Source organism: Alligator mississippiensis, chromosome 10 (assembly GCF_030867095.1).
Source record: "Alligator mississippiensis isolate rAllMis1 chromosome 10, rAllMis1, whole genome shotgun sequence".
In the NCBI taxonomy this organism is placed as follows: Eukaryota; Metazoa; Chordata; order Crocodylia; family Alligatoridae; genus Alligator; species Alligator mississippiensis.
This window is the reverse complement of record NC_081833.1, coordinates 26,407,238-26,465,976: the sequence shown is the minus strand read 5'-3', so window position 1 is coordinate 26,465,976 and position 58,739 is coordinate 26,407,238. Positions and strand designations below refer to the sequence as shown.

The 58,739-nt window shown below is 52.4% G+C and overlaps 1 protein-coding gene across 2 annotated transcripts; it reads right to left on the bottom strand.

The window, feature by feature from the left end:
- Positions 1-20,134: 20,134 nt before the first annotated feature.
- On the bottom strand, positions 20,135-54,164 carry GAS2L1 (growth arrest specific 2 like 1). Of its 2 annotated transcripts, none has more exons than XM_006265844.4 (6): positions 53,510-54,164; positions 51,352-52,026; positions 33,258-33,365; positions 28,794-28,890; positions 27,915-28,317; positions 20,135-22,788 (listed from the first exon to the last, which is right to left on the bottom strand). In XM_006265844.4, exons 2-6 carry the CDS (start codon positions 52,018-52,020, stop codon positions 21,069-21,071), a joined length of 2,997 nt encoding a protein of 998 aa, XP_006265906.3. In that variant the 5' UTR covers positions 52,021-52,026; positions 53,510-54,164; the 3' UTR covers positions 20,135-21,068. The 2 variants fall into 2 exon arrangements, with proteins under 2 accessions (XP_006265906.3, XP_019349312.2); XM_019493767.2 differs by lacking the exon at positions 53,510-54,164 and adding an exon at positions 53,382-53,503.
- Between the last annotated feature and the right edge of the window lie 4,575 nt (positions 54,165-58,739).

The window sequence follows — 58,739 nt, the reverse complement described above, 5'->3', positions numbered from 1 at the left end:
TAATGATGGGGTCATGTTTCCATCCTTTCCTGTTCCTGACTGGGACCATTAGCTGCTGCAATCCTGCCTCAGCCCCCAAGAGCAGCCAGTGGGAAAGAATTCAGCTAGTTAAGTCACCTCCATCACCTCTGGCAGGTGAGGGGGTGGGAATTGCTCTGCATTTTAAATGGCTATCGTGAAATGATCTAGGAATCCTTTACCTCTGCTTTAAAAACAGCTCTCTGCTCAGCTCCTCTGCCTCATGTCCAGGACAAGATCTTCTTCCCCGAAAAAGACTATTAAAAACCAGAGATTCTCCTTCATTCTTAATTTTAAAAGCTTTATTTGAGTGGCTCACAGAATCAAGCTAGGGAAATTGAATTCCTCTTCCCCAGGTCTTAGGTAGCTTGTCTCCATTCCACTGCAGTTAGCAAATGCTGCTCTGGGTGCTAGGTAAATCTGTGTTCATGCTGCATGTTCAGTAATGCCAGCTCTCATGGAAAAAATCATGAGACTCCTGACTTCCAAGTCAAATTAACTCTGACTCATGATCTCCTGGTGGAGAGATCAAATCTTGGGATTTTTTTCTTCTAGCACGTATAGGGAGGACCAAGCTGGTAAGTCTGTGGAGGGGAAGGGGTGGGGTGGGGGGCTCAATCTGCCCACTTGCCCCTTCTACTGTGAGGGAGGGAATGGGGCCGGGGCAAGTCGTACAACAGAGCTGTGGGTAGCTGTCTGTCTATGCATGTGTATGTCTATATGGCTGCCCCTCACTCCCAAGCCGCATCCCCCCCCCCAGCCTTGCTGCTGCCCCTCACTCCTGACCCACAGTACTGTGGATCCTGCCAGGGTGTGTGGGGGGACCCCCCTGCCCCAGGCTCTAAGCCCCACACACACCCACAGGTCTCCACCTTCACAAATAACGCCCCCCCATACACACTTCAAAAATAGCATCTCATGATTTATATTCCAAATCTCTTGGGGGGGGGGGTTTGTTTTTTTTTAAGTATGTCTCGTGATTTTTCACATGGTGGGGTTGGCAATACTGCATGTTGAATGCAGAGGAAGAGAGCATCAATTCCTTCAAGAGGAGCCACAAAGTAAGGTTGCTTCCTCCTTCCTGCTGGAGGCTGGCACCATGCCCTGCAGCAAGACTGCAAATGGACCTTGGGGGGCAGAGGAGGGTAAACACTCAAAGGTTGAGAGGGAGGGGGCTTGCTGTCTGCAGATATATTGAGAGAAGTTAGCACCAGGGATGAAGACACACACTGAAGCTTAAAATCGTGTTGGTCCAAGAACATGAGGGCCTGGAACAGCTGTTCTGAGAGAAATGGTGATGAAAAGGCAACTTTTTTAGGATGCAGTTTGAGTCTACAAACAGCAGGTACTTGGTATAGGGAGACTCGGTATGAGAACCACAGAGATCCCTTCTACGTCCATGTTCCTACAACTTTCAGACCAGTGCCCTATCCCTGGATCACACGCTGTCCTTTGTTAGGCTGCGTGGTGGGGTAAGCCTGCTTCCCCTGTATGTTGATAAGCTGCCTGGTAGGTAGAGATTCCTCTTTAAGACATACAGGGGATCTTTATACCAGGATTTCTCCACTGCTTTGCCATCTTTCTGGTTGCGTTCCCCTCATGAGTGATCCATCTCCTGTGCAACTAAAAGCTCATTTCATCATCACTTGTGTGCGGCACTAACGCAATGATACAGGCCATTCATTCTGACACAGTGGGTGCCGTCTACAGAGGAGAGCAGTTTCAGTTTATTCTAACCTACCAGCTCTCCTTATGAAAAGGATAGGCTTTCACACCTCGAGCTCGACTGGGCTGGCTTCTCTAGCTCTGTGGGTAGAAGTACCTCCCAGGACTGCAGTACCATCTACGCTGAAGGGTTTGACAGCCTTTGCTTTCAGACCCCGTTTGATTCCTTGCCTCTCTTGCCTGAAATCTCCCTTTCTAACGTCGTCACTTTTTGCTGCTGCCTGCATGCTGAACCCAGTTATAGCATTGCCACCGTGGCAGGAGCTGAGCTGCTAAGTTGCTACTTTAATACCTATGTGTTTATATAAAGCAAAGTCAAGCATAGGCTCTTTCACTGTGTACGCCGGAGTGGGGAGGAATTGTCTCTGAGTGTTACTCTAATGCAGCATTTCCCGACCTTTTTCATCCCATGGCGCACTTACATGGCCTCTCCTATCCCATGCCTCACTGACCACACTGAATGGTGGTGATGCAGGGTGGCAGTGGCAAAACTGGCTGGAGCCAGCCCCCGCCTCCCCAAAGATCCCACAACACACCTGGTAATGTATGATGGCACACCAATGTGCCGTGGCAACCTGGTTGGGAAACACTGACCTAATGGACCAGGTCCCCCATGTATGTGAGAAACTTGGAGTCCTATGGTTGTTGTTAAATCTTGCAGCCTACTTGATTTCTCTCCCTAGCTACCTCGCCTATCAATCTCACTGCCTCCAGCCCTGGGCTAGTTGCATTGTATCAAACAGATGTTTTATCCTTAGTCTTGCAGCTGGAGAGTTGTAGCCATGCTGCTGGGTCATGCCCGACCCCAGCTAGGATTCCTAACTCCCTAACGTAAATGAAGCAGTTCTCATGACGCAGCACCCTGCTGGAGAATCACTAATCTAGGGAACACTTTAGATGCAGTGCTGTTCCCTAATTTGGGCTGTGCTCTGGCATAATTCACAGCTAAGCATTAGTGTTCCCACTGACTTCATTCCCTTGTGCTTTTGAATGCCTGTTCTAGCAAAGTCCTCCTGCATTGTGAAGCACTCTGTTGTATCTACGTTTGTGTGCCTGTATACAGGCATCTGTTTTTATTTTTGCACGGGAACCTGTTTCTATTTAAACCTTCACCCTGATATTTGCTGTCCCTGAGGAGGGCAAATCAGGGTAACTGCCCTGGGCCCTGCACTTTGAGGGGCCCCATGGAGCCAGGCAGAACAGCCGCAGCGACACCGTGCTGCCTCTGGCTTCATGTCTGGCCACTTGGCACCCCTCCCCCTGAATCTGTCATCAGCTTTCTTGCATCTAGGGGTGAGGCCCTGTACCCTGCTCAGATAGTCTCTGCAAGCTGGGCCATTCAGGATAATGCTCCCTGATCACAGTGTCCTCCTAGGGCCTGGCCACGCCCCCTCAGCTCAGCACTGTACAAGGGAAGAGTGGGCTGCTCTAGCACCTCCTGGCTTCTAGCCTGAGCCACTGCAGGTATGTGCCTGCATTTCTGGGATGTCTGTCTGGTTATAAAACTGATTTAGCTTAGCCAGGTTAGACTAACCTGTAAAAATTGAATCAATTTAGGCTCAGGCTTTTTGAATGTCTATCCTTAGCCTATAGGTGTGATCTGGAGGAGGAAAGAAAGTAAATGACTGTACAACCCAAAGGCAGCTGGGACTTCAGTTAATAGATATGAAGCCAGGGTTCAGATGCATAGAAGGCCAAATTTTACTCCCATCCTAAGAAGGCACCATGTTCCTCATTCTGACCAGCTTGCTGAACATGGCAGCAATGGTGATGTTCCAAGGGAAGCTTAGCACACCCAATGCATCAGCCTTTTGGTGTATAGTTGCCATAGCTTATAAGCTCTGCAGGGATCTCAGTAAACCCAAAACACTTTACTTTCAGTCTAGGAAAAATGAAGATCATGGGACTGACCTAACAGCCAAAATTTATGACAAACTGCAGAATAATGCATCATGCAACAAATGACTGGCAGTATGTATAAGTGGCTGGCTAAGTAAGCATGACCTTGCAGGCCTCACATATTACACTGGTAACATTAGCATAAATTAATCACTATTCATCATTTGTCAGTTGATCTGGGCATTCTGGTTTCACCCTCACCAGCACCTGCATCTCTCTAAAACCATCATCCCAAAAATTAAGGACATGGGACTGGAAGGGATGATGCACTTCAGCCTCCTTCCCTTCCTCCTGTAAAACACCATCTGCCCCTACAAGCAGTCCTGACCAAATCAACGAGAGGAGCCCTGGACCCCACCACGGCTCCACGTGAGCAAGTGTGGAGTGTCAGCCCCTCCCAGCAGGTCTTATGCTAAAATGTTTTCCAAGCACGGTTTGAGGTGAACAGCAGCAGGAGTGCCAAAAATGGGGGTATTTTCTAGGGCAAGCCACTCTTCTGTTAAAGTGCTGCTGGATCACTGATATCCATGCAGAACAGAGTCAGCCCTCCATTTTGAAAGTCCAAAAACCATCCGTATACGTAGTTGTTTGGAACTCCAGCTGAAGGATGAATATGGTTTTCAGGTGCACTATGTCAGAGACTGCCGGTCTTTCTGCCCCTCTGCTCAGATCATCGAGCCATGTCCTCCAACCAGCGCCAAACCAAACACTCTACAATAAGAGCAGAGGCAAGGTAGAAAATAACACCTGGCAATGTCATATTTTTCTGTAAGTGACTTTCACTTCTGAGGAGGCTGCAGCAAGCTCTGCAAATGCATTGCTCACAGAAAGCACTGAAAATTAGAGGACTGGAGCCACACCTTAAACAAGTGTAGAGTCCAGACAGTATCTACAGTTGCATCCACCAAGGTGTCAGAAGAAAGGCTGATTCCCACTGCTTTGCAGGCTGACAACAGTAGATTCATTTGATTTTTAGTGTGTTTTCTCTGAGTGCTCAGTGATGCAACTGTTTGGCATAACTAGGCTTTTGTGTTAATATTCTCATGAGAGAGATGGGGAAAGGATGTTCATCTCCAGGAAAGTGCTGCCTTGTTTCTGGCTTGCTGGCTGCTGACTTGGACTGAACGGTACATTGATGCTCTTGTGAATGACTCCCTGCAGTACCAAGGACTCCAAACTCCTGGTCTTTTAAAGAATTAGAAGCCAGAGGAAGGGACAACCTCTGTCTGTGCAGAAAAGCTCACTGCCCAGGACTCCTTGGTTCTCTGAATGGATGGAGTTAAAAACCTGTGGAAATAACCACCTGATAAAAGTGGAAACACAGGTACACAACTCGCATACATGGCCACAGCAAGGGAGCGGTTCACAGGCACACAAGGTTGTTAAGTGTCTAATTCCCCTTTGTGCTTTGAAAATCTCAGATAAATTCCCTTGTGACCCATACAAAATACTCCTGTATATGTGTGCAGTGACAACTTTATGCACATACATGCACATACGCACTAACACACATACCACTCTGCTCTCATGTGATGCAAACATACATATATATTATTTTTATGCTATTCAGCATTATCAAATATTTCCTGCTTTCTGCAGGCTCCTACAGTTATGAGCCAGGATTTGCAATCAGAGCCTTATTGGTAGAGCCAGGTTTAAATAGCAGGCCCAGCTCCCTAATATTGTGGCCTGTTAGTGGTGGGAGCTGCCATTTTTGCCCCCAGATCACACCCTTAGAATATCTTCATTGAAGGTAAGGGGCTTTTTCCTAGGCTGGGAAGCTGCTGGCTGCCTTAGACAGAAAGCCCAGCCAGCAGCAAAAGCCTAGCAGCCCAGGGGAGGGGGACGGGGTGGCAAAAGGGACACGGGGAGGAGAAAGCTTCGGGATGAGCTGTTTGGGGCTGTCAGATCTGAACCCAGGTCCCCAGAGATGGCAGATTCCTCGAATACAGACAAGCTGGCCAGAGGGGAGGGGGCTGTTTGCTTCCTGCTTCCACAATCTGCTTTATGCTTTAAGAGCCCATCAGAGAGAGACGGGCTGCCAAGTACCCCAGAAAGCCCAGCCTCTGGGCAACAGAGGAAGAGAATGAGGAAAATGGCAGAGCTGCACTCAGGCTTGGGTCTGCTTATGTGAGCAGCTATGCCACGTATTTTGACCCAAGGGGCAGGGACAGGTGGCTGGAGTGTGTTTTCACTGGGGGCTCCCTGGCATGCTGTGGACGTGCCCAAAGACCTCGTATTTCACTATGCAATGGTAGAGGACACTGGGTGCACTTACCATGGCCCGTTGAGGACTACCATGCCACTGTCTGGCCCCCAGTGATGCAAACAGCCTCATTCTGCTGTCAGCCTCTCTACATCATTACTGGAGAGGCAGCAATAAATGCTCTTGGCTTTCCTTGTGGGGCATGAGAGGATCTTTCTTCATCTCCCACTTGGCTTGGAGCTTGTTGCAGGGCCAGCATTCTTCCTGTTTTCTCCACACACAGTTGCTGATCGGGCCACTTTCCCCGTCAGCCTGAGGGACCTTTTTCTTCTCCTTTAAATAAGATTTGAGGTTCTGACTACTGTTTCTCTCCAGGAACATTCACCCTGCCCAGAGCTTCATAGGAGAATTTACTTTGTGTGCAGCTTGCTCAGCTATTTTTTTCTGCCAGGTAGTGGCTGTGGTGAATGTCAGTGCATGATGCGAGGGTGTGTTTTGCTTTGTGAGGGTGGGTGATAAGCTGTGCATGGCTTGGGGTGAGGGGAACTCCAAGGGGTCTGTTTGGAGCTTGGGTGGGAGACTTCTCCTGTGGGCTAGGGTGTTCTTGCAAACGGGTTGGTCCCGAGACAGCTGGCACAGCTGGCATTGTGGTATCTCAGTTGGGCCCGAATGGGCAAGGGCAGGAGGTGGCAACCTAGGCTGGATTCAGACCATGGAGCTATTGGGTCAAGCCTGGGGGGCTTTGGCAGCAGTCAGTGTGTGGGGGGGGAGGGGGCAGTAATGCAGTGCTGGGCAGTGGGCAGAAACACTGACTGCTGCTTCCTAATGCCAGCACAACTTGGACCTGAGCTGGATCACTCCTGTCTGCTGCTGGAAAACATTGCCCACCCCTGGGCTAGGAGCTGCCAGGTGCTACGGAAAGGCCGTACTCCAGAGAACCTGAACTGACTGCGTGGGGCCATTAGAGCTTCCAGTGCGCTTCCTCCAGGAGTGACGGAGGTCGCCTTAGTCCCGGCCAAACACCGATTGGGCAGGCTCCATTCCCGGGCTCCTCCCTGCGGTTTCAGTTGGATGCAGGCACCATTTTTCCTCACTGGGCTAGGGGTGGGGGCACTGCAGTGTGCTGTCAAAGAGCTGCGTGGGTCCAGTGCAAAAGTGGCTGTATTTCCACAGGGGTGATGCCACACTGTTTGTAAACCTTGTGGGAGCCTGTATGGGGATTTACTTACTCTCTCAAAACACAGAGTCTTTTGGGTTTGCTTATCATCTTTTTCTGTGTCTTCATTCCCCTGGGGCAATTTCCCTCCTAGGCAGAGTCAACAGAAACAACTCAGTCCATAAACCAAATGGTTACACTACACAGGGTCTTCCCTCAGACCCTAAAAGAGTCCCCAGGAGTGGCTCTGTTGCCACTTGCCCGCCCTCTCCCTTATTCCTCCGGTCCCTTCAGCCACAGAAAGGCTCACTTACAGTCCCTTTGTTACATCTGTGGCCCTCTGGGAGAGAGGCACTCCTGGCATGATCCCCAAGCTCCTCTGTGAGCTGACCTGCCAGCTCTTTCTTTCTCAACACTCTGCACTCACTTTTGGCTCTCCAGCTTCCAGCTCTTTTCTCTAGGAGCTTAACTCTCACACCTCTGCCCCCCACCCCACTCTTTCCCCCATCTTTCTTTCTCCCTTCCCTGGGAGCCTTTAACTTCCTAAGGCCTGGCTAATTATCCCCTGCAGCTGGCCCAGTCCTCCTAACAAGCCTGCAAACAGTCACTTACTGGCTGTAGCCCCTGAAAGCATGCAGGTGGCTACAAGCCCTCTGAAGACATGCAGCCTGTTACAGAGCCCACTGGAGAAAAGTGTAGCAGGCTCATAATTTCACTGAAGCCTGGGGAGGGACTGGGGGGAGCCAGTTCAGCTGCCTGGTGAGTAGGGAACAGGGGGGAGGTTGGAAATTGCATCTGAATACAGCCCAGCAGCTCCAGCCCTGCCAGAGGAGGTTATTAATCAGTTCCAGGGGAACAGATGATTGGTACCTGTGGGAAGTGAGATCAGACTGAGCCTGAATTAACTTCAAGCCAGATTTGTAAGCATCTGATTGGAGCCTTCTGCTGTGTACCTGTGGATGGGGAGTGATGTGGGAATGGGAGCTCTGCAAGGGGCATGGACCTTTCCCTACAGACAGTCACAGTCACTGAACTCAAGTGGGGAGTCGTATTTCCTTTAGTGAAGTCACAGTCACTATCCCTGTGCTGATTATAATGCATTGATGCCATGTTGTTGCTAGGAGGATGGGGACCTCTTGGACATTGTCCTAGGATGCAGGAGATCCTTGGGCACCTAAGAGGGAGTGAAGCCAGGTGTCTAGGCATCTGAGCTCAAGTCCTGGCTCCCTAGGAGCAATGGAAACCAGGTGTCCAGCATCTGAGTTCTGATGCAGAGCAATGTGGATCAGTGAGGGCCTAGGGGGCTGCAGAGGCAGCAGTGCTGATGAGCTGCATGCAGAGGCGGATGGCGGGGGGGGGTGTGTGTATAATAATGTAGTTGCATCCCACTTGGCATCCTGCTCCAAATTTTAAAACCAACTGCCTGAGAGGGGCAGTAGCATTTGTATTCAAACAGTGCTGAGGAAGTCAATTGATTTCATGGGTCTTTATAATCTACCTGACTCCTGCTAATCACTCTTCACTCCATAGATGTTAAGAACTCTCTCTTTTTTTAATGGTTTTGATGTTCCTCTATTCAAACTTTGGGGCAAAGCATCCACACCTGAAGACAGGAGGGTGATCCAGGCTGACCTGGACAGGCTCAGCAAATGGGCAGATGAGAACCTGATGGTGTTTAACACTGAAAAGTGCAAGGTTCTCCACCTTGGGAGGAAAAACCTACAGCATCCTTATAGGCTCAGCAGTGCTACACTGGCTTGCACTATGGAAGAAAGAGACTTGGGGGTCATCATTGACCACAAGATGAACATGAGCCTTCAATGCGATGCTGAGGCTAGTAAAGTGACCAAAACGCTGGCTTGCATCCATAGATGCTTCTCAAGCAAATCCCAGGACGTCATTCACCCATTGTACTCGGCCTTGGTGAGGCCGCAGCTGGAGTACTGCATCCAGTTTTGGGCCCCACAATTCAAAAAGGATGTGGAGAAGCTTGAGAGAGTGCAGAGAAGAGCCACGTGCATGATCAGAGGTCAGGAAAACAGACCTTACGACGACAGGCTGAGACTATGGGGCTCTTTAGCCTGGAAAAGCGCAGGCTCAGGGGTGATGTGATGGCACCTATAAGTTTATCAGGGGTGACCACCAGTATCTGAGGGAATGTTTGTTCACCAGAGCGCCCCAAGGGATGACAAGGTCAAATGGTTATAAACTACTGCAATACCGTTTCAGGCTGGACATAAAGAAGAATTTCTTTACTGTCTGAGCCCCCAAGGTCTGGAATAGCCTGCCAATGGAGGTGGTTCAAGCACCTACATTGAACACCTTCAAGAGAAATTTGGATGCTTATCTTGCTGGGATCCTATGACCCCAGCTGATTTCCTGCTCTTCAGGCAGGGGGCTGGACTCGATGATCTTCCGAGGTCCCTTCCAGCCCTAATGTCTATGAAATCTGTGAAACTGTCTTTTCTTCTGCAATTTCACTGTGTGCTAGCCATTCCTGGTAATGTCTCTCTTCCAGTTCACAGCCCTGCAGACTGCTTTTAGCTCTAGATAAAAACCTTAATTCATAGTTTCATAGTTGGTAGGGTCGGAAGGGAACCTAAGTAGTTCATCAAGTCTGACCCCTGCCATGGGCAAAAAAAAATGCTGGGGTTATATGACCCCGGCGAGGTGATTGTCTAGCCTCCTTTTGAAGACCCCCAGGGTAGGACTGAGCACCACTTCTCTTGAAAGTTGGTTCCAGATCCTAGCCACCCTGACAGTGAAGCAGTGCCTCCTGATGTCTAACCTGAATCTACTCTCAGTCAACTTATGGCCGTTATTCCTTGTTACTCCCAGTAGTGCTTGGGGGAACAGGGACTCTCCCATTGCCTCCTGGTCCCACTTGGCCAGTTTGTAGATGGCCACCAGATCCCCTCTCAGCCTTCTCTTGTGGAGGCTGAACAGGTTCAGGTCCCATAGCCTCCACTTGTAGGGCCTGCCTTGCTGCCCCTTGACCATGTGAGTGGCCATCCTCTGGACCCTCTCAATGCTGTCCACATCCCTCCTGAAGTGCAGCGCCCAGAACTGGACGCAGTACTCCAACTGCGGCCTGACCAGTGTCACGTAGAGGGGGAGGATCACCTCCTTGGATCTGCTCGTGATGCATCTGTGGATGCATGACAAGGTGTGGTTGGCCTTCCTCACCACAACCCCACACTGTCGGCCCATGTTCATTTTGGCATCAATAATGACTCCAAGATCCTTTTCGGCTTCTGCACTGACAAGAAGGGAGTTCCCCAGCCTGTAGGTATGTTGCTGGTTCTTCCTCCCCAGGTGCAATACCTTGCACTTGTCTGTATTGAAACCCATCCTGTTTTCATCTGCCCACCTCTGTAACCTGTCCAGATCTAGTTGCAGTCTATCCCTCTCCTCCAGTGTGCCCACTTCTCCCCACATCTTAGTGTCATCCGTGAACTTGAACAAGGTGCTTTTCACCCCCTCATCCAAGTTGCTGATGAAGATGTTGAAAAGTGCGGGCCCGAGGACTGAGCCCTGGGGGGCCCCACTGCCCACATCTCTCCAGGTTGAAAAAGACCCATCCACCACCACTCTGGGTGTGACCCTTCAGCCAATTTGTGACCCATCTGACCATGTAGGCATTGATACCACAGTCGCCTAATTTCTTAATGAGAATGGGGTGAGACAGTGTCAAAGGCCTTCCTAAAGTCCAGAAAGACTACATCCACTGCGACACCTGCATCCAAGGCTTTTGTGACCTTGTCATAGAAGGCCGCCAGGTTGGTCCGACAGGACCTGCCTCGAATGAACCCATGTTGGTTGCCCCTAAGCATGATTCCCTCTGCTGATCCCTCGCAGATGTGCTCCTGGATAATTTTCTCAAAGAGCTTCCCCAGGACTGAAGTAAGACTAATGGGCCTATAGTTTCCTGGGTCCTCCTTCCTCCCTTTTTTGAAAATGGGGACCACATTGGCCCTTTTCCAGTCCTCCAGCACCTTGCCAGAGCACCACAAGTGCTCGTAAAGCTGTGCCAGGGGTCCCGCAATGACCTCTGCCAATTCCCTCAGCGCTCTGGGGTGGAGATCATCAGGACCAGCTGATTTGAACATATGTAGTTCCACCAGAAGTTCCCTGACTAGGTCCTCACTGACCCTGAGCCTGGCTGTGCCTCCCCTGGGTCCGTTGGGGATCCCGTTGGGGTGGATGCCCCAGTCCCTGCTCAAAAAAATGGAAGGAAAGAAATTGTTAAAGAGGTTAGCTTTGTCATCTGGTGTAACCATCAGATTTCCTAGCATGTCCTGCAGGCCCTACATTGTCCGGTACCTTCTTTTTACCCCCTATGTATTTAAAAAAGACTTCTTGTTATCCTTGATCCGGGTCGCTAGTCCCAGTTCCGTCTCTGCCTTAGCCTTCCTAACAGCCCCCTACAATCTCGAGCAATGGAAGTATAGTCCTCCTTGGTGATGGCCCCTCCCTTCCATTGAGTGTACGCCTCCTTTTTAGCTTTGAGACATTCCTGGATGCTTTTGGTAAGCCATGGGGGCTTTTGAGCACTCTTGCCCCCTTTGATCCACATTGGGATTGTCACCCTTTGGGTTTGGAGGATCATCTCCTTAAGGAACGACCACTCTTCCTGGACTCCCAACTCCCCTCCCCTCCGGGACCTCAGTGCCTCCCTGACAAATCTCCTTACATCATTGAAATCCGCCCTCCTGAAGCCCAGGGCTGTTGCCTTGCTACAGGCCTTTGACACCCTGCGCTAGATGTGAATTCCAGCAGGCGATGATCACTATCGCCCAGGTGGTCGAGCACCCGCAGTCCCCTCACCAGGTCATCACCTGTGGCCAGGACCAGGTCCAACAAGGCATTTCCTCTGGTGGGGCTGTGCACTTCCTGGGTTAGATGGAGGTCCTGTAACTCGGCTAGGAACCTCCGTGAGCAGTCAGACCTGGCTGACTGCCCTTCCCAACAGATGTCTGGATACTTTAGGTCACCCATGAAGACCACGTCCCTTGACTTAACTGCCTCCGCGAGCTGACCTGAGAATTCGGGGTCCAGCTCTTCCCCCTGGTTGGGTGGCCTGTAGTAGACCCCCACCATTAAGTCCTTTTCCCCCCGACCCCCTTGTATTCGGACCCAGAGCACTTCAGTCTGCCCCTCCTCTGAACCAGTGCTGTTTGCTGATGATGTGTGTTGCTCTTTGACATAGAGCGCCACACCCCCACCTTCCCTCCCTGTTCTATCCCTCCTGTACAGCCTATAGCTCTTGATGTTTACCGCCCAGTCGTGTGTTGGATCCCACCAAGTTTCAGTGAGCCCCACTATGTCTGGGTTTGTGTTAGGCAGCAGGAGGGCAAGTTCCTCCTGCTTGTTCCCCATGCTATGAGCATTAGTGTAGAGGCATTTAAGGCCTCCTGGAAGTGTATGCACCACCCCCCTAAACCCAGGACTATCTGGGCCCCTGTCTCTTACCTGGGTATTTCTTGTGCTTGTCGCCTGTCTTGGCTGGGCTGTTCTTGTGGGTGTCTCTTGCTTCGGTGCTCCATGGCTCCCTCCATCCTCATCTTCCCCTTCCCCCGACGAGCCTAGTTTAAAGCCCGCCATGTAGTTAAATTCAGGTGTGGTAATATTAACTCAGGTGTAGCAATGACTGACAGTGAAGTTTCAGAGACACTGTCAAGATACTCAAGACAGCTAGATTTTGTTTTACAATCTCTCACCTCATGTAAGGCCCAGGCTGGATTGGAAGTGACAGTGTGAAAGGTCCTGAGCAGGATGTGTGATGCAAGGGCTTTCGCTTGAAGTTCAGTGGCATGAGCAAATGGGAGGGGAAGGAAGGTCCTCACTCCTTCAGCAACTCCCCTGAGATGCGGGCAGGACATCAGGCAGACTGCCCAGCTTTGAGGGGGAGGGACAAGGGGTCTCTGACTTGCTGGTTCCCCAGATGCCTGCTTGATGGACTGGCAGACTGCCCAGCCTCCTTTGCAGTGAGTTACCTGGCTTCCCAGCTGCCTGGCTTGGTGGCTCCCCAGGTGGCAGGTGGGCTGCGTAGCTAGCTGTCCGGTCCTGGCTGCCCAGTGGGTGCCCAGTTCACCAGGCTTCTTGGGTGATCGCTCAGCGTTGTCAGTGAAATAAGGCATGGATAGCCTGCACTTCCATGTGGGATGGACCCTCCCTGTGCCAGTGAGCTCTGCCTAGAAGCTTGGAGAGCTGCTCCTCGGCTTGGCATTCATCCTGGAGGTGCTCCATCAGGCCACAGGGCCTGTGACAGAGCAGGGCACCTCACCCAGGGCAGGGGCTGTTGTCCTCTCAGTAAGGGGAGTGGCTAATAGTTCCCTCAAAGATGCCAGATATCTACCCACAACGGACCCAGCCCCTGGCTACGTGGGAGGGGGCAATCCATTCTTGGCATCATCTCTGCCTCTCTGAGAGGTAGCAGAGAATGCAGTCTCCTCCACACTGCTGGTTACACCCTGGGCTGCCCCCTGACATCACTGGGGCAGAGGGTTGCTGGGATGAGCTGAACTATCCAGGATCCCCTCTGGGCTGGCACCCCCGCTTCCCTCCCACCCACCCCCACCCCCAAAAACAGCCTATGCTCTTTGTCCTGAAGGAGCGGTTGAACCTGAAGTGCTGAGGGCTGCAGAACACCTGGCATACGACATCTGCAGTCCTGTGAGCTTTGAGTAAGTCAAGATGATCCAACAGCAGCTAGCAGAGAACAGGTGAGCAGGGGGCAGGTGGCAGCAGGGGGAAGCTGGTAGCCAGGCTCTCGGGGTGGGAGCTCGATTATCTCCCTTTCAGTTTCCAGAAGGGACGGTGGCTCATCTCCCTGGAGTGACTGCCCAGGGTCACGTGCTGCCTGTCCCAGGGCTTCCCTGAGCTGTGCAGCAAGTAGACACAGCCCAACCTCCCCTGCATCCCTGTCAGGAAGTGGAAAGGCAAGGCCAGAGCAACTGTCATGGCCATCTAGCTGTGGGCTGCAGCCGGGCTTGGGAGTTAGCACGTTTCTTTCCATGCCTGGAGACCGGAGTTGGCTTCGTGGGGCCATAGAAGCACCTTGGTCACCATCCTGCATAGGTCCTGCCTTAGCATCTATGCAGGAAAGGGGGGAGAGAATTGAACACTATGACCAAAAGGTAGATGAGCAAGAGGGTTTAGTTTGGGGAAAAAGGGATAGATGGGGCTGCTGTGCAGAAGCCTAAGTTTGTAAGATGCAGCACATAGGGTTTGAGCTGTAGTTGGCATGGGGTGCAGTGGGAATGCACTAGGTGCACCTGGCCATGCCTCTCCCCATGGCCAGGCTGCAGCCTTGGCTTTGGGTAGTCACTCCCGTTCCCCAGGATGATCTCTTCCAGGCCCTCCCTCTCTCCTTGGTGGCCAGGACTGTGCCCCTGTCCTTGATCTGCCTGCAATTCCCAACCCCAGGATGGGCAGTGCTAATGAAAGGCCTATCGCTGTAGTGGGGCACAAGTGGGCTGGGAAGAAGCCCTTCTCCATCCTGGTGAAGAAGAGTTGGAAATGCGGGTGCCTGGAGTGCTCAGCCGAGTACAACTGCCACATCCTCCTGACTTTCAAGGAGCTGATGTGTAGTGTCCTGGCCAGAGCCTACAAGCGCAACCACTTCACCAGGTGCCTGCAGGAGGTGTTGCACATGAACTGATGCCACACTTAGACACAACGCTGGCTGGGGTGGGGGGAGCTCCCTCTGCTCCAGGGACTAGGAAGGAACAAGTTGAGAACTAGCTACCTGTGTCCACCTGACATGGACCATCCACGCAGAGGGGACCCTTTGGCCATCACCTCTCCTCCCTGTTGCCCATGGTTCTGGTGCACAAGGACGTGTCTCTGGTTACCAGCTCTCTACCTTCTCAGGAACTGAGCACATGATGCAGTTTCAGAGCAAATGGTAATTGGGCTGGTCATGACCTAAGAGTTAACTGTGGTGTTTGTTGTTTCAACCCCTGGCCAGTGAGGTTGGTGTGGGGGTGAGTAGGACTGAGGGGGTGTGAGAGGATGCTTTCCTGGATGAAGCAGATAATGGAGGAGATGGGTTCTTCCCAGGCTTGTGTCTGTAGTCCGCACCCCTGCACACCAAGACACATACAGGACATGGCACAGATACAGGCCAGGTCCATGGGCAGAGGGAGCTACCTCAAGCCAGGCAAAGTCTGGCAATTCCTAGCAGCCAGGGCAGGTGCTGTTCCCTGCTATGAGTGAACTGACTGTTGCCACTGGTGCGACTGATACATACAAGTTGATGCTCCCCTCTAAACCCATGTAGCAGTCACAATTTCCAGGGTGAACCCCAGTCGGGTTGATGGGCAAAATCCCCTCAGGCCTTCTTTTCAGTGATCTTGGGTTTTGTGACCCGAGCCAAATACAGTCCGTGTTGGTTGATACCTTTCATCTGGGGATGAACTCAATTCTTTTTAATGTTTGTTTTCACTTTGGCAGCGACAATCTCAGTACTTTTCACTCCTCTCTCCATTGTCTCCCACTCTTGGGTCCCTCTCATGGAAAATAGAGGAGCGGGGCCAAGGGAACAGAGCGTGTCCTCTCAGGGCTATGTGGGTGGCAGACACACATGTCCTGCTCCCAGCTCAGTGTGGCTCTGTGCCTTGTATGCAACTGTGCTTTAACAGGCTTCAGGGTGGGCTTTATCTGGGGCCTTCTTCTGCGCTGGGGTTACTTCCCTGGCAGCTGATGCCCATGAGAGGCTCTCTCGCCTCAGCCTGGCTGGTGCAGAAGACGTTCTCTGCTGGACAATGATGTAGCTGGCCAAGCCTCTGCTGCGGTTCTGGCTGTGGGCAGCAAGAACTTGCACTCCAGGAAACACTCAGCAAAGATGAAGGTAAACTCTCTAGTTAGAGGCAAGACATGGGTCTTGGGGAAGAGCTGTGGGGTGGAAGGGAAAGAGCCATCTAAGCAGTAACAGATCTTTTTCCCAAGTGTCTTTGATCTAGATTGGGCCCTTATGGCCATCAGGTATCAGTGCCTGCCCAACAGGAGGGAGTCTGACCCAAGGGAGGAGTGACTCAGCTTTTTGCCCATCAACCCCAGGCTCAGCTGAGCAGAGGTAGTTTCAAAGAGTGCTTAGCTGCTGGCTCTTAAGGACCATATTCATCCCGTTGACAGACTGCTTGAACCAGGCTCAGTCCAGGTATCCCTAGCACTGCACTCACCACCAGTGCCAGGAACGCACTTCCCTACATCCCATGGATGAGGAGTGCTCCTATCATTCCCACAGGGAGCCCAGTCCTGATTGCCATGGCGTGGAGAGCAGGGTCTGATGGCCAGACCCAGGAGATGGCCTAGTTCCTCAGGGGCCTGCAGTGACTGGTGACTGAGTTTTACATCGTGTGAGATTTTAAACTGGATTTTCTACTAAAGGCAATTCACTATTCTTGGATACCATACCAGGCTCCCAAAGCTGCACCTCCAGGCAAATGAAAGCCAATAAAGACCAATAAGTACATGTCATCTGCTCCTGCGGGTGGGGCATGGGAGGGGGTTGCACTTCCTTCCGGAGCTGTGCCGTGCTGCAGGTGAGGGAGGTGAACCTTGCTCCTCCTAAGCCAAAGGCAGCTCTTTTGAACCATGCCCTGCACTCTTCCCAACACCGGCTGCCAGGGCAACCTGGGAAGGGGGCTGGCTGTCAGCACTGAGCACCCCATGTCCATGGCAGAAGGCTGTCATTAGCTGCCAACGCCTCACTCCCCACTGGTTCTGGAGCCCAGGGGGTGAGGGCCATTGCTGTTCGCTCCCGCTTCTCCCTCTCCTCCTCCCTCCTCACTGAATTCAGCTGTGGAGAAAAGAGGGGAGAGCAGCAGCAGCGCTCAGCCCCTGGGCTCCAGGGCTGCATGAAGGCAGGGGCTCTGGCCAGAGAGTTCAGAGCTCACTGTACATGTGGAGCCACAGTACGAGCTGCACTGACAGGCTGGGGATCTGAGCCCATACAACTAAGGGGGGGTGCGACAGCACTTGCAAACCCACCTGGATTCACCCCTGCCCCCCACCCTTCAGGGATTCCTGCAGGGGCATGTGCTCCTGTGGCTTTGGGGAAGATCATGTGGCTCTTCCCAGACTCATGAGCAGATGTTGGCCTGAGTTTCAGGGGAGCAGTAAAGTTGCTTGGCTGACTGCAACATCCCCAACTGCCCTGCCATAATACAGCCACTTCTTGGGTGCGACTTCACAGTGCACTTCCACATGCCAGAAGCTTTAGGATAAGAGTGTGCTTTTCAAAGCCTGGTAAAGAGAGGCCAAATGCAAGTCCCAGGGAAATTTGGCTTGTCCCACTTCCTGCACAGGTCTGCTCTTGATCCACTGGGTGCCCTTGGTAGCAGGCCCATTCCAGGAAAAACTATTTGGAGACTTGCACTCAGTTCAGCTCCCCAAGTGGGACAGGGATTATTTTTTTACTGTAGTTCTCAGTTGTGGCCAGCAGAGAGCACGGTTCCTTGTGCCAGGATCAGCATGCGGCTCCATTTCTGCTTCCCGCTTCCCACCGGTAAGGAAGCAGCTGCCTGTCACTGAAAATACTGGGCCTGCAAAAAACAGTCTTGAAAAAACTCAGGGACATTGTGAGAGGGATCTTCTGGGAGATAAGTCTAATGGGAAAAGGAGTCCAGGACAGTGGGCTGTACCTCAAAGAGACATTATTAAAGGCAGAGGAGAAAGCTATCCAAATTCAAAGGAAGGATAGGAAACACAGTGAGACCAGATGGGCTAAATAGTGAACTCTTCAGTGACTTGAAACTGAGAAAGGAACCTCACAAAAAGTGGTAACTTGGCTATATTACTAGGGATGAGGATAAGATCACAGCATGGGCGTGGAGGAAGGAAATCAAGAAGGCTAAGACACAAATTGAGATAGAGCTGGCAAGGGACAGTAAAAGTAACAATAAGCAGTCTGGAGTATGTGAGAAATGAAAGGAAGACCAAGGAAAGCATAGGTCCCTGACTGACTGGAAAGGAGAGCTAATAATGGGTGGTACAGAGAAGGCTGAAGTGTTTGATGCCCTTTTTTCCTTCACAAAAAGGTCAACTATCAGATGAAAAAGCACAGTTAGCAGCAAAGAGTGGGGGAAACACTCAGCCTACAGTAAAGCAGGAGCAAGTTATGGATTGCTTTGACAAGTGGGATGTTCTCAAAGTGTTGGGAACATCTTAGAGTCCTGAAGCTAAGAATGAGATATTCTATTTCTAAGCACCTAGAAGATAAAAAGGTCATATAAGAAGAGCCAACATAGGTTTGTCAGGAGCAAACCACACTGAATCAACCTGATTTCTTTCTATGACAAAGCTTTATAGATGGGGAGGAGCAGTGGATGTGATGCACCTCAATTTCCATAAGGCTTTTGACATGTCTCCTATGACATTTTCATAAGTAAGCCAAGGCGAGGATTCAAAATGACTGTGATGAACTGGGAAAATGATCTGGATAAATCAGATGAAATTCAGTAAGGACACACGCAAGGACAAGTTGCATGCAGGGCAGAACTGTCAAATGCACAACTAGAAATTGGGAAAGAAGTGCAAGCTTGCAGAAAAGGACCTGGGGATTACAGTGGGACTGCAAGTTCAATATGAGTGTACTACTGCAGCACAAAAAGCAAATGGGTGTATTAACAAAAGCATCACATGTAAATCACAGGAAGTGATTGTTACACTCTGTCAGCACCAGTGAGGTCTCACCTGGAGTCCTGTGCTCTCTTCCAGGCATCACACTTCAAGAGAGACATGGGCAAATAGGAAAGAATCTGTGGGGGGGGTACAAGGGCTTAGTGATCTAGGAAGTGTGACACAGGAGGAAAGGTTGGAAGAGCTGAAATTATTTAGTCTGGAGAAGAGAAGATAGGCTGATGACAGCCTTCAAATACAAAATGGACTGTTACTAAGAGGATGCAGATTGATTGTTTCGTGTCCACAAGAGACAGGACAAGAAGTAACGGACTCAAATTGCAACAAGGACAATTTAGGTTGGATCCTAGGAAGATCTTTTTCACGCTGCGGGTGGGTAAGCACTGGTTAAGTTAACTGTCGTGGAATCTCCATCTTTGGAAATGTTTAAGTGCAGGTTAGATGAGCACTTGGCTGGGCTGGGTTAGACAGGGCTGATCCTGCCTTGAGGGGATTGGATTAGGTGTGACCTCCTGAGGTCCCTTCCACCCCAATTGTTTTATGCCAGGTGGTCTGGTGGTGGTTTGCTGAGGGTCAGACCCTCCCAGTACAGCTGAGAGGAGAGAGCAGACTCATCAGCTGACTCAAGTCACTCTGACTCTGGCTCGGTTAGCAGGGCACAGGGACATTCCCCCTCAACAAAGAGACCAGGGTGGTTTGATGGTGGGAGCTCCAATAAGTTTGCGGAAGGAGTCACAGGGCAAAAGCTTGTTTCATAGTTTCATAGTTTTTAGGGTCGGAAGGGACCAGAGCAGATCATCAAGTTCGATCCCCTGCCATGGTGGGAAAGAGTGCTGGGGTCAAACGACCCCAGCAAGGTGTTCATCCAGCCTCCTTTTAAAGACCCCCAGGGTAGGAGCCAGCACCACTTCTCTTGGAAGTTGGTTCCAGATCCTAGCCGCCCTGACTGTGAAGTAGCACCTCGTGATGTTTAGTCTGAATCTACCCTCTGCCAGCTTGTGACCCTTATTTCTTGTCACTCCTGGTAGTGCTAGGGGGAACAGGGACTCCCCCAGTGCCTGCTGGTCCCCTCTGACCAGTTTGTAAGTGGCCATTAGATCCCCCCTCAGCCTTCTTTTGTGGAGGCTGAACAGGTTCAGGTCCCTTAGCCTCTCCTTGTAGGGCCTGCCCTGCTGTCCCCGGATCATGTGAGTGGCCCTCCTCTGGACCTGCTCCATGTTGTCCACATCCCTCCTGAAGTGCGGCGCCCAGAACTGGACACAGTACTCCAACTGCGGCCTGACCAGTGTCACATAGAGGGGGAGGATCACCTCCTTGGACCTGCTCGTGATGCATCTGTGGATGTATGACAAGGTACGGTTGGCCTTCCTGACTGCATCCCCACACTGTTGGCCCATGTTCATTTTGGCATCGTGGGCTTACCCTAGGGCCCATTTTCTCCATCTCTTGAGATGTACAAATCAGACCAGACGGCGGCAGCGATCTCACATCATTAGTTTTTACTGTCTCAGTTTAGAAAGCTCATTGGTCAGTTCCACATCTGCATTCCTAGGGCTGAGGCTGGACACTGAGGGAAGCAGCAGTCTAGGCAAAGGAATGATATATACACAGACACTCCAAGAAGTCTATATAAATACAGATGTTATTAACACACATACAGTATGTCAAGGATCAGCTAACGCTAGGAGCCCCAGCTTACTGGATGTCCTGCCAGAATACAACAAAAATGTGCAATACAGTTCCCTACCTCTCCTCCAAGCCCCCAAAGTCAATACAGATGACTTAGAAACATTAAACTCCTATTGCCTTCTACTGCTCCACTCTGCACACGTCTCCTGGCAGAGAGCTGCTCTGCCCAACTGCTCAGCACTTGGAGATATGCCTCCCCACCCCTTCACCATCCTTAAAGGGTAGCCACTGGGCTCTGGGCCCATGAACAAGTTGCTTGGGGGTTCACAAGGCTGAAAGACTGGTAGTGCTCGGACTCAGTGGGAGCTCAAGTTCAACCTCTGAAGGTTAAAGCAGCCTTGATCCAAGACCAAGGAAGGTCTAAGATGTTTCACTTTTTTTCCCCTCTTCCACCCCTCCCCAGGAATCCAGGGCTCGAGGCTGTGTCCCTAAAACACAGCACTTGTAAGACCTAAATTAAAATAAGATGAAACAAGAGCCTCCTACTACTCTGCCTTGTCAGAGCTCGGGCTCTGGCCTCTATGAACAGAAGCTCCACCTGGAAGTACCTTCAAAATAAAAATCTCTGGGACATCTCACCGCCAACAGTAGCAGCAATGCCAGTGTCACAACAGGAACACACCCAAGGCAGCAGGTTTGGGACAGGAAGATCTGAAAGCAGCAATGGGGAATGCTACAGGCTGGTCCCGTCATCTTGAATGGGTACCACTAATCCCTCACCCGAGGCCCTCATGCCCATGCATCCTCATCCAGCCCTCCTGGCTCTGTCTGGCCCTGGGGTGGCTCCATGAAGGAGGAGAAGACATTGTGAAAGACTCTCCAGGGCTTGTGCTCCACTGGGCGCTTGGAAGGGCTCCCCTTGGGTGAGGTGCTCCCTGCTGGGGACTTGTCTGCTATCTTGTAGCTGAGGGGCGTGGGGATCTTGGAGGGCTTCTTATCTGGCTGAGTGTCAACACGTGGCTTGGCCTTGGGCCTCAGCTTCAGTTTATAGATGGAAGGCACTCGGTCTGGTTTCTTCAGGTACTTCTTTTGCCTCAATACCACTTCCTGAGTCTCGGATGCATCTAGTGTCCCATCTAGGGATATCTCCCCAGGAGGGCCCTCCTCGGTTTCTGTCAGCTCATCCTCCATGTCATCAGCCATGAGCAGCCCCAAGTCTGTGTCAGAGCTGCCCACCTCCAAGATATTCAGGGGAGCATCTGTACCCAGTTTGGAGACTTCTGCCCCTTCCTGCCCTTCCAGGACATCATTCAAAGCTGTGTAGTAGTTACTTTCATCAGATGAACTTGAGAGTACAAGCTTTCTCCGGCACAGTGTTGGCTCCAGGGCCACCTGGGAGTCCCAAGAAGAGCCGTTCTGGAGCTCAGCAGGGGCCATGCTGCAGTCTGGGGCCCAAGGGCGCTGGGACACAGGGTTCCTCCTGGGTTCATCTTTGGGCCGCTCGCTGAAGGCTACTGGGAAGCCATGCTTGCAGAAGAAGCTGAGGGAGGAAGAAGAGGAGCTGGAGGAGCAGTAGGCTGAGTCAACAGCTGCTTGGTCTGGCGTGGTCTGCTGGAGGCGGGTAGTGTCGCAGGGACGGCCCAGGGGCTCAGCCTCCTCCCCATCCAGCTCCATTAGCTGGGAGTTGGCCAGGAACTCCTCCTCCAGGCGCTGGTAGAGCTGCTGCTCCTGGCTGGGGTCCAGGCACAGGGGGAAGCGGAAGCTCTTCGCCAGCTCCTCCAGGTCCTGGTGGAAGTTTTCAGACAGCTGCCTCGATGGCAGGGGCTCCCTGGCCAGCCGCTCCTGTGCTGGGACCCTGGCTTCAACCTCTGGCCCCTGCCTCTGCCTCAGCTGCTGCTTCCTGAGTCTGGGGGTTTGCTGTGGCACCCGGGGCAAGTGCTCTGCCATCTTGCTGGTGGGAAGCGAAGCCCTCCGGGGGATTGGAGTAGGGCTCTGTGACAAGACCCGAGGAACTTGCCTGGGAGCTGGGCTCATGGTCCTGGGCGTGACTCTGCCTGAGACTCTGATGTTCTCCTTCAGCTCCTCAGCCCGTGTCCAGGAGTGCTGCCCGTCCTTGCCGCGGCTGATGAGCAGCACAGGCTCCCCACCGCCCCTGCCCTGGCTGTGTGCTCGGGGGGCTGGCTTGCTGGGCCGGCTCGGCCTGCTGGAGAGACGAGAGCGGCCCCGCTCCTCTGGCTCCACTTTCGTGGGCCCTGGAGCTGGCTTTGTCCCTGAGAAGGTGCCGCGGTCCCGCGACTGGCTGCGGCTTGACGGCTGCCTCTTGGGGGCCTGGGGCCTGGCCCCTCCCTCAGTCACGCACCTCCCAGCTTCCCTCCTGTGCAGACTGAGAGGGCCACTGCTGCTGTCTTCACCGCGCTGCCGACCCAGGATGCCGCTCTGTGCAGACGATGCTGAGGAGTCGCTGTCTCCAGAATAGCGCCGGATTCTGGGAGGCAGCTGGTCCCGGGGCCTGGAAGACAGGGGAGCACAAGGACAGGATGTCAGGGCCATGTGTAAGCAGGGGGAGACACATGGAGACCATACTCCTCGCTGGCCACCACAGGCTTCTCCCCAGATCCATGGGCTGCTCTAGGGGGAGGTCACAGCACCCCCAACCCACCCACATAGATCGTAAGCATTAGCCAGAGCCACATGGTTGGGATCCAGGCTCCCCTCCCCAAAACTGGGGGCACTGGGATCCCAAGGCTTGCTTTCATTGCTCTCCTGAAGGCAATGTAGCCCTGGGCAGGCAGAGCAGGGCCAGGGCCATGCACTGAGCAGGCTTCAGCCCAGGTTACATGTTTCCTTCCCAGCTGCAGAGAGGTGTGGAAGAAAGTCCAGGCACTCCTGGTGGTGACAGGCTTCTGAACCCAGACCAGAGAAGTGGTCCTCTACGGGCACTTGACCAAATAGCAAAGGGCCCCAACAGCCTGCTTCGACCAGTTCATCTCCTGCTTCAGGTATGCCCTGCAAAAGACCAGCAACCTGCTCACAGTCAGGCACTTGGACCCCACAGTTGACAGCTGTATTAAAATGTGGCTGAGTGAAATGTACTGGGTACCACAGGAAGACAGAAGAAGATGACAAGAAAGAAATGGTGGACCTCATATGGTGGAGAAGGGACCAGCATAGACTTTTCAGAGGCAAACCCTCTGAAGAGAACATCGAGGAGGACAATGGTGAGGACAGTGATGACGATGATGAGTAAAAGTACTGGACTGGTGATAGGTGTGCAGGTGCACGGTGCAAACTGTGTAACGGGACTAAGATAGTTTAACTGTCAAGTGTGTTTTGGTCTGTCAGGTGAACCACAGTCATCACTTGATGGGTTGTTAAAGGTACAGTTATTTATATATAGAGAAATAAATATGTTTGCAAAAAAAAAAAGTTTCCTTCCCAGCCGCAAGCGGCAGCGCCTGCAGCTCTTCCCCGCGCGGCCCTGCAGAGGGCAGGCTCCTGCTAGGAAAACCCCCCAGGCCACCGCCTCCCCGGTCCATTTGCAGGAACATTTTTTTCTTTGGCTGTTGCCTCCCACCCTCCCCTCTGCAATTAGTCACATCTCCCATTCACAAGCTGGAGGCCAGGGCCCTGCCTTTCCGCTCCACATCATCAGGCTCTGCTCTGCACTCTGTTCTCAGGAAAGAAAAGCCCAAATCGCTACGCGGAATAACATCCCCGGGGGGACCAAGATCCAATCTCTGTAGCTGATTCCCCCCATCCATTACTATCACGCAGCCCTCTTCAGTCCCTGCAGCATTCAGCGCACCAAGGTGCTTGCCTTTCCCCTTGCTCTGTGATCTGGGTCACAGGCATTTCCTAGCCCTGTTTACCAGGGGGCACCGGCACATGAGTCATTTGACCTAAACATGGCCTAGTGAAGCCTCCTGGGGATAACGGTTCTTCTGGCGTGGATTAGTACCTGCCGAGGTGTTGGGGCTTAATGCCCATTTTATGGAAATGGGAGGCTTCTCCCTCCCTTGTTCCTGCAGCCATATGGCTGAGGGCAGGAGAAACTCGGGCATACAAACCCCAAGCCTCCAGGCTTGGACCTGCATGTATAATGCCTTCCAACTGCTGAAGCTTCCTTAGCCTAACGAAGGGTTTTTGAACCCGAAAGCTTGCTTAATAACTATTCTCCAACTATTTGGGTTGGTCTAATAAAAGATATCAAATTCACCCAAGGAACCTTGTCTGCCTAATGCCTTCCAAAACACTCTGGAAATATCTGAAGCCCCTGGTGGGGGTGGAGGATGTTTGCTGGTCGCAGGGCCACTTAAGGTTCTGGGCAGACTCATGGATTTGGACTTGATTTGGCTTGGAACATGAAAAATTTCTTTAAAAAAAAGAGGAAAAAAGCTTCCTGGGGGGAACCTTACTCACTGCAACTTCCCAGTTTCTGATTCCTCGAGCGCAGCACCGAGTCCCTGGCATTTCCTATTCCTCCCTCATGTCCTGACCCAGGCAGCTAGCAGCACACATGACCTCTGTCTGTACCACCTGTGGGGGCCACAGGCTCAGGGAGTTCAGAGGTTTTTATGGCTAACAAATGCCTCTCACTCAGCAATCTCCAGAGCCTTATGTATATCACAGGAGCATCCAACCCAAATTTGGGGCCCTCATTGGCCAGGAAATGGACGTAAACTTAGCAAGACAGGTCCTGTCTCAAGCAACTTACAGGTTAAACAGGCAGCAGAAAGGGGACATGGAGGCAGAGCAAGGTAGTGTGTCTTGCATAAGGTGGCAGCCGGATCTGCAATGTGGGCAGGGCAGCAGCAGAGGCAGATGCCATCCTTGGATCCTCTGTAATTGGGTGCCCACGGCTAGTGCCCAAATCGCTCACTGCTTATTACACTACTGAACAGCTGAGCTGGGGACAAGACCAGGTTTCCTGAGTCCTAACTTAGCTTCCTGTCTATGAAACGACAGTGCTAGACCTGCTAAGAGTAATGGCTGCCACCTGTATGTTCCAAACTCCCCCTGGCCATTAAGTACTCCCATCTACTGACCCACTTTCATCAAACAGGGCTTGCTTTTCCAATCCAAAGGACAGCACCTCAATAGGCCTAGTTGTTCACATCAGCTGTCTTTGAGCTCCACAACCCCGCACTGCTGACTGGCACGTAAAGTATTTTTATCCCACATTCATAGAACTATTTCCAAAATAGCTCAGCCAGTGCTCCTCAGGCTTGCCAAAAATGTTTGCATTTGAGCTGGAAAAAAAAGTCAGTCCAGCAGGAATTAGGAGCAGGAGAAAGTTCCTAGAACAGTGACAAGGAAGAGGTGGCAAGACAGTGAGTGGCAGTAGGGCCACATCTTGCAGAGTGCACCTAGGTCAAGGGTGGCCAACTTGTGGCATGGGTGTCACAAGTGGCACAGGCAGCCTCTGTGTGTGACGTGGCAGATCAAGGGGGGCGGGACAGGCAGCACAGTGGCAGATAGAGCAGGAAGCAGAAAGCAGAGCAGCAGACTGAGCCAGGGAAGGGGATCAGAGTGGCACTCGGAGATGGTGAAGGACTAATTTGTGATATGCCTGACAAAAAGGTTGTTCTCCCCTTGATCTAAGTGATACTGAAAAAAGGATCTCCAAGCTACAGCCTGGATCATGCCCACCTCCCTCTGAGTTACATAAAGCCACTTGGTGTAACTATGTTAATGCATAAATACTGCACATACAGCACAAAAACTAAGGAGTGAACAGGAAGCAGCAGGCTGATCCCATATAACACTGATAAAGGAGAACTAATAATACATCCCCCAGAAGAATGGGCTTGTGGCCTGGCTGGGCTCAGGCAGGGACCTGGCTTGGTTTTGTGATGCCATAAGCTCAATGGGTCCCTGTTGTGAGTCTTGTTAAGGGCGTATCTTGCCCTTTGGGCTGAACCCAGTAGTCAGGGGCCAGAGAATGGTACTCCCAACCTTAAGCATTAAACATCATGAGACTGGACCAAGCATACCAGGACAATTGTCTTAGAAGTCAAGAGATGCTGAGAGGAAATACAGTAGGCCTGTCTCTTTGTTTGCTGGTGTTGAGTCTTTCGAGGTCACACTTTCCAGCTTGTGTCTGCTGGCTTGCTAGCTTAAAATGAAAGGCCAAGACTGTCACCTACTCAGGACTCCGGGGGCTGGGGCTCTCTGGAGAAACACCAAACACAGGGAGAGCAATACCTGAACAGGACCACCCAGAGGGCTGGATCTTCCTACACTCCCAGTCTCCCTGTTCCTTAGAGGCACGTTGGTGCCCAGGGTCCTAGTCTCCTCCTGTCCTGGGAACGCAAGATCCTTCAGCCTTCTGCCCTTTGATGGAGTGGGCAGACAGACACTCCCAGACCCCTCTGCAGCGCAGGCCAAAGGGGGAGGGTTTGAATGACCTCCTTGTGCACAGAGGGACACGGTGGCCTGACACTGCCTGTTCCAGACAGGACAGAAGGGGGAGATCAGGAAGTGGAGAAGAAAGCAGGACTCAAGGAGCAGGACTGAGGCAGATTCTGCTCCTTGAGGACAGCACATGCATGGGGGGGCTCCACACCCCAGGGGCCTGAATCCACATCCTAGCATCACAGCCCTATTCAGCACAGCCCAGGAGCCAAGGCATTTTGCTTGGCTTCAGAGCAGGACCCCGATCCCAGCCCTGCTCCACTCCCCCGCCAGTCCCAGCAGCCTGGCTGCCTCCTCCCTTTCCCAGCACTCAGTGGAGGACCGGGGAAGGGCGAGCAGGAGACAGAGGGCTGAAAGCAGGGGCTGGAGAGTGCCTCCAGTCCTGCCCAGGTCACCCCCTTACAGGGGGAGGCTCTGTTCCTCCCTAAGCATCTGGGCTTGGGTGCCAGGAGAAGTTGTTACAGTTTGGGAAGTGGTTGCCATGGCATCCCGGAGCCCGCCTCCCCCATCCTGCCTCTGTTCCCAGGGAGTGAGTCACTGGCCGGCCTCTGCTCACTATGGAAGCGTCTCTTCCTCTGGACGTGACTCAGGCAGCTGGGGGGATGGGTTTGCATCACCTTCCAGCACCAAGCCCCCCACTATCCCAGCCATGGACCCCCACCAAACATCTCCCCGCACTGCCCCCCGGACACTGGGGTGGCCACATCACCCCACCTGCACTCCACAAAGCGCCTTGCCCCAGGGTGGCCAGCAAAAGGCTTCCAGACAGAGGGGCCACACCTTCCTCTCCCAAGAGCATCCAGGTAGGGCTGGGCCCGCCCCAAGGGGCTCCCAGCCCTGGGCGCTAAGTGGCAAGACAGAGCCTACTGCACTTGGATGGTGCAGGGGGTATCCCTGCAGACAGATGGGGAGCAAATCCAGCCCCAGTTTGAGGGCCCTGGCACCACATCCAGAGGGGCACAGACCCCATTGCAGCAGGAAAGTGGGGTGCCCCTGGCCCTACTGCACTGGGCTTGAGGTGATCATCATGCTCACTACCTAGGAGGTCACTAAGCCATGGCTGTCCCTTGGTGACAACCTGGGGCGAGGGGGATCATAGGACACTTCCCCACCAGCCCTCTCCCAGGTCAGGTCCCTTTGTCAGAATGTGCCAGCCCCCCAGAACTGCTGGGCCAAGGCAGCATGGGCTGTGCCCACTTAGCATCACTTGCCAGACGCTACCTGAGAGTAGTTGAAGCTTGTGGCTCAGATACGTTGCAGTTGGGAGGTGCTGCAGGGACCCTCGAGGGGCTGCATGAACTCTGGACGGAGGCAGGGATGTTTCCTGGCCGTGGCGGGAGTCCCTCCTGCCTGGCGCTCAATGCCGCACTGGAGTTCTGCCTCGGGGCGTCCAGTCGGGGGGGCAGGCCACACCGGTCTGTCTTGGCATGAGCTGAGTCCCCGCCTGTTGAGGGCCGCTTATCCCCTGAGCGCAGGGGCTCTGCAGGCCGGTAAGGGTTCAGCATCCCTTCAGAGCGGCGCTGGGAACTGGGGCTGGCAGCCCGTGGGCTGGGGGAAAAGTTCCCAGGAGACGCCACCTTCTGCGGGGAGAAGCCCAGAGCTCGTGACTGTGTCAGTCGATGAGCTGGAGAAAGAGCAAAACAGTGGGGTCAGAGCCAGGCAGGGCTCAGCCCTCAGGGCAGAGCTCGCTACGTGCCCAGCTAGGATCAAAGGCCCCCTCCTCCTCTTCTCCCATTCCCTTCCCCATGGGGCTGCCAGCTGCCTGCCTCCTCTGCAGTCTCCTACACAAGGAGGGCTGTGTAGGTACAGGCAGGAGAGGCCTGGAAGCCACGATCACAGGTAACAGGGACAGGGTTCCCCTGGGAAGGGAGCTCTCAGGGCTGATGGCATCAAGGACCCTCAATAAGCCACAATGAGGCACCGCTGCAGTTCTGCACAGCTCTCAGCTTGGCATAAGCCAAATCTGCTAGCTGCTAAAGCAGGGGACAGTAGCCAGCCCAGGGCACCCAGCCCTGTTCCAACAAGTCTCCTCACACAAGACCCCCCTTACAAAGGGACTCAGGTGAGGTTTCTGGGTGAGCCCCCACTCCACACACTTACACAGGGAGGCACATCTGCAGGGGTCGTGCTTGTCCAGGTAGTGCTCCAGGGTGTCCCACCCGCCGCCGACACGCACCATCACATGGCTCCTCAGCACCTGTTAGGGCACCAGAGAGATAAACACCCATCAGCATCCCTGGGGTGGGTGAAGGGAGGGTCACCCACCTGGTTACACCCACTGAGGTAGCCAGACTCTCCCTTTGCAGGTAAGCAGTGGAACTAGCCCCCCCCCGTCCCATGCCCCCCCTCCACCCCCCTTCCAGTAATACCATGCAACATAGAGTTCATGTTCCAAAGGAAACATTGCACTTGATGCTAAAATGAAGCCACTTCTGGGGCATAAAATTCCAGTGCACATTGGCTGGGTACAACATTGGGGGGTAGAAGTGCAGAACAATACTGTGCCCAACCAAAGGTGCACAATGGAATTTAGGGAGGTAGAATGCAACAGCTCAGGCTAAACTCTGGACAGGGCCCTGAAGGACATGACCCCTCTGCTTGGTCACACTGCAGTGACTATTCCCAGAGCTCTTTACATGCATCTCACTACTGAAATCTCTCTCTCTCACAATTGTAAGCCATTCCCCATTTTACAAATAGGGAAACTGAGGCATAACGTGAAGCTAAGTATATTGCCACAGGTTACACACAGCAAGGAAGTAGCACAGTCAGGATTAGAACTTGTGGTGGCACTGCTTGTGGGTACCTCTCACACAGCACAGTGCTGCCAGCAACATCAGAACAGGGTATTGAGCCAAGCCTGACTCACAGGGTTCCTTACTGAACCTGCAGCACTGCATCTATCAGCACCTGGCTTTCAATTCAAAGTGTCCCATCTGAACTTGGCCCAGGCCCAACTCTGCTTAGCTTGTGAGGCATGCTGTGAGTGCAGGCAGAGCTTGTTAGGGTTGCACAACCATCAGCTGAGCCACTATCAAAGCTCCCATGGTTAACTATGAAGCCTTACGGAAAATAACCCTGCGCATGTTATTAGGCACTGTTCTTCCCCCCCGTCTGTGTTGCAAGGAGGGACAATTGTTCAGTGTAAGCATTCACATCCTGCAGCTCCTGCCCCAATTGAGGTCCCCATCCTGTTTGAAGCCTCAGTGCTGGCTGCTGGGATGAGAAGCTGCTGATCTGAGAAGCCTTTGCTTCAAAAGTGATGTGCAATAGCCTGCAGAAGCAGGTTCCAGGGCCTTGGCTCACAGGTCACTGCTGGGCCCCTATTGTCTCCATCCCACTGCACTACATATCAGCCCTACTAGGGATGAGAAAAGCAAGACTGGAAGAGGAGCTGGGGGTGGTTAGCCTAAAGTCATAGGTGGCTTGGGATCCCTACCCTGGCTCCAAGCCCTATCCTGAACACTCATCACCAGGCCACACTTAATAGACTTCTCCTCACTTATCTGCTGAGACTTGAGTTCTGGGTCCTCAGCTGACCCTGCAGCAACAAGGATAGCTTTATGGTGGAGACACAGCACTGGGAATCAGGAGGTCTGTCTGGATTCCCAACTCTGCCACAGACCTCCTTTGTGACCTTGGTTAAATCACTCCACCTCTCTGTGTCTCAGTTTCTCCACCCATAAAGCAGAGATGACAACACTTCCCTTGGCCACAGGAAGGTTGTACAGATAAAACTAGTGAATTCACATGACAGATTTAATGATGGGCAGTGCACATGGGCCCAGGTGTCAAACAGACTGCATTCTCACCTCCCATCCTGACAGTCTACTCAAGGGGAAACTGGAGATGTAGATATACAGTCCTGAGTATAAGGGCTTCTGCAGAACAATTCTGCCAGAGCTAAAGTCCTTAATGACTCATCTTACATTCACCGTTTTTCTCTAAGGGAGCAAAGGTGCTGTTTTTCTGCAAACTCTAAGGAACAACGGGAGTTCAGAGCCTCCGGTGAGTCAACGCTACATAAGCATGTTGACTTCTGCACACAGGATGTGATACAAGGCTCTCCAGGAAGCGTCACCAGCTTTGCAAACTTACAGCACCCAGGGATCATTGGAAGATGAGATCTCCCCACCTCCCTGTATTCCAGTGGGCCTTTGTATCTGCTCTAAACTGTGACTCTGAAGATCCCCTCTTGGGGGACTTTCTTAAGACCGAGCAGAGTCTTGTGTGAAGCTCGGCATCTGGCTGCTAGGAAATCATTCCCAAACCCCGGCCTGAAAGTGCCCTGATATTTCAGACCCTTCCAATCAACACTCCATTCATGGGTGGGAGGAAGGTGGTGTGTCTGGACTTCAGACAGACAACAAAGAGACTGTGGGTAATTGGTCACAGAGAATGGGAAATTCTACCTGAAATTGGACCGCGTGAGCTTATCACTACAGGACAAGGCAGCTGGGTTCAGCCCATATAATGCAAGGTGTGAAGATAACATAATGATTAGTTAAATCCCGCACACAATCAGAATAAGCATCAAAGAACAGAAGGGACAGGGAAGGGAGGGAGCGGGATGAGATGGGGAGATGAGAGACAGTATGGTTTATTGGTTAAGGCACTGGATCGTGACTCACCAACTTGAATGCTATATCTGCCCCTGCCACTGATATGCCATTTGACTCCTGCCAGGTCCCTTAATCTCTCTTTGCCATTGTTTTCCTATCTGTAACAGGAGGATAACAATACTCATTTTCTGTTGTAAAGTGCTTTGAGAGTTATGACTATAAGAAGAGTTTACCTATCTAGGCCTCTTGTCTACACTAGGATTTAAGCTACTAGTGCAAAGCGTGTCTCCCCAAGCCAGTTCACCAGCAGCACAAATCCTATGGTAGACAAAATGCAAGACTCTGATAAGTGACAGGGGCTGAAAGATCAAATGACCATGTGAAACAGCAGCTTGAAAAGGGATACTTTGGAATCAAAATGGAAAGAGGAAAAGAGGTTTTGTTCTAACACTGATAGAGAGATGTTCGGGATGCTTAAAATGTTTTGTTGAAAACTAGCACAAACACACCCCTGTTGTATGTGCAGCAAAGTCTGAATGTGCAGCACGTGACAGTGAAACTGACCAACAAGCATGAAACTGACCAGCCTACTTCTCCTCAGGGTCCAAACTGAGGAAAATGCAAAAAAAGGGAAAAGTGTTTAAGATTCCCAGAGTTTTAGTGAGCGTAGGCCACGCTGTGCTCAGCTCTGTATAATGCCTGCAGGAAAGAAACCACTTAGAGCTCATGCTCTTTCAATAGAACAGACAAAGAGTAGAAGAAAAGGATTATCAACCCATTTTACAGATGGGAAACTGGGTCATAGCGAGATTCAGTGACCTGCACAGTCCCACAGGCAGAGCCAGGAATTTAACTCGGATCTCTTAATCCTCAGCATAGTGTCATACTCACAAGATCAGCGAAAGTCTCTGCATTTCCCCAATGGGTTCAAACTCTCAAAAGCAGGGAGGTGTCACATGGAGGAATTTGGCTTCTAAATGTAGGTAGCAGCAGATTCAACACTAGAATTCACCTCTGAACTGCAATTGCATGTGTTTGGTGAGAGTAGAGCCCACAGTGTGAGGAAGATGAAGGGAACTGGCCTCATGAGAGAACTGGCCATGTTTTCTTTTTTTGCACATTGGTTATGTACTTGTAGAGAATGAGATCCTGATGTGTTAGCTTCACAAGGCTTGGGTGTGTCTAGCCCTGATCCAGCCAGCTGTGACAGTCACTGGCTGAGCTACACAAAAGAAACCACCACAGCACCAACCATCAGCCCACCCTGCAGAGGTCTCAACTATTCCAAGCTGCTGAAATGAAGCTGCCTGTTCCCTGTATGCTAACATTTCTTCTCCCAGTGTCACCTCAGTTCAGCTCACAGCCACTTTTGACATCTCTGCAGACAACAACGTAACACAGGGGCAACATTAGGGGAGGCTGAGTGAAGACAGACTTTGTCACCATGCAAAACCAGTGGCATCTTTCCAGCTACTGCAGATCAAGTGATGGCTCAGGGTGGAGGATTTTGCCTTGCAAAGAACAGTGCCATGAATTATAAAGGGCTGAGAGATCCCATGACACAGATGAAATTTCAAGCGTCATCTGGATTCCTCCTCAGCCCCACAAGGAGCAGAGCAGAACGATAATGTTGAGAGGTTTATGGCTGCAATGTGCTGTGCAAATATTTGCAAACCCTCAACCTCAGCACAGGAAGGGGCCAGGTGTTACAATCCCCACTGTCGGCACTGCTTGTCACAATGCCAAGGAGCAAGTGGGTTAGCACTCAGGAGCTCCTGACTCCCAGTCCTGTGCTCCAGCCACCAGAAAATACTGCCTTTCCATTGAATGAAAGTCCCCCGTGCTGGTTAGGGTTCCCCCAGAAGGAAGGCTGGGGAAGGGAGGAGGGAGACGAGTAATCTATCATTGCTGGCAACCTGACAGCCTTCCCAGCACAGAACAGGGGAGGGAGAGGGAGAGTGGGGTGGGAGGAGGTAGGAAATGTGGCTGTGGAGGATCTTACTCGAACAAAGATCAGCGCGTTGGAGTCTCCCACTTTATATTTACCCTCTGAGACTTTGATCATGGGGAACTGAGAGGGGCAGGTGCAGCGGCCTAGGATCTCTCGCACCTAAGAGAAGGAAGAAAGGAAAAAAAGTTAAGGCTCAGCATCTCACACAGAAGAGACTCCCTAGAGCCCAGCACACAGCTGAACCCGGAGGTGCGCAAACCCCCACCCACACCCAGCACCAACCTTTCCTATGGCTGCATGCATAGGAGGACATGGAATGGCCCCTTGGGGGACCACGACCTGAGCCCAGCTGCACATGACTGACTGCTGCCCCACAGTGGGGAGTGACCTGGGCTGTATCTATGTGATCTGAGTGGACTCTCAAGATGGTGCCTGTGAGGAAAGGAAGCTGGACAGAGCTCTCTGCCTGCCTGGACTGAATTCTGGGAGGGATGCCCCTTGGCTGGGTAGCCATCTTCTATTAGATGAAAGGGTGTAGAAGCACAGAGAAGGACAGAATACACTGAATATCACAGGTGGCCCCCAGTGGCTATGTGTGAGGACTACAGGCTACTGCTGCTGCTACAGCACAGCAACAGATAGGGCAGGAAGCAAAAGACAGAGCAGGAGATCAGGCAGGGAACACAGAATAGGGAGCAGAAAGCACAGCAGTAGATTGGATAGGAGAAGAGGATCAGAGTGATGCTCGGGTAGGATGCTGAACTAATTTGTGCCATGCCTGCCAAACAGGTTGGCCCCTGACTTCTGCTAGAGGCAAGTTCGTCCCCACCCAAACCATCCCAGCCAGGTCTTTGTCTGACCCATTCCTAAAACTATATGACAGTGCTGTCATGTAGCTACAAGGCATGCAGCCAAAGCGCCCTCGCCTGCCACAGGTGAAGCTGAGGGATGAGGGCTGACAGTGTGCCACGCTGCAAAGGTTCTTAAAATGTATTCAAGAGATCAGGACTCTGAATCTCAGTTGTGACAGGTGCCTTTCCAACGCAACACATTCTCATTTGAGCCCTGTTCAGGCTGAAGGCCAGGAGTCCTCTTCTCCCAACACCTCCCCACAAGAGCTGCATGGAAGGGGCTGGGGAAGTCCAGGCTGGCTTGCGGTGGGCAGGAATCACCTTCAGGAAGAAAACTGAGTGGTCTCTGCCTTGGCAGCCTGGGACGATTCAAGACCAAATACCTCCCTCTCACCTAGACAAGAGAAGGTTGAGAGGCGACCTTGTGGCTGCCTATAAGTTCATCACGGGGGCACAGAAGGGAATTGGTGAGGATTTATTCACCAAGGCGCCCCTGGGGGTTACAAGAAACAATGGCCACAAGCTAGCAGAGAGCAGATTTAGACTGGACATTAGGAAGAACTTCTTCACAGTTCGAGTGGCCAAGGTCTGGAACGGGCTCCCAAGGGAGGTGGTGCTCTCCCCTACCCTGGGGGTCTTCAAGAGGAGGTTAGACGAGTATCTAGCTGGGGTCATTTAGACCCAGCACTCTTTCCTGCTTATGCAGGGGGTCGGACTTGATGATCTATTGAGGTCCCTTCCGACCCTAACATCTATGAATCTATGAATCTAGACGTGGATCCTCCTAGCACTGGGCTGCTGCTGTTCGTGCCAAACCCCACCAGCCAGGCAGGGCCAGCGTAACCATAACCAGTCCTACCACTCCTGCCTCAGCTACCTCCACATGAGCAATCAGCTTGTGCCTTCAGGTCCAGTCCTGCAGCTGGGCTCCCTCAAATCCCGAGACTGGCTTGAAAATCATCAGGTTTTTTTTTTTAAATGATACAAAGAACATTGCCTCAGCTACTTGGAATCTAGCAAGTCTGCTCTGATGCCTCTCAGCAATCGAGACTAATGGCTTCGGATAGTGCCCCAGGCATCACTTCCACCTTAACTTCACACACACACACACACACCCCTCCCCCATGGCATCCACAAGATCCAAGTTTACAGCACAGGGCAGCAAAACCAAGCACACAAACATTAGCTGAAGCTGATAAAGACATCCAAATCCTGCTGCCTCAGCTCTCATGCTCCTGAACAAACCGTTACAAGAAATATTCACTTAACAATAGGTGGAAGGGAGCCAACTGAGCCGGGGAGGGATGGGAAAGGAAAATGGACATGTTGTATAAAGTCCAGCGTCTCCATTATGGAGTCTGCCCTTGATGCATTAGCTCTAATGACCCACGGACACTGTGTTTGTGCCAAGAGGCGAGTTACGGGAAAGCACAAGCCAGGACAAAGTTATCAGGGAGGATTTCATTTGTGTGCAACTGTCTATCTGTATTCAGTAACACCCCCACACCCCCACCCCCACCCCTGGGATTTGCTCGGTATGGGCTCTTCAATACTGGGCTAGAAGGGCCTTCCTGGGTCATCGGAGCAATCCCCTGCTGTGGCAGGCAATCACTTCACATAAACCCTCTCGTAAAGGCACCAGTGGTCTCGGGGAACCAGTCTGCCAACCAATCCACTGGCTCTGTTATTATAGCCACCAAGCTGTCATGGCTCCAAGAATGGCAGTCACTCAAAGGTGATCTGCAAAAGATTGAAGAGCAGTGCTGACAACCTTTCTGGCTCCTTTATGCTACTGCAGCTAATATTTTAACTCAGGGATATTAGGAGAGCGTGTCTAGTTTCCCCTGCATTTCCTCTTTGGGATTTCAGGACTTGTTTATTGCAATCTCTTCTGCCTTATCCAGAGGAACAACAGGTGCTGAATGTCTAACAAAGGCCTCAAACCCAGGTCCTAACACACCCTGAACACAGCATCATTGGACCCTGTACTACAAGCCTGACAATAGTTAGCACAGCTCTCAAAGCCTCAGCTCATGAACATCAGTGACTCTGGGAACAGCTCTGCTTCTATTTAAAAGAAGCAAACTTGCTCTACAAGTTGGAGCATGAGATGTTTGAAGACAGGGCCTGAGGATTTCAGAAAGGACAACAAAAAAATAACAGCTTTTTAGAGATTTTTAAGTCAGCCTCATGATTTGTTAAGGGCCTGGCTCAATTTTCAAACACTTGGTATATTGACAGTACTGAAAATTAACGCAGTAGGCAAGTGGGCCCCTCCCTGCATGGATGGTTTCCATTCAGATACATATAACCAAGTCCCCAAATCAACCTGAGCTGAAGTGAAATGACCTGCTTGTTCCCAAAAAACTCTCACGTTCCCTTTGCAGGGCTCTGATCTAGACCAGCTCAAAGATATTTTTCCCCCAGATGTTTACTACATATTGGAGTTATATAGGTCTTAAAGAAACATCGACAGCTATAGAGAGTTTTAAATGCCTCTTCCCCTCTTTTCACTTGACACCCTTATCAGCCAGCATAAAATTTCCCTAGTTCTTCAAATGCCCATACAGTATTACAGCATGGCCTGGATCTGAATGTCCAGAGATTTAAAAAAAATCAAGCAGAAAAAAGCCAGTCATTTTAAAGATTTTTTCCAGGCCTTTTTTCACCTATCATAAAGCAACAATAAGAAGGGTAGAAATCCAATATTTTCCCCATTATAGGTCATCTTTAAGAGCACCCAGATCACAAGTACTTGGTGCTTCTGAGTTAGAAAATGCAATTTATCTGCATCATGTGTGGCCTAGCTTAGAAAAGGACAGATACGATGGCGACTGGTACAAACAGCTGCTATCTTGAGGGGCATGGCTCACTACTAAGTGTCTACAGCATGCGCTTTCATGGCAGAAAGTCCCCAAATGATTTAACCTGGCTCAAGACACGGACTAGAGATTTCCCTCCCAGGGAATTGGTAGGTTGAATGTAACAGGACAGCAGTGATCAATGCTCAGAAATAGATGAGGCCTTGCGGGGGGGCTGTGTTGCTAAGCAGCTGAAGGGATTTTAGAGTTAATTCCTAGCACTTTTCATCCATAGATTCCAAAACACTTTCCCAAGATGCTCAGTGCCATGATGCTCCCTCCCCCCATTTAAAGATGGGGAAACTGAGGCATGGGGACAGGCAGGTGACCCAGCAAGCCAGGGGCAGATCTAAGAAGAGAACCCTGGACCCAATGCCTTATCCATGGGGTTGCACTCCCCAGTTAAGGACTCTCTCCCTGCTGAATGCTCGCTCCAGCCCATGCTCCCTCTCCCTGAACCACACTAGCCACCTGCTAGGCAGATGCTTCCTGCCAGCTCTTTGATCTCCCTGATCTGCACCTGCAAACCACAGATATGTGGGTTCTCACTGACTCCTGCTACATGGGGCTTCCCTCAGATCCACAGGATCCTGCTTCAATCCACCCCTCCGGAATCAAATTCCCCTTCTCCCAGGTTTCAGAGCCACACCTGTTTGCTAGAACCAACATCTTTAGTAATTTGCAGCATTAAAAGGGGGTCCAGCCTGATCTCAGGGTGTGATCACTCTGGAGGGAAAGGACAGGAGCTTTGAACCTTCCTAGCCCCTGAAATGCCTGCAGCTAGCTCCTCCTTCACTGGGACTTTGAGCTGGGCATTAAGGAGGGAGAAAGACCTGAACTATTTGCAAATCTGGGTCATATTCAGCAAAGAGTTAAGACAAAAGCAAAAATTAGACAAATTCCACTATGTCAAGCTGTCACACTGGGAGCTGCTTCTTGTTAAAACAAATGCAGGAAAGGTTGGAAGAGTTGGAAACCAGCCCCCACTACATGACACGAGACACTTCGCTTGGCTGGGACACTTCATTTGGCTGGGATGTTCACCAGGAAGCCCCTGCCCTGAGCAGGGGTTGGACTAGAGGTGGTCTCCTGAGGTCACTCCCAGCCCTGCTGCTCTATGATTCACTTGGAATTGGACAAAAGAAACTTGGCTTTTCCATGTCAAGCACTTGGGGCCAGAACATGCACTTGGGGCCAGCCCAACAGGAAAGCTTTGGGTTCAGTCACTGAATCAAAAGGATCAACTATTCCCCTCCTCCCGCACCTCCCACAGATCTGCCTTCTGATCCAGGATGTGGGACACCCAGCCTCCCTGCCATACCTCTCCTCGCACCCAGGGAGTTTTAATTCATCCCATTTATCACTAAGCAAATGTGCTCTCAGTGGACTCATGCCCAGACTAGCCCCTACGGCTGAGTGGAGCATCTCTTCCCTTTGTGGATGGAAACAAGCTGCGCTGTTCTGTCTCCTCACCAAGACCTGGCCTCCCATGGCAGCTCTATTCCACCAGAACAGTGGCACAGCTGGGCCTGGCCTGTGAATCTCATTGCCAGCAGTGAGGAAAGATGCCAGCCTCCCAGCCTGTAAATCCAAATGCAAGCCTCATCCCATCCAGGAGACCATAGTGTGGCCTATGCTGGAACTTCCAGGGATCAGTGACCAGCAATTGCACAGCCACAAACAGGCAAAACCCTTACATCAAGCATTGCTTGCACAGATGCAGCTTCCCACTGCAGAAGAGCAGTACAAGGTGTGGCTGATGGCTCCCCAGGGGGTTGCTCTGCTCCTGTCTGCAACTGGGGCAAACTCTCAGCCTCACATCCTTCCTCCCCATAACCTGCAACCCATAAATCCCTCCACTCAAGGCAGAAAAGCGGGGAGGGAGGCTGTTCTGTGTCCTGTTTCTAAACACTCTGGGAGGCACCAGCAGGAATGGGGGTGAGAGGCCATGTAGCAACCCAGCTAGATAGAGGTTCACAGCCAAACACAGGAAATTAAGAGACAAAATCCCCTGACATACTCTAGCAAATGCCCTGGGCTGCAACAGATGTACCTCACTGGAAGACAGCAGGAGGCAGGATGATCTCTGGACTGCCCCTGCCCCCAGCCCTTTGCCTCTCTCTCCAGACTATAATTATTTTTCAGGCAGCCTGGCTGGCGGGCTGCAGCCTGCACATGTAGCACAGCTGTCTGGCTGAGCATCCCAGCATCACCAGAGACCGGCCCACAACAGCTGCTGGCTCTGCTCCAGAGCCATCCTTGGGACTTCAGGAAGAAGCTAGTATTTATAGACCCTTCAAGAGCCATCTTCCAGCCTGGAGGAGGAAGAAGCCTGCCAACCACTTCCAGATGGGATGGGGTGGAGGGGAAAGAGGAGAAGACAAAGGGGAAATCGGCTCCACAACACTGAGCAGTGAAAGATTTCTAACCACTCAGATCTACTCTGTGACCAAAATCCTTCCAGCCGCAATCAGCTCCAGATTAGCCACCGCCACATGGCTTGAATCAAGGCGGTAGGGGGCTGGCTTGTGTCTCAAAGCCAGGAACTGCAGGGGCAGGAAGGGGCTGGAGCTGGGCCACACCACAGCTAACCTGGTCCTGGATGCTCAGGCCCCACGGCTGGCTATGTGACACAGAAAGATGGATTTTGGACAAGGGCTTATTTCCCCACTCAGTCCATCCTTCCTTCATGACCCATGCTCAGCCCTAGCCACCTCCTCTCTCCTAGTGGGCTGGACTGGGTGCCGCAGCCCCACCAGCACATTTCCCTTCTCAGTCGAGTCCTCCACTTCCCGGTAGCAGCAAGAGGTTGACCAACCCCTCCAAGCAAGCTCAGACTGGCCATGATGCCAGTGCTTCTATCTGTCTCCTTAGCTGGACGGTTCATGATCCCCCCAGCTGAGGTCCCCTGGGCAGCACCATGGCTTCAAACTACACTTCAGTGGGTCCTGCCCAAATTCAGGGGACAACTCCCTGAAGCCATAGCCACAGCCACAGCCATCCTTGGGTCTCACCCTGGAAGCTCACATGGACCCTCCTAACTGAGTTTATTCTTGGTCTGAGGCCCAGTGGCTAGAAAACTGCCCACAAAAGCCCATACTCATGAAAGGTGCTAGTCCCCAGGGACACGATCTTGGTACTATCACCCTCAGGTTGGAAATCCTGAAACTGTTAGCAGGGCCGGCCAGGGTTACCTACACTGAGCTGTCCATAGCTTGGTACCTAGGGACATTTTAGGGGAGACCAGACCCAGTTGCTTTGGGAGGATGTGACAGCTTGTGGCACTTTCCACAAAGAGAGGGGCTTGCCCCAAAGCCTGGGGGAGCCCATCTCTCCCCTCAGCATACTGTTGTACCATGTGTACACCATGGCACCCCACCCAAAAGGGGCCTGCTTCCTCTGGGAGTAGCACAGGCACTGGCAGGTGGGGAAGGTGCCACACGAGTGGTTTTCAACCCTTTTTCATTTGTGGACCCCTAAAAATGTTGCATAGAGGTGCAGACCCCTTTGACTGATAAGTGTGGGTATGCACATACTTCTGATTAACCATAGTCATCTTTTATGGACCCCCTCAGACATAGTCTGCAAACCCACAGGGGTCTGTGGACTACAGGTTGAAAATCACTGTGCTAGATGCATCGTCACTTCCATTCTGCAGACCTGGAGCACATTTTCCAACTTAAAGCAGGCTTCACAGAGATGCATTCAGAGCCCGCTGGCAGACAGAGAGCAGACATGTAATGTCTTCCAAGCAGCCACATCAGCCCACCCCAAGCCAGGATGTACACGTGACCCACTGTAAAGAGGGAGTACTGAAGGAAAGCAAGAGGCACTGGAGCCATTGTCCTTACCCTGCCCCAGGCATCCAGCCCCTGCTCCCCCTTTCTGATTGCTCTAATGGGATGATGCACTGAACGGGCACCAGAAGTCAGCAGTGCAGAGGAAGAGACAGGAGAAGCTATTGCTGCTTCCCCACCCTGTTCCCCTGCCCTGCGTGTGAAGAGACACGGGAGTGAGTGAGTATATGGCTGCTGGCACCAGAGAGCAGAACATGGTGTGGTAGCTTCAGTCCTTTAAATACCACTTGTCCTGCAGGGAAGGAGAGAGTCTCTCTACAGGGCCTAAGTGCTATTCAGCAGCGACAAGAAGAATTTTAAAGAACCACGACTAATCTGACGTCACACGTACCCCCACTATCAACTTCTGTCCCCTCTTTGCTTGAGTGTGGCACCACACTCTCCTCTGGCTTCCTGGATGTACCCAGGGCTGCATGGTCAGGCCCCAGACAAGGAGGTGAACTCCCAGATCACTCTCTCACCCCTGAGTGAGCTGTGATTCCCAGATGATGGAAATGACTCAGCAGCAGGGAGTAGCTGGGGAGCAAGACTGGTGTGTCTGTAGAAGGGGAGGGGCAGTTCCCAGGTGGGGTGGAGACCAAGGGGGTACTCTAAATGGCTCTTGCCCACAGACAGTCCATAGACCCTAGCATAGGCCCCAGGTTCCTAAAGGAGCTGACCTTTTTTTTTCATTTTAGAAAACGTTTTGTGTTCCAGGTCAAATTAGCCAGATCAGTTCCGAATCCTTTTGACTGAAAGAAACTCAATCGTTCAAACACGATATGTGGTGCTGCAAGCAGCAAGTATCCTTCACCCCAGACTTTTCAGCCTGGGGCTTCAATCCATCAGCAGGCATCCTATATGCAGGCCTAAGCCTGGAGGCTTGAGGTTTGGATGCTCCCGAGTCATGTACCCAATGGTCAGATTTGTATGGACTCTGAGGTTTTTGCCTTCTTCTATAGCAGGAGGCATAACCCTATACCAGGGATCTCTTCAGCATATATTGACAACATGTCATAGAAGCAGGCTGTTGGCTGCCGTGGTTCCCCTGCTTTACCTGTGGCTGGTTAGGGTATTATGTCTGCACTGTGTCAGGGTTTACAGTAGTCTTACGCAGAGTTTAGATGATGGTTGCATGGCATTGTTTGGATAGGGTTGATCCTGCCTTAGGCAGGGGGTTGGATTAGATACTAGAAGACCTCTGGAAGTCTCTTCCAGCCCTACTTCTCTGTGATTCTGTGATACCGTTGCTGGACACCAAGTTACCACACAAGAGCCCAGCGTGAGTCACCTGCAGGGATCAGTCAGGGGAAGAAATCCCTCCAGAAGAGAGACAGGGCATTCACACAACTCAGCTGAGGGCAGGAAACACCTGCATTTCCCAGGGGGACCGTGCGGAAGGGGAAGAGAATGAGCCATCTTGGAGGGCCTGCGAGAGACAGGCATGGACTGCTGGAAGGTCCCCCTGGCACCCGAGATCAGATGCACACTCCCAGAGTCCTGGCAAAGGGCTGGAACCCAAAACATGCCAGCACACTGTGCCCGGGGGGGGGGACATTCAAGCCCCAGCCATGTGCCAAGATCAGGTAGCATGTAGCACATGCTCCAACTCTGTTAGCACCAGCCTCTGTGAGGGGGGACTGCAACCCCCCAGCTCAGAAGGACCCTGCAAACATACAGGCAGGTAGAGCTCTGCTGTGGGTCCCATACCACTGCCCTGCTCCTTGTCCCACTCTGGTTATAGCACACTCCTGCCACCCACTCCCACTGCCCTTATACTTCACTGTCAGAATATCATGAACTTCCCCTGCCTCCTTCACCCCATCTACCACCCTCAGACTCTGTTCTGCTCTCCCGGGCTACACAGCTGCAAGCAGAGAGCTATATTTGGGAAGGCAACTTGAAATGCATCTGATTCTCAATGGAGAGAGTGAGCAGAGCTGACGTCACGGATTACACAGCGGTCTGGCTCTACGTGCCCAGGACTGGGAGATTCTGAGAACGCTACTGCCAGCGACTCTATAAATCAACACCTTTCTGCTCCAACCACTCTACCGTGTGCAGGCAGTGAGAACACCCACCCCTGTATTGCAGCCACTGCTGGGGTGGAACATGGCTGTCTTACAGCACACAGCAACACCAGTTGACAGGTCAGAACAGGAAGGTCAGGGGAATACTGTAGCTAGCTGATACTGGGAGTAAAGATAAGGAAGGAGGTATTTTAGGGGGACAGATTTTCAAAGGAGTAACAGAGCCCAAGGCAGGAATCAGAAGCACGTCTCAGAGGCAGTATAGAGTAGTAATGTTAGATGTGGTTAGGAAAAGTGCCTGAGTGCACACACACACACAGGATATGAGCACCCAGCAGCAGAAAGAGCTCATCTGAACTACCCACTATCACAAAGTGGCTCTGACCCGCCATGAACCCTCCTGCCCCAATCCACACTTCTGAGCTGTGGGTTAAGGATTCCAAGCCGAAGGAGGGAGGGCAGGGCAGGGGGAGCCTTACTGTTAGCTCCGACTTGTGCTGAGCTCTGCACAAGTCCCACTGCAATCACTGGGAGCTGCTGGGTACTTGGCACCATTGACCATTTTGCTACTTGGGTTTGGTACCCAAACAGGAGCTTGCTGGGGGACTTCACACTTTGAAAATTTGGACCTAAACTTTAGCACACGCCTTGCCATCCATAATTCACCGTCTGATGAATGGCAGTCCCCAGACACCAGCCAGTGCATTCGGGCAAGGTGTCTGTAGCCATGTGGGTGCTGCTGCTGGGTCTAGGCATGGCTCAGGGGGCATCTCCCAGGCACTTGTTTGATGGGCAGGCCCAATCCACAGCATTTGGATGCTGATTTTCCAGTGCTCCAGAGAGCAGTGTAACCCACTGCAGTCTGTCCAGGCAGCCAGCTCCCCAACAGAGAAGCCTGCATGCTTGGCTACACACACACACACACACACACTTTGGCTCTTCTTTCACCCTCTGTCCATCTCATCCTTTTGCCCCTTCCCCAGCCTTCCCTTTCAAATCTAGTCCTCCTCACTTCCTCCACACCTACCTAGATACTCTCTTCCCCTTTCACACCCAAGTCATTTGAAGTCTGGAGCAGAATGGTCCATGTTTCATTTCCCTGTCTGAGCTTGTATAGTCATGGTGCCAGTGACCAAGACCTTACAAGAGAACATACTGCAATACGCTCTTGGTTCCTGTAGTGAGCCAGAGGCATGACTGTACATGGTTAGGACAGGACTCCCCCGCATCCATACTGCATCACTGACTACCACTGAACAGCCCATCCCAGAGCTCTCCTTCCCCCCTCCACCTCCATTCCAGGCTGAGTTATCCCATCTCCCCTTATGCATCAGTCACCCTGAGGCTGCAGGCTCCCCTGTGGATCAGGACTATGGAGCAGGTCTGGGGGATGTGATGGGTACACTCCCCAAACCCTAATGCACACTGTTTAGTCCAGCACAGGCTGAAAAGCAAGGGAAAGTCTGTTATTATGGCCCATTCCTGAAGGGCCTCAGATTTTCCTGGAGCTGAGCAGGCAGCCCCATGCCCAGCGCTCCTGGCACAAAGGAGTGTTGCTGTGGAAGGCAACAAGGAGGCAGTATCAAGCTGCCAGGCATGGGGCCCTGCCCTGCACCAAACTGCCCTCCTGCTCCACAGCTGTCACAGTGAGCTCCACAAACACACCTGCAACATGGGTACTTCCCTCAGCTTACAGATGGGGAAACTGAGGCCTGGGGAGGTGAAGAGACTCTCCATGCAATTAGTCAGTGACGGAGCTGAGACCAGAACGCAGAGGTCCTGACTCCCTCCTCCTCCTGCACCAGCCGCTGCAGAACCCAGCGCTCCCCAGCTGTGCCCGTGGGGCTTCTCAGGGCTCTAAAAGACATGGAGCCCAAAGAGCCCCACACAGCAGTTTTCTGCCAGGAAGGTCCATGTGGTGGCACTGGCTGCCGCTCTGGTTCTTGGAGCGACCTCCTATAGGAAGTTTGCTTTCCACTCCATGCCCCTCCCTAGCTCTAATGATGCCCATAAAAGCTCAGAGCATGTCACAGGGCTGGTCATTACAAAGCAGAGAAAAATGCCTTCCAGCGGCTGGCTGGGAGGGGAGTGCAACCATTCAACTTGCCAGAATGGCTGTGCCCACAGCTCCCTCTGAGCGCAACCTAGGGGCAAAAGGGGGCTTTGCCAGAACAGAGCCTCTCCAGTGAACCACAGCAAGCTCCAGCTGGCAGCACCCAGACCCACTCAACCTGCCAAGGGATGTCTCCTCTGCAAGAGTCCTGCATGCAGGTCCTAGGGCAGCTGGGCACTGTCAAACCACCACGTGGAAACTCCACTTTATCTTCCCCTTCAGATACCCTACCAAGCACACTGGGACTCAAGGCAGCCCCGATGAAGCCACAGCTGCAGCAGTCCCCAGGGACACTCGCAGCCCTCCCTGCAAAGCCAGCATGAAACTTAATGAGGACTTAGATGAAAAAAGGGCTTTAAGATTAGGGAGTCCGGGCAGGTCAGCTCCTCCCCCTCAGACTCTTATTAAAGGATGCCTCCATAATCCGGATGTAGGATCTCTCTCTCTCATCTCTGTCTCTCCCTCCCCCTCCTCTAACCCAGGGCTGCAGCTAACAGGCAAGAGTGGGACACAGGCAGCAGGCAGTGCATGGCTCAAATGGCCCTGCCACACCCAGGTCATGCAACTGCCCCATCCAGGGCCTCTCCCCCTCTGACCGCATCTCTCATCTGACCCTACATTCTCCAACCTTGCTGTCACGTGTGCCCTCCCAGCCTGTGCTGGATTTCTGTTGCCAAGATCAGTACACGGCAGCACAGTGGGGGCCAACCTTTTTGGCAGGTGTTTCACAAAATAGCCCCACACCCTCCCTGAATGCCACTCTGATCTCCTTCCCCTGCCTGATCTGCTGCTCTCCTTTCTGCTCCCTGCTCTGTGCTCCCTGCCCAATCTGCTGCTCTACTTTCTGCTCTCTGCCCTGTCTATTGTTTTGCTCCGTCTCCTCCCCAATTTGGTGTGTGCCACACCTGCCTGTGACACTTGTGGCACATGTGCTGCAGGTTGTTGCCCCCCCACATCACCCTGCTCAGCTCCCAGTGCTGGGTGCCATTCCCAACCTGACCATCCACAAGCAGGACTCAGACACTCTGGAGCTCAGTTCCAGCTCTGCCCTCGCACATTCCCTGTGCCCAGGCTTCCTCTGTGACAGACTGGCAAGCAAGAACAGAGGCTGCAGTGATCCCTTCGTGCTGCCCCTTCAATGCCCTCTCTCTTCTCTCTGTTTACTGCTGGCAGCCACAACTCTCACTGCTCCCTGGCATCAAGACAAGGCATGTCATCCTTGCCTGCATTTTGGGGCAGTAGCACAGTGCTGGACCTTTGATCTCCATCTTCCTCTGTCCCTTCCCAGCTGCATGGCACCTCCATAGTCACCAAGGCCCTTGGGAAGACTGAGCCCCAGATAGCAATGCCATGTAGTGCTGCTGCCTACTGGTGCCCTTGCCCCACACCTAATCTGGGTTTCCTTGGAGCTGGACCTGCTCCCACTGCCAGGTCAGCAAGTGGTGTTCTTCTAGGTGCTGCAGATGAAAGCAAAAGTAGGCCAGATGCTTTCATAACTGAGGGCAAGCTCCCACAGCCAAACTGGACTGAACTTCCTACAACAGCAAGGTGCCTTTGGTGGGCAAGAGCCTGTAGAACAGAGCTGGGAGCCCATGCCAACAGCAAGCACCAGCCCCAGCAGGGACACAGGACTGCGCCCACTGAGGGGGGCAGGCTGCAGGGAAGCTGCCACAGGGCCTCAACCTCCATGCACACGCAGAGACCCAGCTCCAGGCCCTGAGGCTGGATTCCCAGTGGAAAGTTACTGGGGGCCCAGTTTCCACTGGAGGCTCAAGCACCAACCTGCTCTTGGATCAGCTGTGAGTTTCCACCAAAGCAGCACTCAGGAGCACTGCCAGGCACTAGAAGCCAGCAGCCACTGTCTGCCAGGAAGGCTATAATTTAACCCTGCCATTTAGAGATGGGAAAAACATCTTAAATTGTGGAGTAAATAGCTGGCCAGGGTCTCAGTGTCTCTGTGCCTTGGTTTCCCCATCTTGTAAAATGGGGATAACAGTCCTGCCCTACCTAGGCTCAAGACTAAATACACGAAGCACTATGGGGTGCTCAAATACTACAGACGTGGGGGCCAAATATGTACATTAAATGGATCCCAGACCCTAGATAAAGCCCTGCAGCCCATATTAAGCATCCAGCTCCCCATCAGCACCCAGAATGAATCACATTTGCCTCCATGTAATCTAAGCAAAATCATCCCCTGCAGCTACAGGGAACCAGAAATTCCCAGGTGAAACCCATCTGGCACTGGGCAGGCAGAGAAAGCTGGGAGCACTGCAAGCTGACCAGCTGGGAACCAGACACAACCTATTCCATCAGCTGGTTGGCCTCATTCACCTGTTGCACCTTGCCTTTGGCTGTAGGCTCCCTGGGGAATGGACTATCACCTAGGATAGATGTGTGCAGAAACTGGGCACTGGCTGGGGCCGCAATCATGTGCTTACAGACCCAGGGCAAGAATGGCATGTACACACCTAGCAGTGAGGACCGACTCACATGGGCAGACCCTAGAGGCCACACCCAAGCTTATCCCTGTGGTGTCAGGAAATGGAGTGACCCCAACATGGAGCTGGGACCTCTTCACATCCACTCATGGGCTTCCCCAATGCTCTGCAGCAGAGAGATTAGGAAGCGCAGGCTTGGGCCCTCTCTGCCTTCCCCGCCCCCCACTTCCTGCTACGCCCCGCTGGGAAATCCCTAGAGAACAGCCTCCCTGGCGGGATTGTAGCATTTCTGCTTCTGAACAGAACCCGGAAGTACAAGGACTCACAGGAGGGGACTCAGAGAGGGGAAGGGATCAGGGACAGGGGGAGGCAGCAGCAGCCTTTGCCATGAGTTATCTATTGGTCAGCAGGGCTTTCTGGCAGAGATGGAAGTGAGCCTGAATCATGGCCCAGCTGGGGGAACCTGAGGGTGGCGTGTCTTAGCCTCCATTTGATGTAGGCCTGGGTGGGGAAGAACAGAGACAGTGCAGAAGGGCTGGGCATTGCTCCACACTAAGTACCAGGGACATCCACATCCTGCCCCCAACCTGCCCCAACCCACTGCTTCGTGTTAAGCCAGACCCCAACTTCCCTGTGCCTCAGATTTTCCATCTGCACAACAGGGGCAATGACCTGCCTCATAGGAGCTGCCAGCTGCATGTTCCAGCATAAGAGAAGGTACCAAGCCAGGGCAGGACCTGCTGTAAGAGGCAAAGGTGGGTTTCCCTATGACATGGCATGTACCAGCTATTCTGGGCCATGAGCCAGCCAGGAACATGTTCCCTTCCAAACGGGTGGCACAGTAGAGAAATTCCCCAGCCCTGTCTGCAGGTGAAAGAAAAAGCAATGATGGGTAAAGCAATGATGTGCTTCTTGCTGCCTCAAACTTTGATCTAATTAACACTGATCTGTTAACAGCAGTTGCCCTTCCCTGTGGGCTGCCTGTCCTCCCCACCCTTTCCAAGCAGCCTGCTGCAATGTGGGATCTGCCCCAAAGTTTCCTCATCACAACTGCAGTGCTGGGCACTAGGGAGCAGATACTGCAGAGTTCCCAGAATGAACCAGGGTACGGCACGTTTCGTGGGACCATGATTAAAATGGTGCCGTCAGGAACAGAGAGCCCAGGCTTAAGTTACATGAAGGTTCCTCAAAGCAGCACAGAAGAGGCCTGACAAGCAGTGAAACCAACTCTATGAAAACCTTCCTTCCCCAGCTGAAACGGAGCAGGCTCAGCAGCAGCCCACCAGGCCACAGCGTAGCAGGCATATGGGAGCCACAGCCAGAGCTTCCTGCCTTTGGGCTATCTCTGAAAAGCACAAGCAAGAGCAACATCAGGGTTGCTCCAATTCACTTCAGTGATGGAGCAGCCCCCATGCCTGCGCTGGCTGTGCCAACCCACTGCCAGGAGGACAGGGAGCAGGACCCCATTGGGCTGAAGCCCAGGCAACAAAGTTCTCCTCCCTTAGCAGGGACGCGCCATAAGCAAACCTCAGCAGAGCCGGCAGACCGCTCCCCATGCCTGCAGCCCAGGCCAAGCGGGTGTGTCGCACCTTGGGAAGAGCCAGCATTTCTGTGTGTTTCCACTTGAGAAGCTATAAAGAAAACGCCACGTCTAAAAATAAAGCCAATGATTTATCCCAGGGCTTCATTTCACCCTGTATACTTTGGAAGGGAGAGTCTGTTTCAACAACCACAGGGTCAGTTTGCTAAGTGCTGCTCTCAGCCTGCAGCTCCCAGGACTGCGAAATAACTTAAGAGATCTCCAAGGGTTCCTTTGTCATCCCCCCCTGGCCCGAACAGGACTTCCCACCCCTACCACAGTGCTTCCTAGTACCAGGGTTCGAAGAGCCAGCAATGGACACTGGGGCACAGGCCATTATTTCCCAATGGAAAATTTGTGATCATACTCCAGAGAGTCTAATTACAATGGCCTCGTCTCCCAGGGGACCTCTCTTCCTAGAGGACAACACGAGCCCCACAGCTCCCATCCAGAGCCTCGCGTCCTAGGATCTGGGGTTTTGGTTCTGGGATGCACGCTGCAGGAGCGCAAGCACAATGGTGGGGGTGGAAGAGGGAGAGAGAGGAGTTGCCTTCCTGGGTAATAGCCAAGTGCTTAGAAATAAATCGATTGCAGACTCCAATAGATGCGTCGTGCAGCGCTGAGCAGAGGGTGAGTAAGCATTTGGAGAACATTCAGACCCAGCGCAGACGGTTCCCCAGCGGGGACAGAGCTACTGTGTCCACAGAGTGGTTTATATATCCCTTCAGAGAGAAAATCCCTCACATCCCATAGGTGCGAAGAGTAAATTCTCCAGAGCACTGGTGCCTCTTAGTGCTATGGGGATACTCGGAGACAGTTTTAGCTGGAGTCACAACTGACCAGCAAGCTCAAAATCCTCACCGCCATCCCAAATAGCAGGCTAAAAGGAGGCGTGTTGGAACTTTCCTTGAGGCTGTTCTCCCCGAAGGGCAGGTAGTGGCCTTTGTGGGAGGGCTGCTGTTTCATATTTCTGTGGCATGCCCCAAAGACCTCTCTGGAGAATGCAGCCCTTTTTATTAAGGCGAGTGACATTGGCCCACCTGAGGGGGAGAAGCTCCTTGAACAGGCTCTACCCACTAAACAGGGCACCGGACCATCTGCGCTGAGCACCACCAAAAAAGTAGTTAAAAGGGAGACAAGGCAACTTCAGCTGCAGCCCAGAATTCCACCTCTTGAGTAAAAAGCAGAGATAAAATACAGGAAGGCCTTCTGGAAGCCCAAGCCCGGCAGAAACATTCCCACAACTGCAAGAAAACCTCAGAGAAAACAGCCTGTTTGTTAAGACAAGCCATCCCTTGCAGTGCCCAGATCCAGACCCAGCAACTCCAAAAGGCCCAAGTGAGACAAGAGGCTTCCCAGCAAGGGAAGGGGGGAAAAGGGCAAGCAGAGCGGGAGCAGGAACAAGGCGTTTCACTTTTGCTCATCTCAGGCATGCTTTCTTGCAGGCAGGCAAGAGTTCCTGTGCGCACTACTTTTCAAGGGGGTGTGCCTTGTTTGTGATGCTGGTGCCCTGAGGTGTCATTAGTCCCAGAGTTACTGCTGCTCGGAGATGGAGGGGAGAACTCCACCCCAGGCCAGGGGCAAGCCGGACGGCACTGCTGCGGGCCGCATGCACAAGCTGTGCTCTGTGAGCATCAGGGGTCAGCAACTTCATTCTTAAAGCCAGTGAAGGTTTAAATGCTACCAAGCACATTGGCATTGCCAGCCAAGCCCAATCCTAAGCGCGGGCCCAGCCCAACCCCTGTCCTGTGGATGAGTCTCCTGCATGCTTCCTCTATGCACAACAGCACCTCAGCCTGAGCCAGGTGCACCCCTCCCAGGAATGGGAAGCTCCCTCAGCTGCTGCAGCCTTGCCCAGACTTGGCATCTCTGCCCAGGGGGCCAGCCACGATGGAGGCTTGTTTTGCTGATAACACAGAGAGCTGGGTCCCACCTTCCCTCCTCACACTCATTCCACAAGAGGCCAGTCCTGCCCGCAGAGGGGCTGCCCGGAGGCGAAAGCCTCTTCCCTGCCCACCAGCCCGACTTACGTGATGAGGTCATGGTCAGAAACCTTTTCCTTTGACATCAGAGTTTTGCTGCCTCGGGCCCATCTCTGCGGCTACAAGCTCCATGACAGCCCATTTCCAGCCCTGAAGCAAGCCCTTCCTCCTAGGTGAGGATGAGGCATGAGCTCACCCTCATCCTACAGCAGCTCTGGAGAGGTGGCCTTGCTGAGGGCAAAGTACCGTGGATCAGGAGGAATTTCTCCCTCTCCTCTTGTGGTTACAGCCTACACTTTTCTATTAACGCTCCTCGGTAACATTGAGGGGCCACGCTAGAGTGAGTTGGGAGAGAATCAGGCTGGGAAAGTGTGGGAGGACACCCACCCATACTTACAAGATACCAGGGGCACAAGGTTTAAAGATCCTGACAAAACAGAACAGTCTCTCACCAGCTCATCCAGGTTCTTGAGGTCACACAAAGAGATTCGCTGTGCCCTGCTAGGGTAGATGGGGGACTTGGGGCCCAGGTCTTGGCTATCTTGCTGCGTCACCAGCTCCTCATAAGCAATCTGGTCCCTCATTTCCTCCTCAATTTCCTCTTCCATCTGGATCAGCATGGGGGCCAGCATCCCAAACTTGGAGCCCCTCCTGGCCACCTCCAGAAGGCACAGGACAAAGTTTTTCTCATTCTTCTTTAGCACCAAGTCATTTGTTTCAAACATCAGGACGTCCTGGATGCCTAGGTCCTGTCTGCACCACTGGATGAAGTTGGAGACATTGTCCCTGGCGATGAAGGAGCCGGGCACCACGTTCTTGGCCTGGAAGACCACTTCGTTCTGAGGCACCCTCATGTGGGCAGCAGCCTCCGAGTGCTGCTGCTGGAACTCCAGGGCGATGCGGTTGACGTTGTTGGCGTGCTGGCAGAGATCATAGCCTGTCTCCAAGGCCTCCATGAAGTTGTCCACCGGGATGTCCAGGTCATAGAGGGTGTTGAGCCACTCAGTCAGATCCTCCTTCATGGCATAAAGGTACTCCTCACTGGACCGGAAGGGCCGAATGCTCTTGGAAGCTGCAGACTGGATGTTGCTCTGGTCAGCCATCTTGCATGTCCTTCCCATGCGTCACTGTGAAAAGATGACACCACCACTGAGAACAGAGAAAGGAAGACAGCCCATTGCTCCTCTCCCTGCACGTCCACCTCGCCAGCCCAGCCCACCCCCTTGCTGTGGCACAGATAAATCCTGCAATGGAAATGCACTGCATCATCGCAATTAAAACTGAAGCTCTCAGCTAGGAGACAACATGATCCCATGGGCAGGGCAGCAGGCTGGAAGTCAGGAGACATGGGCTGCATTCTTGGTTTTTGTTTTGACCTGCAGCAAGCATGACTTTGGGGTAGTTGCTTCCCATCCTATGCTTCAGGGCTCCTCACCCTGCCCACCTTTGTGCTTTGAGACCACAGGGCCCAATCTAGTACCTAGTTCCCCCACCTCCCTGCCCTTAATTCCAACAGAAACACAAGTGCTCAGGATCTTTGTGAATCAAACCCTAAAATCCCATGTTGTTGGGTCACACCATACCCTGAAGACTTTTCTCTCAGCCCCTTCCTTCTGCTCTCATTCCTCCTTCCGCTGGAGATCGAGGAGAGGGGAAGGGATGAGCAAGCATGAAACCCCTGGAGATAGCTCCAGCCCTGAATCATCAGATTATATTTCAGGTAAGGGAACAAGGAGATGCTCACAAGTCACTGACGGTGAAGACACCCCTGCCCCAGGCAGGGCAGTGGTGCATGCGATGGAGTGGAAGCAGGCAGCAGGCATGCTGTGTCATAGTACTGGATCCATTCAGGTGCCTCACAAGCCTCCTCATGCTGCAGTATTAACCTGGCCTATTGAGCTGCACTCCACATTCAGGGCGTGTGAGTCTAGGGGGCTCCCGACACACTTTGGGTTTTCTGTGGGCCTCACGCTTGTGGGGGCTTTCAGAGCCTGCATGTAAGAGACCCACAGAGCTGCCAGGCAAAAGCAGGGAGCTTGGACACCAGCTGTCAAGTTCCTCAACTCACAGATCCAGTGGTAATCGAGCACCCAGCTGCTCAGGTCATCCAAGAAGGAAAATTTATGACTCCCTCCCCCCTCCCCAGGTAAAGCTGAAAGACAATATCCCCTTTCAACCCAGAGACCGGATACATTTACAGTGGAAAACAGGAGAGAGCCAAGAGCCTCACCTGAGCCATCATTCTTCTATCTCTTTGCACCAGCCCAATGCCGGTGTAACCCCTTGCAGCAGCAGGCACTGCCAGCCAAACAGGGGAAACCAGTCAGGATTTGCCAAGGATCCTACTGGCTCCATCAATCAACCCAGATCTGAGATATGCACAAGTCCTGTCCCCTTCCCCCCGGCAGCTGCACCGTATGGCTGGGCTCCTCCATGGGGTGGGGGGTCTCTAGCTCGGGGTGGGGGCCTGCTCTTTCCTCACCTGCTGGGGGAGCAGCAGCAACACTGGTGCGAGATCCTGGGGGAGACAGATGGTACAGAGCACAGCATGTGTGGGAGACAGACAGACAGGGGCTCAGCGTTTGCTTAAGGCAGGCCTTGCAGACTCACCCTTCACCTTTCTCCTCCAGTTCATTGAGGGCAGGGGGTTCGTTCACACCCCGGTGCTTTCTTTCCTCCTGTCTTCTGTGAAGTCCATGTGCAGAGGAAGCCAGAGGCTCTCCCTTCCCAGCTTGCTGCAGAGTCTCTCTCTTCTAATCTCTTGGCTGAATGATCAGCTTGGAGGAGCCCAGTTACAAAGGGAGGGCTGCAAGGTTAATTCAGGTAGGCTGAACCTCTGAGCATACCCATCCCTGGGTGTCTGTCTCCCTCTGCCACAGCAATCAGAGGTTGTCTGGAGCACAAGCCTGGTCCTGCCTTCCTGGAAAGGGGCCAGCAGAGTCCAAGCAGAGCTGCAAACCCATTCTGTCTCTCTGTGTCTGGGCTTGCTGAGCGGAGCCAGGCAAAATCCCCAGTGCTGTGGCCAGCCGCCCGGAGGAGTTGGCTTTCTGTTCTTCTTTTGTGGAAGTTCTGTAGTTTCCTATTGCTATGGAAACTCCCCAGCTTCCCCCTGCCTCCTCCAGACAGCAGGGGAGAAAAGCCCACTGCACACACAGCCCTGGTCTTCTTTTTTCCCCTTCTTCCCTTGGAATTTGGAACCAGCCCAAAAAGGGTTGGGAAGCCATTGATTGCACCAACCATTAAAGAGACAGCGCTTCATTATGCCTTCAGCAACTTAGTGATTGTTCTTCTTCTCCCCTCCCTCCACAACCTCCACTTCCTTCCTCTAGTCTTTTAAAATGGACTCATCGCTGGTCCCTATTTTTTTTTTAATCACAAGGATGGCTGAGATGCAGGGACTGGGGAAGGGTTAAGGTTTTTGTCACGTGGAAGAAATCAGGGGAAACTCATTTTCAACTAGTAACAGGCTAAGCATGTTTGGGCATGGATGGGCAGAAATAATGCACCTGGGTTTATAATAGCAAGGTCTGGTAAGTGTGACAGCCCTATAGCTAGCGTGGGAGGCAGTGTCATCCAGAAGCAGGGGCACCACACCTTGTCTGTAGGGTAGGGCTAGTGAGAGCCCCATCCAGACAACTACCCCATGTAAGAGGCTCCTTTGCCCTTACAGAAAAAGCTTCAGGACTGGTCCCAATGCTGGCACTTAATCACTTTTCTAAAGCATCTTGAGATCCTCAGGAGAATATAATGGAGAGGGAATCAGTTCCATCTCCCCATCTGCCATTGACTCATAGGTGGGCTTCTGTCTCAGGTTCCCTATCTGTCTCAGAGGGATCCTGACACGCAGATTTGCCAATGGCTGACATACTAATAAGCATCATGAGGATCCATCGTACTAATAATGCTGCATGCATGTAGCGCAGCAGCGCTCTCTTCCCTTTCCACCAGGTCACGGTGCTTTAGGCGATCAGGGGTCCACAGCTGCAGGCTTACACTGAACCATACAAAATCTCTGCCATCCCTTTGCCTCTTTTAAAGAAAGAAAAAGCTAAACTCCTCATTGGAGTCTAAGCTCTATAGAAAGCAGAAAGGTTCTTCCATAGGTTGCAGGGGCACCAGTCCTAGACTAGGAGTCTGTTCATGAGCCATCTCCGCTGTGCACTCAGCAACACATCACACCTTCAGGAGAAGCCCAGTTATACTTGGAAATGGTAGGGCTTCTCCTTTAAGACCTCAAGTGATCTAATTCTTCCTGCCTGTAGCGCAGCCGATTCCGCCAGTATTTGTCAAGGGCTGAGTCATGACCTCATTGTCAAGTTTAAATATTTAAACAACTCAGCAGCTGCTCTTGCTGCACAAAGAAACCCCAAAATGGTTTGTGAGACCAGGCTGTCAGTTCAAAGTAAGCCTCTGCTGGAGTTTGTGCCTGGACATGGGAAGCAGCTTCCTCCAGCAATCAGATCTTTCCAGCTGCTTCAAGGGGGTGCTCAGGGGCCCGGGACCCTTGGGTCTGCTCGCAGGGCTGCCCTGGCTCCTTGAGTGGTGGCAGCCGGATCAGTCAGGGGAACGCTGGCTGCTCTGAGCCATGGCGCCACGGCCTGATTTCTCAGCAGCATTAAGTGCCAGGTCTGTTTCCACGGTTAGTGGGAGCTTGGGCCTGTCAATGCCCCGGACATGCACCCATCCAAATCATGCACCCATGTTTCCAGCCTCTGCTTGAAAGCGTGGCTCCACTCTCTCTCAGAGCCTCAGTTTCCCCATCTTTAGAGAGGTACAACGGCAATCAACCCCTGCCTTTAGGGAGAGCCATGAGCTGTGCAGTTGTTGGGTAGGTGCTCAGGTCTGTTATTGCCTGTCTCACCAGCTCCTCTTGTAAAGGTGACTTGCCCAAGATCAAAGGAGCTATCTGCGGTTGAACCAGGGAATTCAGCACAGGTCCCCCAAGATCCAGCTCAGGATCTGTCTAAATCAGCTTTCCTTCCCAGCTGCTCATGCTGCTGGGGGTCCCATCATAACCCATGGGGGATGAGACTGCCCGAGGGAGCAATATAATGAAGATGGCTGGGCCCATGGCCCAATGAGCCCCTTGGAGGTGGGCAGGGCACTGGCACCATGAAAAGGAAAGCTCTTGCTAGGCGCCAAAAAGGGCAGTTCTTCAGCTGGCAGTTAATGGGCCCTGCAGAACAAGGAGTTAAAAAAGCAGGGTTTACTTTCAAACACAGCAGAGCCATGGGCTGGGAGATGCTGCGCCCTGCCGGTTGTCATGCAGACACGGCTGGGAACTACTGAGCAATTCCCAGCTTTGCTGGCCCAGCTCTGAACTGGCAGAGATAATGACCCAGCCAGGCCTCACCCCGCTCCCATGCCCACAGGTGGAGGGAAGGAATTCTTCACTAGGCAGCAAAGCAACAGCACGTGGCCACGGGCTGTTTGGATTTGAAAATACACTGGCCTGAGTTATTAGTGGAGATGCAGCCAGTAATAACTGCTGAGCACAACCTCTGCCTGGGACAGAGGGGCTCTGAGTCAGTGTTGCAAGCTTTGCTGATGGGATTGAACCTTGGAATTTAAGGACGCTTTTCTACCAGCATGTGACCCACGCTGCAGATCCTAGCTAGACTGTGCCCCTGAGGTCAGAGGCCAAGCTCAAACATCAGTGCAACAAGAAGGATTTCCTTTATAACAACATAATTTCCCCACCCTGTCGAACGCAGATGTGAGATGTACACAAGCAGTCTATGAGGTGCAGGGGGCCAGTGCACTAGCTGATGTTTACTGATTTTCTCCCTCCCCTTTTACACCCACATGCCCAGTGTCCTCAGATATTAGTTGCAACCTTTGTAGCAGGTGTGCCACAAATTAGCCCTGCGCCGCCCCATGTGCCGCCCCCAAACCCTTTCCCTGCCAGATCTGCAGCTCTGCTTTCTGCCCCCAGCTATGTGCTCCTTGTATGACCTGCTGCTCTGCTTTTTGCTCCCTGCCCTATCTGCTAGTGTGCTGCTTGTCCCCTCCCCAGTCTGCCATGTGCTATGCGCAGAAGCTGCCCATTATGATCATAGATTCTGATTATAGTCGGGTAAAAAAGGGTAAAGGTGTCACCCTGTAGGCAACTCATTGCCACAGGTGGAAGCAGTGTGTTTCATTCAGGTAGAGGTGGTCTACCCATGTCAAAGTCATGTTGCCAATCTGGAAAGTAGTGCGTGTAGCCTCCATACTGGAATCAAAGATGGCTGCAGTGAATTCATGCTTTGGTCCATATTTCAGCCCCCACTAGGGTTAGAAAATTAATTCCAGTGATGAAACCGACATTGTGTGAGCCAAGGTGATCGATCGTAACATTCCCGTTGTGGTAGTCATATTGGATTCCAAGATGGCTGCCGCAGACTTACAGTTTTGTTCATTCAATACCCAAAGAGCTTGCAAAATTACTACACCAACTCTGTTCTGTTTCAGATTACCTTGACAAGAAAACCTCTGATGAAGATTGTTGATAAGAGACTTGCCCTTAAGCAAATGTTACAATGGAACCAATAGCACAGTGAGTCCAGCAAAGCATGGGAGGGAGGCATGACTCAGAGTCTACAAGATGCATCATATGTCTCAAAGTAGGTTCACAGTCAATCATTAGACAAAGTACACCTGATGAAATTGCGCAAATGAATGAGGCACTCTTCCAACATCAGACAGTTGCTGAATTTGATACTTGCTATGGCAGTGTTCTTGACAGACCATCACATTGTGTTGATCCTGTCCTGCAACATTTCAAATGCCTCAGCGGGCACCGTTCTTCCTACAGTTCTGTGACAGGCCACCTGGTAGTGACCTAGCCCAGGGGTTTTGAAAGAGTAAAAGATGATTGGAGGACTTGGGATTCCCTTTCCTCACCAATCAGGCCCCAGAGACTCACCCTCTGTGTCCCCTGATTGACCCCTTGGGTCACCTGGAGGGGGATAAAAGGGGCAGCGTGGCTGACTCAGGAGAGACCAGCGAGGGACCACAAGGAAGGAGTTTCAAAGAGCTGGCAAAAGCTGGGCCAGTGGGGCAGGAGCAATTGCCCCAGAAGCACCTGAAGGAGTGGGACCTGCAGGCAGCAGTTGGACCCTCAGCAGTGCGGCGTGCGGCCGGCAGGAGAGGCTCCCCGCTGGGCTCCAGGATCCCCTACGAGAGGCTGTGGCCAGCAGGAGAGGCTCCCCCCCAGGTCCAGCAAGGATCTGAGCAGTGACCTGAGAGGTTCCCAGCTCTGCTTCCAGCTCCTCCAGCAAGAGGCCAGGCAGGTCAACATGAGGCTGGGGCTCTGGAAAGGTCAAGGCCCCTAGCAGCTTGGTAAGCTACCAACACTGGTAGCTGTGTGGCAGAGTTTCTGCCCACTATGGGAGAGAGCAGAGTTCAAGCCCCAGCTGGGGTGAATGAAGTAACAGGGAGAAATTCTTGTTGCAGTGGAAAGGGGTCATTGTGTTTTCCTCCTTTCTCCCCCTTCCAGGTACCTAGACCCTATATTCCTTGTTATTTGACATTTTGTATTTTGTGCCTTTTATATTTCACCAACCAGTATTGTTTGTTCTGCTGTTTGTGATTTATATTTTGGTTAACCCTGTCTTTTGACAACTAGATGAATATGTCTATGACTGTAAGTACCTTTGTTGAATCCTGCCCCCTCAGGGCATTGTAGTGTCCCCTATACCCCCTGGTTTATACTGGTTAAGTTCTCAGTACTGTTCTCTCATTAAAAGGTATATGGTTAAGTCCCCACTGGTGGTCTGTCTCTGCTCTATAGGGGGAGGAGAGTCCCTACACCTTCCACAGTGCTTGTGCACCTGCTTTGATCCCTTCACTTGGAGAA

What these genes read in the sequence shown, in the direction of transcription:
- GAS2L1 (XM_006265844.4), bottom strand. Translation starts at nt 52,020, where the DNA reads ATGGGAAGGACATGCAAGATGGCTGACCAGAGCAACATCCAGTCTGCA. An exon ending in ACGCGCTGATCTTTGTTCGA is followed by an intron (nt 28,891 to 33,257) that starts GTAAGATCCTCC and finishes GTGCCCTAACAG; the next exon opens with GTGCTGAGGAGCCATGTGAT. An exon ending in CTGCAGATGTGCCTCCCTGT is followed by an intron (nt 28,318 to 28,793) that starts GTAAGTGTGTGG and finishes CTCTTTCTCCAG; the next exon opens with CTCATCGACTGACACAGTCA.